General features: G+C 49.5%; 2 protein-coding genes and 1 long non-coding RNA gene across 3 annotated transcripts; 1 reads left to right on the forward strand and 2 right to left on the reverse strand.

The window, feature by feature from the left end:
- Positions 1-3,046: 3,046 nt before the first annotated feature.
- S1PR4 (sphingosine-1-phosphate receptor 4) lies at positions 3,047-4,940 on the reverse strand. The gene has a single exon (XM_053372702.1). It carries the CDS (start codon positions 4,587-4,589, stop codon positions 3,348-3,350), a length of 1,242 nt encoding a protein of 413 aa, XP_053228677.1. The 5' UTR covers positions 4,590-4,940; the 3' UTR covers positions 3,047-3,347.
- Positions 4,941-23,182: 18,242 nt separating this feature from the next.
- On the reverse strand, positions 23,183-25,407 carry LOC128405762 (uncharacterized). Its single transcript, XR_008328350.1, has 2 exons — positions 24,793-25,407; positions 23,183-23,726 (listed from the first exon to the last, which is right to left on the reverse strand). It is a non-coding gene; the product is annotated as an uncharacterized LOC128405762 (long non-coding RNA).
- A 4,936-nt stretch (positions 25,408-30,343) lies between these two features.
- On the forward strand, positions 30,344-52,359 carry LOC128405844 (transmembrane protease serine 9-like). The gene is made up of 9 exons (XM_053372842.1): positions 30,344-30,783; positions 31,374-31,515; positions 33,974-34,228; positions 36,323-36,458; positions 46,448-46,684; positions 47,472-47,628; positions 47,906-48,041; positions 49,313-49,564; positions 50,953-52,359. Exons 1-9 carry the CDS (start codon positions 30,440-30,442, stop codon positions 51,088-51,090), a joined length of 1,797 nt encoding a protein of 598 aa, XP_053228817.1. The 5' UTR covers positions 30,344-30,439; the 3' UTR covers positions 51,091-52,359.
- Positions 52,360-58,262: the final 5,903 nt, after the last annotated feature.

The following is a 58,262-nucleotide window of genomic DNA, read 5'->3' on the forward strand; positions in this document are numbered from 1 at the left end:
TCTTGGAGGAGAATGCTTTTAGTTTGGTTATTGTTATTAAATTCTTCAATAAAGTCTGTGAAGAAAGAGCAGACAGCTTGGAAGCAGCCATTGCTAACCCTAGTGGGGGAGTCCGTCATGCAAAATCTGTGGATAATTGCTGCAATGATATATGCCTGTTTGTGCTCATGTTTTGGAGAAAGCAATATCCTGTGACTGAACTTTAAAGGTTTGGGGACTTGAACTGTCAATGAAGCTCCCAACCTGCTTTGGTGACAGGTTGTGATGGAGGAGAGAGAGAGAAAGGACCACTTTGAAATTTTATTAGGTGGGGCCTGGATCAGTTAAATTCAGTCTGATTGGTCTGGGTAGATGGACAGCAGACTCTGATTGGCTGGAGGTTCCAGTCAGTCAGTTGGCAGTGAAGTGTCAGGGGGAATACTTTGGATTTCAGAATCATAGAACTGTAAAGTTGGAAGGGACCCCAAGGGTCATCTAGTCCAACCCCCTGTAGTGTCTACCTGGGATGCCTCACTGAACTATGATAATGCCTTTTGCTGGCCTGGATGGCAGGGGTTGTGTAAGTGTCATGTGGTTGGAAGGTAGCTTGTGTGCTGTTTCCTTGAACCTCACTGACAACTGAGCCCTGCATCTTTCCTGCTGACCTGTATCTGATTCCAGCCCTGACACTCCATTCAAAACAAAACAAGATGTGGAATCCCTGTGACTGGTGCAGCAATAAAACTACTCACACATTGGCAAAGCTAAGCAGGTCTGGTGTGGTTTCACATTGGACTGGGGACCACAGGTGCCTTGCAGGGGGTTGGACTAGATTGACCCTCCAGGACCCTTCCAAGTCTGTGGGGACGTGTGAAAATTGCCCCCCATCCACTCGCAGAATCCACACACCCCCGATCAATGCCGTTTCTTCGAAGGGAAGGATTCCTCCTTGCTTGCAGAAAAAGAATCCTGGATCAGAGCCCTCTTTGGACGTGCTGCTGGTATGTGTGTAAATGCTACACGTGAGTAGGGACCATCATGCTAAGCTCCTGTGCTGCAATGCCTGTTGCCTGCCTTGAGTTGGAGAGCAAAGCGTCACGTTGCACAGTTCGGGTGCTCCTGCCTCCGTTAGATGTGAGCAGCATCGTGTTTTATCCAGTTCATTTATTTTTTGGGTGGTGGGGAAATCCTTATCCTAAATTCTGGGGCTCAGTGCAAAGCACCCCGCCAAACCTTAGAAAGCTGCCTTCTAACAAACCAGCGTGCTCCTTCTGGCTTCCTCCTCTCCCAGCTTTCAGGTGAGGGTCTTCCCCAGCCCTGGCCTGAGTAGCTCAGCTGGTGCTGAGAATGCCAAGGTCTGAGCCCTGTATGGGGCAGCTGCCTGTTCCTACATTGCAGGAGGCTGGACTAGATGATGCTCAGGGTCCCTTCCAACTCTCCATGTCAGGGGTTGAACCTGGGATCTGTTTATTGGAAAAGAGGAACAATCGCAATTCAGAACCCAAGAGATGGTTTAAGCAACCAAGCATACAGACAAACCATGCTGTTAAGGCTGCCTTTGTTCCCCCTTCGTTCAGCCCCCCTGTCCTGAGGGTGAGGGGCCTCAGCATTGCTGACCACCATGGTTTGCCCATCCAGACAAGCCTGGCAAACCACAGTGGGCACAATCAGGGGCTAACAGCCTCTGTTCAGAACCTCTGCATTCCAATGCAGCTCAGCAGTGCCCCCTAGAGGGTCTTGGGTTTCTTTCCCTGCAGTTTAACTATCTTCTGTGTTGGCTGAGCTTTTCTATAAAATGGCTCAAGGCTGAGAAATTCAGCTGGACAGTCCACTAAAGAGTGTCAGGAGGTTCATCCTGCCTGCTGGCCGATTGCAATAATATTCAAGGGGGCCCTGTCAGTCCATCCCACAAACCCCATCACATCATAGGGTTTGTATGCCACCAAGGTATACTCAGAGTAGACCCATTTAAATTAAGTATAAGTAAGTAAAGTAGAAGTATACTAAGTCCTTTAATTTCAATGGGTAGGGGTAAAATGGAAATAGCCCACCATTTCTGATTGGCTGATTGCAAAGAAGAATTAGCAATTCACACATCAATCCAAAGGTGTTAAAAATTCCACCCTTGGTGGAAAAATCTGGATCAAATAGTTTTCTTGTTCAGACTTGCATATATGTAATTTAAAAAATATACAACAGTGAGACAAAATACACATCCAGGGAATACATTGCAGCAGTAGAAACGGTGCTGTCATTGTAGTGAAGTTGGGAAAACTTGGTGTGTTAAACGCTGCTTCGTGCCGGAGTGAGGCATTGTGGGAGAGTTAAAACTGTGCCCTTGTGGGGAATGGATGTCTGGTCTTTTTAAATATAGAACTCCCTGTCTCCAGAAGTGTGAGTTAAATTGCATCCTGACTCTGGGCAGGTTGAGGTGTTATCTGATTTGCAGATCCGGGCAGCTGGGGGCTTGAATGTGGATTGGGGGTGAAAAGGTGCAGGAGACTAGCCAGTAATTTACAACTCAAGAGCCTGGTCAGAGAAGGAAGGAAGGGAGAGCCTTTTGATCTCAAGATCCCTGAGCATAAACAAAGTTCAGTTGTGCTGGTCTCCCAACAATCAGGAGATACAGTCTCATCATACAGCCATTGGCAAATTGGTAATTAACCCAAAGAAATGATCCTCCTCCTGCGGTATTCAAGGATAAAGGGTTGGGGGAATTGAGATGCAAATTGCAGAACATCTTGCCCTGGTGTTTCGCCTGAGGGCCATTTGACCAGTAAAGGGACTTTGACTATTTTAACTGTTGACTATTTGAACTTTGAACTGTTATTGCATGAGTATGGTTTTTAGTTAGCTATATTTTATAACGTTTTTATTTTCTGTTTGTAAGCTTTCAAGAACTGTGCCAACTTTTTGAGTGGTTTTTTCAATAAACTTGGAAAAGGACTTTTGCCTTTTGTATTCTGTGCCTTTTGTCCGGAGAAGCTAAACTGGTGCCTGGCTGTTTAGGACATCTACCTGTTGAATTTCTGTCTGTGTCACGGTATAGTGACACAGGGCTGGGAACCTGGTAAATATCGGAGGGGAGGGTCTCCTCCTTGAGCCCCATTTGAGGGTGGCTCAGGAAAGGAGGTGGTGGCAGCTTTACCGTTTGGCTTGTGACTTGCAACACCTAGCGACCTCTCCCTCTTCCTGCCAGGTCCTGCTGCGCTTAGGAGGACTGGTCAGGGGGGTGGATAGTTCCTGCTATTACTACAGTCGTCTTTGAGGTTTCTGGTCTTCCTCTGAACCACCTGAAGACATGCACAACAGAATCTTTTAGACAAGTTCTGAGGGTTCTCCTCCTCATGTCTGGAAGAGTGGAGATTCTAGTCCAGGGTGTGGTGCAGCCCTGAAGTGTCATTGCTCAGCACACTTGAATTGCTGGAGAGAGGTTCTCTGGCTCTCCTGCTGAAGGCTACTGGGCTACGGAAGCTGCCACGGCCTCTCAAGGAGCCTGTGGAAGAGCTGGCATGGATATCGCTGGCAACGAGGCAGTTTCGGGGGCCGCGCACCCCAGCCCAGATGCAGCAGCAGCAGAGAAGCTCCACGACAGCCCTCCTCACCTCCTTGCTCCCCAAGGCGTAGACGATGGGATTGATGAATGAGTTGGTCACGGCCAAGGTCAAGATCCAGCCAAAGAGTTTAGGGGGAGCCCAGGCTGTGTTGCCCCAAAAGGTATCTATCAGGAGGAGGATGAAGAGAGGGGTCCAGCAGATGAGGAAGGTGCAGAGGATCACCAGCACCGTCTTCAGCAGCCGCAGAGACCTCTTCCGGCTGCCCCGAGAAAAGGTCTGCTGGGTGCTTTTCTGGACCCAGCAGTAGATGGAGGCGTAGAGGCCCACGACGCCCACTAGGATGATACTGAAGACGATCACAGTGAAGAGGATGTAGTTCTTGTCGTAGAGGGGCAGGAGCGTGGAGCAGCGGGAGACGTGGCAGATGCAGTTCCAGCCCAGCAAGGGGAGGAGGCCAATGAGGATGGCCAGGCTCCAGCAGAAGGCGAAGAGGGCCCTCAGGCGGGTGGTCTTGCTGGACGCCTTCTCGGCAATGGGCTTCACCATGGCGCTGTAGCGCTCCACGGCTGTCACCAGCAGGCTGAAGGTGGAGGCCGCCAGGGCAACAAAGAGGACCCCCTCGCGGAGGAACCACATGGTGGGCGACAGCTGGAAGGTCCGGCTCCCCGACAACCAGAGGTTGATCAAGTAGGCCGTGCCGGCTAAGAGGTCGCTGAGGGTGATGCTGGCCAGGCAAGAGTAGACCCACCGGCGGGTGCGCACCTTGCGGATGATGGCCAGCAGCACCACCAGGTTCTCCAGGATGATGAGGCAGCTGGCAGCAATAATGACCATCTTCAGGACGCTCATCTGGTCTTCCTGGGGGCGGCGATTCTGCATCCTCCCTGTGAAGTTGTAATGGTACAGGATGATGTTGACGTGGTTTGTGTCCGTCGTTGGGTAACAGAGTTCTGGGCGATGGGCCGAAGCAAGTCGGGGGTCTGGGACAGACGTGGGGAGGGCCGTCCAAGGAGAGGGCGAGGAGGTGGAGTTGAAGAGCTCCATGTCAGTCATCTTCTAGATTGCTTGATGGATCAGTACGGAGACAAAACTGGGCCTATTCTTGGGAAGACGTGTTTGAGGCAACACAAGAGCACTCTTGGCCTTTGATGGAGGCAAAGCGATGTCCACTGCTTAGGCTCTCACAATAATGGACCCAAGGGGTGATGCTGGGGAAAGTCAGAATTCTGTGTGTCTTCTTGAGCTGATGGTTGCCAAACAAGGTCTCAAACATGAGAAGAACCAGCAGCTCACTCAGTCTCTGCACCTGGTTGGGAAGCAGGCAGGGGTGACCTCACTATGGCTGCCCAAATTTCACCAGAGCCCCACCCGTGGTCCATGGCCGGTCCAGAGTTCCATCTTGGCCAAATTTCTGCAAAAGAAAGGAGAGTCAACAAGGAGAGGTTGTTGAAATGAGAAAGAGGTCACCTGAGGGCATGTTTCCTGTTTTTTAAGGATGTGCTCCCTCTTTTTAGCAGTTCCTGGTATTGCCTTTTTTTGGGGGGGGGGGTGTTCCGGTGGCATCATTTCAGAGCAGAGCACAACACGTTTTCTGTTCTTACTCATCCGTCAATCAGTGCATGATGCTGGATGAAGAGGAATAAGTATTGAGGAACCGCAAGTTCCTTTGCTGCTGCGGAAGGGGTGTGGGAGAAAGGATATTGCTTTGCTGAGAAGAATGCATACCAAAAAAACAGCTCTTGAGAAACAACAACTGCTCACCTGACCTTTCGCTCGCCATGCATTTTGATATTTTATTGATTTACAGAGCAAGATCTATCTATTAATCAAATAAATCTCAAAGTGGCTTACATAAAACGGTATACAATATTCATTTTTTTTACTATTTCCTTGATGTAGGCTTACATGGCTTTTGTTGCTTTAAGTAGATCCGTTCAGCTAAGTCTTGCTCGGAGTATATCTATTGAAATGAATAGAACTACCATGGTCATATTCATTAATGGGCAGACTAAGTGAAAGACGGTCAAGTGCCACCTGTGGTGTGTAAGCAGATGCCACACGCTGCAACATTTCTCTGCAGATGCCACTCGCGTTATTGTTCCTGCCTGACATTGTTCTCTTGGTGCTGCAGTTATTTGCTAAATGCAGTTGCTTAAATGGTAAATTCAGACTGAAAGGCAGCCTGGTCTATTTTTTTATGTCCAAATTGTTTAATTAAAACAAAGCCCCACCCACGGAAAGAGAGTGTGTTTGAGTGTGCATGAGAAACCAGGCGGAAGTGGGACCAGGCGGCTTCCTGCGTCCTTAATCTGCCCTCACAAACACCCAGAAGAGAGAACTGTGGAGGCACGTGCCTCTTTCCGCTCCTGGGTTACGGTCGCCACAGAGGACTGTCTAGGCACCGTATTCTTTACAGTGAACATTATTATTCATTTCATTTCTATACTGCTTTATATTTTAAAGGGGAAATATTATTAAAACATCAAATAAAACAATCCAGAATAAAACAAATTCAAGCTTCAAGGAAAATATTCCAGATTCTTCTTTAAGTGACATTTTGCTTCCCCCGTATTTATTTGCCTACTTAATTTATGGAGCTGCTCCAGAGCAGAAGGCCCTTAGGAAGCCAGTGGGGTGTAGTGGTTAGGGGGTCAGACTAGGACCTGGGAGATCAGGGTTCAAATCCCCGCTCAGCCATGGAGCTCCCTGGGTGACCTGGTGAGTCAGTCACAGCCCCTCGCCCCCCTCACAGGGTTGTTGCAGGGATTGACGGCGGAGGGGAGCGGACCATGTTCTCCTTGGAGAAAAGAAGATAAAGGCAACAAATAAGCCCTTCTGCTTCCTTGCTTAGGAAAGCTGGAGGGTCCAGCCAGGTGGAGATGTCAGTCCAGAAATCTCCGCATGGTCACAGTTGGCTGTACGCCAGTCCCAAAATGCGGCTGTTGCCTGGAGGATTTCTAACACCGACAGTGGGGGGAAGGTGGGGGATATGATATAAATGGGGGGGGAGGGTGGCTGTCATCCCCCCCTCCATAAACCAGCACCTTCCATCAAATGGTAGGGCCAGCACTAGCTGAGAGAGAGATCATTTGGGTTCCGCCATCAGAAGCTCTATTGCACATCCCAGAATCCTTTGCAACATGGTGAGATTCTGTAACACAGAATGGGGAGCCTGTGGCCCCGTCCAGGTGTGCTCAGATGCAACAGCCCCCACTTCTCGTCCTGTGATGGCCTGGGACTCGGGCTCGGACTTGGAACCAGAGGAGACTCAGTCTGCACCGGATCCTTTGCCTCAGGCATCATCTGAACCAAGTCTGGGGCCTGATCCTGAAGAGTCCCAGTCTGCACAGGTTCCCCTGCAACAAGCACCAGCTGGGCCGAGGAGTCAGGGGCCTGAGCCTGCCCTGGCTCCAGATGCGGGGATGACCTCGCTGCCTTCAGCTGGGCCATCACTTACAGCTGCTCCTCTACCAGTTGGGTCAGGAGATGCTGAGGCGGTCTCTGGGTCTAGTAACCCACCGACGTCTCCCGAGCTGCAGAGACTGAGGTCTGAGAGAAGGAGAGACCTGAGTACTTGCAGGAGGAGTGCTTGCCTTTGGGTGAAACAGGGAAATGAGTCGCCGGGGGATCAGGACCAGCCGTTACCCCGACAGAAATAAAAGGCTGTCGGACCCCGTCCCAGGTTGCGGGAGCAACATTGCTGCATGCTAGAACCTGTACCTGTCCTTGCCTGGTTTCCTGCCTCGTGTCCTGCCTTGGCCCTGTCAGACTGACTCCTAGCAGAACCTACGGATTCCGGACCGGTCCTGGACCGTGTTTCATGGGTTACCCGCAGGCCCAGCACACGTCCCATTGCCTGCTGGGAGTTCCATAAGTAGCTGGAGGCTCAGAGCTTGCTGGGTGACTGTGGGCCAGTAGCGCCCTTGGCCTGGCCTGCCCCACAGGGTTGTTGTGAAGATAAAAGCAAAGGGAAGGAATCACGGCACGCACGTGCTCTATACGCCGGCCTAAGCTCCTTAGAGAAATTGCAGGATTTTATTTGTTAAAAAAGAAGTCATGTCCTGTTTCTCAACATCTGCAGAGGCTTGCGTTGCAATGTTCTTTACGATTTGCGCGTTGCAACTTTTGCAAGTCTTAATTGAGGCTCTAGGTGCCGGGAAGGAAAAAAACACCACAGCAGCAACCCCTGTGCGTCACCCCAGTTCTCGGATCAAAGTGTGGAAATGAAGAAGAAAAGGCATTAAGCAAAGTAAGGCATTGCAGGTGGATGTGGAAAGCCTGGAAACCCGGCAGAGAGACAGAGGGCAAGTGAAGAGGGAAATAGACCTGAATAGACCACAGAAGGAGGGAGATGAATGCAGGCGAGGAATCCTGGAATGTAGGGAACTGCCTTGCAGTGGGTCAGACTGAGTGATGCTCCTTCTCCTGAAGGAGCGGCTCTCAAACTTCTCCAGGCCTCCTTGGTCCCATAAACTCACCCCCAGCGCCCACAACCCCTCCCTATAAAGCAGCAGTCAACACAACCCACAAAGGAGCATAATCTCATAGAATCGTAGAGTTGGAAGGGACCCTGAGGGTCATCTAGCCCAACCCCCTGCAATGCAGGAATATGCAGCTCTCCCAGACGGGGATCAAACCGGCAACCTTGCCTTTGCCCACACCACGCTGTAGCCAACTGAGCTAACACAATGACATTCGGAACAGTTACAATTAAGTGCACATTGATTCAAAACCCAATTAGAATTACTTGGTTTCATTAATTCGACAAAGCTGATTCAGAGACCAGCTTTTCAAAGTCGGATAGACATTTATTAAAACTTCCAACCCTCCATGCTGTTCCTGCCCCCCCCCCCGGACAGTACCACCCTCCTTGGGCACCTCTGCCCTAAAGTGAGACTCTAATCCTCGTGATTCTAGGAGGAGGACGGTTTCAGACTGGGATACAGGAAGCTGCCCTGTTCTGAGTCCACTACTGGACCTTTTCACTCAGTGTTGTCTAGAGAAGCTGCTGTGTCTCTGCAGAGCTTCAGGCAGGGGACATTCCCAGCCCTCCCTGGAGATGACCAGGATTGAACCTGGGACCTTCTGCATGCAAAGCAGATGCTCTGCCACGGAGCTCAGTGCAAGAGCAGGTGTCCTGCATGCAGAAGGTCCCAGGTTCTCCCTTTATCAAAGAATCACTTAGCAGGAGATGGCAAATTAGCAGTCAGTGGAGACAAGACAGAAGGATATTATCTGAGCCATTGTAAGGCAGATTTCTACATTTCCTATTTTAATAGGACCATGAGGACTAGGATCCTAATTTTTTCAGGGAAAGGAATCATAGAATTGTAGAGTTGGGAGGGACCCCAAGGATAATCTCGTCCAACACCCTGCAACACAGGAACATTCCCCCCAGTGTGGGGCTCAAACCCACATTCTACCTACTGAGCTGCAGACCTTACATAAATCCCCCCCCATCCCATCCCTGGCAACTCCAGGATCAAACAGCAAACAAACCTCCTCAACCAGAGGAGAGCCACTGCCAGTCAGAGTAAGCAATACTGGTCTAGATGCAGAATCTGTCGTGAAAGAAGGCATCCTCTGAAGTCACCAGGACTGCAGATGTAGAAGGCAAGAGAGGGACTGCAGAAACACCATGCATTCAAAGCACGCCCCCCCCCAGAAGAATCCTGGGAACTGTTGTTTGGTTAAGAGTGTTGGGAACGGTAACTGTGAAGGTGAGGCTGCAGTTCTTGGCTGGGCGGAATGTGCTTTAAATGCATGATGTGTGCAATTCTGAAAGCGGGAGCTTATGTGGACAGGTGGGTAATTATGAATGGAAAGATGGATAGGAGGAAAGTTAAGTAGCTGCCAGCTCCCCTCTCTTCCAGGCTCACCTGCTCTGATGGATTGGGCCCCCAAGCGCCGGTGGCTGCAGCATCCAATTCTCTCCCGGCAAAAGTGAGGTGACCAAATTGTTGTGGTTGCTTTTTGTATGTTTGCTGAAAAAAACATGGTGGCATGTGCCCTACCCAGCAAAACAAGAGGAAGGGGATGTTGCTACACACCCAGAACCGAGAAACCACATTTTGGCTGCTGCAGGATGGACCCACCCTAGCGAGAAACAGGGCGGTGGTTGCTGGAACTGTCACAAAAACCTTTAGGTCTGATCAACCTCCCTTTGCTCAAGAAGGTGGTGAACTTGGAGACTGTTGATTCACAGGGATGGCTAAGCAATGACTCCTAAAGAACAATTTAAAAGCCCCAGAAGATTGGGGCCTTATAAGAGCTGAGGCTCACATAATTTAATGGAGGTTCCTTGGGGCAGGGAGCTCTCACCTGGCCTACTCTGTACTTAGGAAGGTTGCCTGTCTGTTTGTCAGCTCTTCGTTTGGAGACCTCTTAAGATACCAGATTTTGCATGGTGGTTCCTAAGATCAAGGAGAGGCTTTCATCTACTTTTTGAATGTGATTGGATGCCATAACGCTCTTCTAAATAGCACTGATGTTTTTAGTTTAGCAGGCATACATTGTGCAATAATCACAGATGACCCCCCTCCCAAACTCACTCTCCCCAGGAGGTGATGTGGGTCCTTTCCCCCTCTTGAACAGTACACAGAGCTGAAGGAGAATGCTGAAGGAGTGGCGCTCCTTCCCATTTTGGCTGCACACATCAGAAGACCCTTCTGGATCAGGCCAGTGGCTCCTCCAGCCCAGCATCCTGTTCCCACAGTGGCCAAACAGACGACCCCAATGGGAAGCCAGCAGGGAGGGTTCAAGCACAAGGCTCCCAGTACATTTCCAAGCACAATTCAAAGCGTTGGTGTTGACCTTTAAAGCCCTAAACGGCCTCAGCCCAGTAAACCTGAAGGAGTGTCTCCACCCCCATCGTTCTGCCCGGACACCAAGGTCCAGCTCTGAGGGTCTTCTGGCAGTTCCCTCACTGTGAGAAGCAAAGCTTTAGGGAAACAGGCAGAGGGCCTTCTCGGTGGTGGCACCTGCCCTGTGGAACACCCTCCCATCAGATGTCAAGGAAATAAACAACTACCTGACATTTAGAAAACATCTGAAGACAGCCCTGTTTAGGGAAGCTTTTAATGTGTGACATTTTGGTGTATTTTTAATCTTTGTTGTGGCTGGGGAAACCCATCCAGATGGGTGGGGAACAAATAATAAATGATAATGATAAGAGCCCTCCCAGCATTGCTGCCTCTGGCCGTGGAGGTGCAGCACAGCGACTGTGGCTACTGGCCTCTGGTAGCCTTATCCCTTAGGGCAGGTTTGCAGCCTCTCTCCTTCAACTCTGATTTTCAAGGATTGGATTAATTCCATTGGACCAAATTTCTACCTGAACCCCCTTGGAAAATCTCTCACTTTCTTTGTGGATTTGTGCCAGTGGGGGGGCTCCAGGGGGTGGGATGGGGGAAGAGAAGTGACCAGCAGGGGTGGCACCCAGGGCATTTGCTTGGAAATCCAAAAGTGTCCGCAGTAAGCAAGATTCTAGCACTGCAAGAGCTTCAGGTTTCTATTTACACACACACACACACACACACACACACACACACACTGCCCAAGCAAGCAGGAGACATGGATGGAGATCAAGGACACCCACCAGCCAGGCAAAAGCTCTTGAGAAAGGCCACTGATAGGTGTGATCTGCAGAGAGTCCTGAGGACAAGATGAAGATGTCTGGAGAGGTGCATTTGGCTCCCAAGTGTCATGCACTGGTTGGATGCAGAGGAAGAGGGGGAGGAACTATCTGGGGAACCCCCCCAAGTGAAGAAGACTCAAAGCCTGGGGACTGACGGATGGTGGGACAATGATGAGTGATCAGAGAAAGAAGACTGAGAAGCGCTAGAAGCTGAAGAGGCAACAGTCAGCAGGGTGAGAGAGAGCAGTCCAGAATCAGAGGCAGCTGATGCAGGAGGCTGCCAGGAGGGAGAGGAGTCTGGCTGGGGAAGTAGCCTGGGGGGCCTCCCCTCCTGCTGTGACAAGCTCCCCTCTCATCTTGCAGAAGCAGGAAGAGCAAGTCTCAGAGCTCTTGTAGAAAGTCCTGGAGAGGAGGGGGCATGGATAAGGTTGTGGGGGGGTTGGGACTCTCTCTCGGAGACTTCATGGGGCCAGACTCACCATGCCAAGTCCACAGAGATTGTGCTTTTGCTAATAAATGGTTAACGCCAAGTTTGAACAGTGTGATTTGCTGCTGGCTGGCTGCTTTTTGGCATGCAGGCTCCCTGCCTCCCCTTCCCTATGTCCTCAGGCAGCCCCTCCTCCCCTGGAGGTGCGATGATGTCACAAAAGGCAGGTGAGGAAAGGGCCAGTTGGCTCCTGGTGTCAATCCTCCTGACTGACAGCTGAGATTGGTGGCTTCATCTCCCTCTCTCTTTCTGCCTTGGCTTGTTTTCGAATCCTGGCAAGTGGAGTTGTTGCTGCAGAGACCTCTGGCTCGGCTTGGTGAGTTGGCAGAGGAGGAACCAATCAGAAGCTCTCCTCCACCCCCTTCTCCCTCTCTTCCCGTCACTGGGAAGTTTCTGTCTCCTGCCCCCTTTCCACCAGGATGAGGCCTTTGGGGGTGTTATCCTTCCACTGGCAGAGGCAGCGGGGCGACTGGGATCCCAAGAGGGACAGCTGCTGTTCTGCTCAGGTCCTGCTTGCGAGGTTCCCAATGGTGGCATCGAGTTGACCTCTGGGAAAACAGGAGGTTGGGCAGTTTCAAACTGTTTTTAATATTGTGTTTTAATAGTTACAACCCACACTGGGACCTTTGAGTGAAGGGCGAGTAATGCATTTTAATAGCAGGAGTAGAATCATAGAATTGTAGAGTTGGAAGGGAACCGGGTGGTCATCTAGTCCAACCCCCTGCAATGCAGGAATCCTGTACATTTTGGCAAAGCAATTTCCCCTAGCACAGCACATTTTTGCACGTTGTGTTCAGTATGATATGCATCTGTAGGCACACTTTACCCTAGTCCATGCATTTTTGTTCACATTACTTAGGTGCAGAAAAAGACACCAAAGTTCAGAGAGGTGCAAATTTCAAAGGATAGCTTTGTTTCATTCTTTCCGAAAGTGCAAATTAGGTCAGGTTTACCATTCAATGCAAACCAAATCAGGTTGCTCCCCCACCCCCAGTCCCTAGTCCCTAGTGACTGATGCCAGACGAAATAAATACAACGTTTTGCGTGTGTGGCTCAGAACACAGACACTTCTCAGTCTTCCTTCTCCTTTTGCAGGATCCCCAAGGTGTCTCTCTCATTGTGCTCTTGGGGGGCTTGCAAAAGTCACATGCTTGGGCCAGGACACAGGTGCTGCTGCTGTTAACGCAACAGACTAATGCTGTTATTGTACAAGGGGAAGGAGCAGAGGGGTGTTGGCACATGATCTCTAGCAGATAAAGATGCTTCTTTCTCAGAAGACCTGCAATTGATGACGCAGGCTTTGTCCCACAGGCTGAGAGCCTTAGATCTTTCTTCAGAAAAAGGAAGTCAACATGTGCCAACAGTCAAACAGGTGTACATTGCAGATATTGTGAGCCATATCTTTCACCGAGCATCAGTCTGGTTCACTGGGCTTCAGTTTGATTTAGAAGGAACCAAGGACAGGGAGCGGGGGTGAGAAAGTGAATTCAGTGTGCATTTGAAGGCCAATCCATTAAACTGGCACTTTCCGTAACAATGCGGGAATCAAAACACAGTCCTCTGAAATTCACACTCATCTGAAATTTGCAATTCAGGTCTCCAGCCAAAGCATGTTTGCAAAAGTGCACCTATTATAATCAGAGAACTGTAGAGTTAGAAGGGACCTCCAAGGATCCTCTAGCCCAACCCCCTGCAGGAGTCACAGCTAAAAAATATCTGAAAGATATCCAATGTCGTGTTAAAAAGTTCCAAGGAAGGAGAGTCCGCCATCTTCCGAAGGAGTCTGTTCCACTCTTGAACGGCTCTTAACGCCAGGAAGTTCTCCCTGATGTCAAGTCAGAATCCCAAGGGAGAAGGCAAAAGGGAGGAACAACTTCTCTCAATACACTTTCTCCATGCCAAAGACCTCCATTGGCTCCCAGTACGTTTCCGAGCACAATTCAAAGTGTTTAAAGCCCTAAATGGCCTCGGCCCAGTAGACCTGAAGGAGCATCTCCACCCCCATTGTTTTGCCTGGACACGGAGGTCCAGCACCGATGGCCTTCTGGGGATTCCCTCACTTGGGGAGCAAAGCTACAGGGAACCAGGCAGAGGGCCTTCTCGGTAGTGGTGTGGAACGCCCTCCCGTCAGATGTCAAAGGCATAAACAACTGCCTGAAATTTAGAAGACATCTGAAGGGAAGTTTTTAATGTGTGACATTTTAATGTATTTTTAATCTTTGTTGGAAGCTGCCCAGAGTGGCTGGGGAAACCCAGCCAGGTGGGCGGGGTACAAATAATAAATTATTATTATTATTATTATTATTATTATTATTATTATTATTATTATTTTATGAACTTCTGCCATGTCACCTTGGTGCTGCTAACGCAGCAACAACAACACAGGAGGCAGCAGATACAAGTCACCCTCCTTGCCGCCAAGTGCTTTGTATGGACTGGACACAGAGGAATGGTGGGAGGAACCAGCTGGGGAACACGAAGGGGAGAGCCTCCAGAAGAAAAAGGGGAACAGACTTGGAAGAGGTGTCCGAAGGGCTTAGTGAGCAAGGGGAGTCTGTGGCAGAAGCTGAAGCAGGAGAGGAAGGACACTTCAGCCTGTGAAGAGGCCTGGCTGTCTCCCCCTCCTGCTGCGACCAGCTCCCCTCCCTGCTTGTCTCCCAGAACCAGGAGAGGCATGCAAAGGGCGGAGGAGAGGTTGGCTGCAAGCTGGCGTAGACTCTGCTTGCTTGGGGAAAGCCCTGGAGAGGAGGGGACTTAGATCTGCAGAAGGAGGTGGGCCTCTCAGTCTTGGCAACTGGTTTTCCTGGAGTGAGACCACCAGGAATGAGCTGCTCTGTTCCTTAGGCCTGACAGGGAACCAAGTGTATGAAGAGTGTGGTTTTGCTGATCACGAGTTAACTCAGACTTCAAACTGTGTGGTTACTGGCCGGTATCTTCCTGTGACATAGTTTGACTTCACCCCCATTGTCTCTGGAGACATACAGAGGCCGACTCAACCATGCCACCTCCCCTATCATGTATTTTTTTTTGGGGGGGGGGGTTATTTCATTTCCTCCCGGGTGCCACATTCTCTGTCTTTTTCTTTTCCAGCATAGATTTGTGACATCTCCTCTGCTGCTCCAGTTCCTACGTCACATTTCGAGTTTCCTTCCCTTTGGAAGAAAGGCCTCTTGTCTGCTGGCAGCCTTTCCGAAGTGGATGGGGGATATTCATGGACCATTCAAAACCTCCGCCATCCCAGGGAGGCCTTAATCCAAATGCCTCCCAGCCCCAGCAACCGGGGGCGCACCCATCTTCTCAGTCATATGCCGGCTACCCGCCAGGGCCATACCCGTCTGCTTATTCCACCTACCCGGCATACGCACCGCCATACGGGTACCAGGGCTACCAGGCCTACCCTGCCCCTCTGCCTTCGGGACTAGCCTATGGGCCTGGGCCTGGACACCCCGTGTACATCATAGAAGAGCGGAAGGAGCCCTCCACCTTGGCCACCTGCCTGGCCGCTTGCTGGGCCACCCTCTGCTGCTGCTGCGTCTGGGACATCTTGACGGCCCCCCGGCTACCATGAAGGGCCTCTCAGGACCTCGGCTGTGGATTCCCGTGCCTCCTCCTCCTCCTCTCCAGCTTTGAGCACTGTAATAAAATATTTGATTTGCACAGCAATACAAGTCTGTGGTAGACTTGGCCTTAAGAACTTAGGCAGAGGCCTGCTGGGTCAAGCCCACCAAACCCAGCGTCTTGTGGGGATGCTCCAAGGGGAAGCCCACAAGCCCACCCTGTGCGCCACAGCCCCCTCCCCTCCTGAGGTTTCCACATTCACCTTCCTGTGGTCCATCAGGACATTCCTTATGGCAGCGCTTCTCAGCCTGTGGGTCCCCAGATGTTGTTGGACTACAACTCCCATCATCCCTGAGCTCTGGCCTTGCTAGCTAGGGGTGATGGGAGTTGTAGTTCTGCAACACCTGGGGACCCACAGGTTGAGAAAGGCTGCCTTATGGGCTCTTCCATGCTGCTTCCATATGGACACTGGCCTGAAGGAGGACAGTCGTGTTGTGGGCACCCACCTTTTATGAGGCACATGCATGGCCATAGAATCACAGAACCATAGAGGGGCTGGAAGGGACCCTGAGGGCCATCTAGTCCAACCCCCTGTGATGCAGGGATATGCCGCTGTCCCATGTGGGGATCGAACCTGCAATCTTGGCGTTGTCAGCACCATTAGCTGAGCTGTATGTTCCAAATGTTCCTCTTCCCATGTTCCCCCTGCACACCTTCTGTTCTTTTTTCAGAACTCAGAAAACATGGCTTGTTTTTATTTTTTTAACACAGTGCAATGGCTGCACAATTTCTTCACATGCAGATGACCTACAGCACAGCTGCTCTAACCAGTTAACCGCCTGTGTAGATGGCGCTCCAGCCAGTTCCTTTCTTCCCTCTAAAAACCTGCTCTACTATAATAATAATAATAATAATAATAATAATAATAATTTATTATTTATACCCCGCCCATCTGGCTGGGCCTCCCCAGCCACTCTGGGCGGCTTCCATAAAAACCAAAAATACAGTAAAATATCACACATTAAAAACTTCCCTGAACAGGGCTGCCTTAAGATGTCTTCTGAATGTCAGGTAGTTGTTTATCTCTTTGACATCTGCTGGAAGGGCATTCCACAGGGCGGGCGCCACTACCGAGAAGGCCCTCTGCCTGGTTCCCTGTAGCTTTGCTTCTCGCAATGAGGGAACCGCCAGAAGGCCCTCGGCACTGGACCTCAGCGTCCGGGCAGAATGATGGGGGTGGAGACGCTCCTTCAGGTATACTGGACCGAGGCCGTTTAGGGCTTTAAAGGTCAGCACCAACACTTTGAATTGTGCTCGGAAACGTACTGGGAGCCAATGTAGCTCTACCACCTTAACCACCCCCTTTCCCAATAGTATTAAATTTATATTCTTTTCACACTCCATCGCTGCCCCCCTCCATTGCAGCTGCATATGAATGTGCTCAAGTGAGCCAGTGTGGTGTAGTGGTTAGGAGTGGTAGACTCGTAACCTGGTGAACCGGGTTCGCTTCCCCGCTCCTCCACCTGCAGCTGCTGGGTGACCTTGGCCAGTCACACTTCTCTGAAGTCTCAGCCCAACTCACCTCACAGAGTGTTTGTTGTGGGGAGGAAGGGAAAGGAGAATGTGAGCCGCTTTGAGACTCCTTAATGGGAATCAAATCCAAACTCCTCCTCCTCTTCTTCAAGTGTGCATGTGTGATGATCATGAGAGGGGAAGGCAGAATTTAACTCTTTCCACACAAACAGTGGTCCCACTCCACATCTGGGACTGGAGGAAGGGGAAGTCTACCCTCTTGCCTAGAGGATCCCCTTTACACCCCAGGCGCCTGGAAAGAGGGTTGTTATCCCCCTTCCGGCTTAAAGAAGAACAGAAGCAACAGCATCCTGACAAACCTTCCACACCTGGAAGCACCCTTAGTTTGCAGCCTTGTCCAATACAGTTGTTGAACAGATGTTATGAATGACAACCGTCACCAGCTCCAACCATGGCACTTGTGTCAGGGAAAGGGGATGGAAAGTAGAGGCTGGAACCTAATGGAAGTTAAAACAGGGAAATTCACAGCAGGGGGGGCGAAATGCTATTCCCGCTTTTCCACTGCAATGACCTTCAACCATCCCCAGTCCTGTCCGAAGGGCTAGGGGGCCCTTCCTGAACACACACACACACACCGGACATATGTTCAATTACAAATGCTCCAACATTTTCCAGGAAGAAACCAAGACTCCCCCCTCCATCATCCCACTGCTGCCACTTGCCGACTCGCACACCCTGACATCACATCCGCTATCACCGCTTGCCTGTGTGAAACACAAGAGCAGTCAAGTACAACATTCCTAGAGTGAACATGTTTACACATAGAATCATAGAATGATAGAGTTGGAAGAGACCACAAGGGCCATCGAGTCCAACCCCCTGCCAAGCAGGAAACACCATCAGAGCACTCCTGACATATGGTTGTCAAGCCTCTGCTTAAAGACCTCCAAAGAAGGAGACGCCACCACACTCCTTGGCAGCAAATTCCACTGTCAAACAGCTCTTACTGTCAGGAAGTTCTTCCTAATGTTTAGGTGGAATCTTCTTTCTTGTAGTTTGGATCCATTGCTCCGTGTCCGCTTCTCTGGAGCAGCAGAAAACAACCTTTCTCCCTCCTCTATGTGACATCCTTTTATATATTTGAACATGGCTATCATATCACCCCTTAACCTCCTCTTCTCCAGGCTAAACATGCCCAGCTCCCTTAGCCGTTCCTCATAAGGCATCGTTTCCAGGCCTTTGACCATTTTGGTTGCCCTCCTCTGGACACGTTCCAGTTTGTCAGTGTCCTTCTTGAACTGTGGCGCCCAGAACTGGACACAGTACTCCAGGTGAGGTCTGACCAGAGCAGAATACAGTGGCACTATTACTTCCCTTGATCTAGATGCTATACTCCTATTGATGCAGCCCAGAATTGCATTGGCTTTTTTAGCTGCCGCGTCACACTGTTGGCTTATGTCTAGTTTGTGGTCAACCAAGACTCTTAGATCCTTTTCACATGTAGTGCTCTCAAGCCAGGTGTCACCCATCTTGTATTTGTGCCTCTCATTTTTTTTGCCCAAGTGCAATACTTTACATTTCTCCCTGTTAAAGTTCATCTTGTTTGTTTTGGCCCAGTTCTCTAGTCTGTCAAGGTCGTGAGGGGAAATGTTTGTCCAGCCAGCAGGTAAACTTCCTGTTTCCTTCTGGGCTGGGACAGACTTCCTCTGCATGTGACTAGAGGTGGGCGTGGCCTCACCTGTGCAGGTAACAACAAAAGCACAGGGCAGGACAGCCATCTCTCTATGACTATTTTGTCAAAGAAGCAACATCTGCTTAGCCAAAGATGCTCTCTTCCAGCCAAGAGAGGATAAAGAGACTGTCTCCTTATGAGATAGTTTCCAGGTGTATGTTACTTTTCTAAGCTAAGTCTGCTTTCTGGGATCCGATTGTGAACAGAATGTGAGTGAGTAAACTCTTTTTATACTTTTATAGAAAACTCTGTCGTGTCATATCTTTTATGAGGGAATAAGGGGAAAATACCAGAACAGTTATTATAGAGGCTTTAGCAAGCGTGAGCAAACACATCTACTGTGAGTTTAAAAAGGGGGGGGGGGTTACTCTGCTAAATTGTGAACTTGTTTACACAAGTTGGAAAGGCTATAATCAAACAATATATCCTCTCCTGCATCCCTGAACATTCCCACAGCCTGCCTAACCCCACCACCACCACTGCCACTTGCTGTCCTGTAGCCTTACTGGCTTGCTTGTGTGCACGCCTGCCACTGTGCCCTAGTGGTGCCCTGCCGCTCTGCCACGTGCCACCGCCTGCCCCCAAGCGCACACAAGGAGGGCCACAGTGACATCCTTCCACAAGCAGCCCTGTGTTTCAGGGGGCTGTGGCCCTCCTGGCGTGTGGGGCAGGCGGCAATGGCCAGTCAGCAAGGTGCAGAACCGAAAGAGCACGGGCTAAAAGAGAACCTTTTGGTGCCACGCTGTTTTGGTTCCCCTTGGCTGAAATCCCGGGAAATCCCAGGGTGGAATCAGAAGCCGGGGCAGCTACTGTAATTCCGCAAAGTCCCTGTAAAAATGGGACAGTTAGAGGGTCTGCAATTAGGGCTTCAAAAACCCTAATTAAAATTGGCCCTGCCCACCAAATTGAATTTGGGCCAGATATGGGGGTGGGGGTGCATAGCCCCAGCATATACTATCAGGGCTGGATTTCAGTTTGATGAGGCCTTCGGCTACTGAAGGTAATGGGGCCCTTCCTATGTCCAGCTGTCCTTTGTCATCAACAAATTGTCACTTTTTTTTGTGTTGAATATATGATATATGGTAATTTATGGACCTAATAGGTATCTCAAACCATTTGCACATGTTGCTCTGCAACCAGTTCATGCAGAATGTCGGCACCCTATATATAGAAAGGAGCAAACCAGGGATATTTTAGGGAGCAGGCGAGCAGGCAGGGCCCAGGACTTGCATCATAGGAGCCAGCACAACACAAAACACGGTTGGTGCATGTAGGTGTTATTTTATTATTTTATCTTATATTTTGGAGATGTACACCCAGTCTTTTTCCTTTAAATTTTTTGGGGCCCCCAAGAGAGTGGGATCCTAAGCTAGAGCTTGTTTAGCTTATACAGTGGTACCTCGGGTTACAGACACTTCAGGTTACAGGCGCTTCAGGTTACAGACTCCGCTAACCCAGAAATAGTGCTTCAGGTTAAGAACTTTGCTTCAGGATGAGAACAAAATCGTGCTCTGGCGGCGCAGCGGCAGCAGGAGGCCCCATTAGCTAAAGTGGTGCTTCAGGTTAAGAACAGTTTCAGGTTAAGAACAGACCTCTGGAATGAATGAAGTACTTAACCCGAGGTACCACTGTACGTAAATCCGGCACTGTCTATGGCAAAGTGTAGCATAATGTTAGTGCCATACTATGACCTGGGAGACCAGGGTTCGAATCCCCCCTCGGCCATGTAGCTCACTGGGTGACGTTGGGCCAGTCACTCCCTCTTAGGGTTGCTGTGAAGATAAACTGGGGAGGGAGAAGCCATGTCCACCCCCTTGGGCTTCTTGACGAGGTAGGAAGGCGTCATGTGATAAAAACAGAAACAAATATTAGCGAGAAGGACATACAGAGGTGCGTCTTATAAGGGGAAATCTCTTTGCAAAAATGAGTATTTTGAGGAAATTGCAAGTAAATGTATGGTAGGAGAAAAGGGCATGAGAATGAAGAATGTCCATGAGGGGGTTTCGTTTTTGTTTTTTGTATTAAAACAAAACTAGAAATGCAGAGAATCAAACTTAAGATTGGAGAAAATGAGAAACTGAGATGAGCAGATTCCTAATTACTTGCTACGATTTCGGTGCTGTATGACCTTCTTGTGTTTATAGCTATACAGTGGTACCTCGGCTTAAGAACTTAATTCGTTCCGGAGGTCCCTTCTTAACCTGATACTGTTCTTAACCTGAAGCACCACTTTAGCTAATGGGGCCTCCCGCTGCCGCCGAAGCACAATTTCTGTTCTCATCCTGAAGCAAAGTTCTTAAGCCGAGGTACTATTTCTGGGTTAGCAGAGTCTGTAACCTGAAGCGTATGTAACCCGAGGTACCACTGTATGCTGTATTTTGAATGAGGGGGTGGGGTGTGTGTGCTTCTGGCACTTATTTTCAGAATGGCTATTTCCGTCCAAGGGAAAGTTGTTTTTTGCCAAGTCCTTGATGGCAACGGCACCTGCTAGAATTTGCACAGAAAGGAGAAGCTGCTGCCCCATGACTCACTAGGAAGCAGGTTTGTCAAGGGCATTGTTTACAGACGGTTGACCCGCAGGAGAATGTCAGCACTTTTGGCATAGCCTTGCATATAACTGAAATAACCTTACAACAATCTAAATTCATTTACAGCTTTGTGGGTTCCTATTGGCAAGGGAACCCAAATTTTTCTAAGTTCTCCAGTGGTTTGACTTCACTCCCGGAGGCACAGTCCGCTGTCTCTTGAGACAGATGAAGGCCAACAAAACAACTTGGAGCATACATGGTATTAATACAGTATGTGTTTAAATTACTGCTTAAATTACTTGTATGCTATTTACATTAATACTGTACAGATAACACATGTTAAGCACGTTTAACACAGGACGCAGGTGGCGCTATGGTCTAAACCACTGAGCCTCTTGGGCTTGCCAGTCAGAAGGTCAGAGGTTCTAATCCCCGTGATGGGGTGAGCTCCCGTTGCTCGGTCCCTGCTCCTGCCCACCTAGCAGTTTGAAAGCACGCCAGTGCAAGTAGATAAATAGGTACCACTCCGGTGGAAAGGTAAATGGCGTTTCCGTGCGCTCTGGTTTCCGTCACAGTGTCCCATTGCGCAAGAAGCAGTTTAGCCATACTGGCCACATGACCCAGAAAACTGTCTGTAGACAAACACCGGCTCCCTCGGCCTGAAAGTGAGATGAGCACCGCAACCCCATAGTCGCCTTTGACTGGACTTAACCATCCAGGGGTCCTTTACCTTTCTTTTACCTTTTTATGCAAATTTACGCAGTTGAAAGCCTACCAGCTGAAATCACACAAATTTAACGCAAGGAAGGTGGAAAGCTTAAAAGCTCTTTTTCTGCGGGGTTTTCCTCACACAGAAACAGTTCTGCCCACAACCTCCGGACAGAACAGAGCATTTCAGGGGAGGGGAGGCTGTGGGGTGAGCAGCCAAATAGCCATGCAAATCAAGTCTGCGCTTGATCAGGGTCCTAACAGTAGGATGAAGAATTGGGAGCAGACCGGCACATCCTGGAGGAGCGCTTGCTTGCAATTCTGACATTCTCTCAAAGCGAGCGAGCCTCAGGAATGAGAGTGTCACACCTCATCTTTCAAAGTTTGGCGGGCAGGGTGCAGAAACTGTTGGGACATCTCCGCTACTTCCCTCCAGTCTCAAATGTCTTGCCTGATTCCTGAACTGTGGCTCCTGAACTCTGTGTTTGCTGCCAAACTTGTACTGTTACTCGCGGGAATATATATGTATGTAATTTTGCGTAAGAGCCTCTGGCCAAGGCAGAGGAGCACGGGGCAGAAGAGCACCCAGAGAAGTGTGGGTTTTAAAGGAGAGCTGCGTTTCAGTCCTTGCATTGGTGCAGGAAGTGTGGATTTGGGAGGCCTGCCTTGAACTGCAAACTGAATTGCATTTCTCCCATCTCTACTGGCTGGGGGTAGTGGGAACAGATGAGGGGCTTTGCAGTCAGAGACACCTGGAGGCTGTTCTACAAAGAGGTGGGTCAGGAAAGAAATGAAGGCTGCTGTCAGGAGCTGGCTGGACACAGACAAGTGGTGGGAACCCCCCAAGGAGGAAGGCTCAGAGCCAGGCAATTGGTGGTGAGACACCCAGGAGAAGTCAGAGGGAGTGGATTGGGAGAAGATGCTGGATGCTGAAGGAGCAACAGGGTTTAGTGAGCAGGAAGAGCCTGCGACAGGGAGCAGTTCAGACTCTGAGGCTGACGCAGAGGAGGGAGGGGTCAAGAGGCTGCTGAAGAAGCAAGGGAGTCTCCCCTTCTTGGTGCGACAAGCTCCCCTGTGCCCTGGTCTCCAAGAACGCTCAGAATAATGAGGAAGGCAGAACAGAGGCCAGAGGTGCGCAGGCGCAGTTTGAGACTGCTTTGGAAACATCTGGGAGAGGAGAAGCCTTAGAGAGGGTGGGGAGCAGGGACCTTCACTCCTGGCAACGGCTCCATGGGGCAAGGACTGCTGGGGAGTGTTGCTGAGTTGTATGCTGTTTCCTTGAATAAAGAGTTAACTTCACCGACAACAAAGCCTGATGCTTTCCGTGCTGGCCTGTATTTGACTCCAGCCCTGACAGCTGCTTCCAGACCCAGAAGATTTAGCAGGACACGATCCACACCATTCTTTCTAAAACTCTGGGAGCTTTGGTAGCAAATGCTTTAAACAAAACAAAGAAAGAAACCATGGTGCCATCTCTGCGGCAGACTTGCGTCCCTGTTGCCTGCGCAGAGCACAGCATTTATTACCGTGCTTGGAAGCTGTGGAGGAGGCGGAGAGGAGGAAGAAGAGGCTACGCAGCAATCCATGCCAGGGGTACTGAGAGGGTCTTGGGGTGCTCAGCCGTAGTTGCAGTTGCAGTCGTAAGTTACCATGTCTATGACGCAGCAGCAGCAAAAGATGGCAGCACAAGCTTTCAGGCAGCAGGTGAAGCAGTCTTCACCCCTGTGCTGTGGGTACGCAGGCCCAGGCGGGTAGCCTCTGTAGCCATACGCATTGCACCTGGGGCAGGACGGGCAAGATTTCAAATACGGTCCTGGAGGGTAGCTGGGATACGGTGCTCGCGGGTGGTATGGGACATTCGGAGGCTGGCAGTAGCATTGCGGAGGGTGCCTGTGAGCCATAGGTAACTCCCAAAATACTACTCCTGGGCACAGGACCAGGTGAACTCAAAGGTAGGGTAGAGGCTGGAGCAGGTGGTGGAAGAGCCAGCAGGGGAGGTCACATGTCTGGGCTGAAAAAGAAACAAAGGGAGAACGTGGTGACTGGGTCAACGTACCCCAAGACCTGCACCACATGGGGTTGGACTAGATGACCCTCAGTGGTCTCTTCCAACTGCAGCTTTATGATTCCAAGTCCTTCTTCACTTGGCATGGGGTTAACCTATGGAACTTGCTCTGGCAGGAGGCAGGAGGCAGGGGTGGCCACCAGCTTGGGTAGCTTTGAAGGAGAACTGGGCAAACTTGTTGAAGGGAGGGCTACTGGTGGCTATTAGCCAAGGGCCTTCTGGCGGTTCCCTCCCTGTGAGAAGCAAAGCTACAGGGAACCAGGCAGAGGGCCTTCTTGGTGGTGGCGCCCGCCCTGTGGAATGCCCTCCCATCAGATGTCAAGGAAAGAAACAACTATCTGACTTTTAGAAGACATCTGAAGGCAGCCCTGTTTAGGGAAGTTTTTAATGTTTGATGTTTTATTCTGTTTTTATTATTATTTATTAAAGTTTTTGTTGATTTACAAAAGTGCATGCAATGTCTCTCTCTCGTATTTCCTCCCCCCCCCCAGTAACATTTTTACAAATCAGTTTCATTTGTTGAGACATTAGGAAGAACAGGGGGAAAGATGGGTGGGGGTGGGGTCGGGTGGTAATGTTTCTATTTTACTTACTATATGTAGGGTTTGGTGTCAGCGTTGCTTGTGCAGGTTCTTTGCTGTTCACTTCTGTTCTTTTATTCTGTTTTTAATCTGTTGGGAGCCACCCAAAGTGGCTGGGGAAACGCAGCCAGATGGGTGGAGTATGTATGTATGTATGAACAATTATTATTATTATTATTATTATCATCATCATCATCATCATCCATCATGGCTATACCTTTGCCTCCGTAGTTGGAGGCAGCAAAGCTTCTGAGTGCCAGTTGCTGGAAAGGGCACAAGGGGAGAGTCGCTGCTGCCCTTGGGTGCTGCTTGCAGGAGCCGCCTGTTTGGGTCATTTGGGCCACAGTGAGAACAGGATGCCGGCCTCAATGGGCCACTGGCCTGACACAGAAAGCTCTTCCCTGGTCGTTGGATTTGGAAACACCACTCACCCTGGGAAGTGCGAGATCCATCCAGCAAATTCGTCACCCAGCAGAGAGAGAGAGAAATGGTGGCGCCTCTTCCCCTCTCGGCTCCTCAGCTGTCAGTCAGGAGGATGGAGAAGGGAGGGGCTGGAGCCAATGGGCCCTTTCCTCACCTGCCTTTTTATGACATCATCACACCTCCAGGGGAGGGGGCTGTCTGGAGGCACAGGAGAGCAGTGGGGGAGAGCCAAGGGTCTCTCCCTCCCCCAATGCGGCCCCCAAGCCCTCTCTGCCTGGCCCCTGGGACTCACCTCAGAACATATTCAACAAATGGAGACCAAGTGGCTGAAAAGGATGCTTTCGATTTGAACCCCTTTCAGCTGCCATGACCCACAGCTTTCCCCACAAGTGCCACCTGCCATCCCTCCACCAAGGGAGCTTATCTCAGGCCCTGCCCCTCAGGAGCTCTTTACTCACAAGGAGTTGCTTTATGAAAACCCAGCACTCTAGTCCTCATGGTTTGAATAAGGGGCCTGCTTTCTGCCAAGTCACTGGTCCCTCTGCCTCTGTCCTGTTTCACTGGCTAGTCATAGCTCTCCAAACATGATGGATTCTACCTGGAGAGGCCAGGGATTGACTTGGGATTTTCTCCATGAAAAGATGGTCTGTCCCTGGGCTGCAGACCTTTGCCTAAAACAGGAACAACGAAATAGGGTGGAGTTTAGGTGCCAAAACAATCTGCGCATTTCCTTCGCTCAGGTGTTAGAGCCTTGCGTTCAGAAGGCTTCAGGTTCAACCCACCACCATCTGCAGGCAGGGCTGGAAGAGTCTCTGAACTGCCACCTCCTGCCTTGTTTTTGCTGCATGAGCAGCACCCAAGGGCCACAAGCCCGGGCAGGGTGCCTGGGGTGTCCTGGGCTGCCTAGGCAACAAGACACACACCCCTGGCCTCGCCAGGAAGCAGAGCAGGACATTTGGCACCAGCTTGGCTGCAGCAGGAGTTGCCAGAAGGAGGGGATATAGAAGTTTTGATATGAGATATTAGATTTCCCCAAGGTTTATTTCCAATTAACAAGTGCCTTGTCATTTGTTCTCTTTTCCACATTAGCTCAATCATTTGAAGTACAAAGCTCATAGCTGTCAACTTACAGATTTGAAAATAAGGGACCAGCAGCCTTGAAAATAAGGGACCAGCAGCCAAAATAAGGGGCCTGCAGCCTCGCCTGTTCCAGGCACTCCAGTCTTCCTGTCCTCCTGCAGTCTGGTCAAACTCATGCTGGTAGCTTCGAGAACACTGTCCAACCAAGTTTGTAACCAGAGGTTCAACTGAACAGAATCTGAATCACATGCACCACAAGGCCTGTGCAGCCTCAACTTAAGATGGCTCCCCGGCCTGGCTTTGCACAGCAAAGTTTGTAGCAGCACGTGCAACAACATGGCGTCCAGCATTCAAACCCCCCTCCCCAGCTTGCATTAACTAGCCACACACAAGGCATGCAAGCTCCACCCCCCAGTCGTTCTTAGACTTCTTATTGGGTGAGCAACACAGCCAAGCAACACAGTTGGAGCCTCCCTCCTCCCTGGCCAGCAGGGAGGGAGGGAGGGAGGGAGGGAGAGGAGCTGCTTCCTTTGAAATTTAAGGGACATCCTTTAAGGGACATCCATCAATAAGGGACAGCGGCGGGGCATGGCCCTGGAATAAGGGACTGTCCCTTCAAATAAGGGACACTTGACAGCTATGACAAAGCTCCACCCAACCTCTTTAGGGACTGCACTCTGGATTTGTGTCGGGTTTAACCCTTAGCCTTTACTTCTCCTGGAGATGTCCCTCCTGGAAGGCAGCGAGCGTGGGTTGTTCCTTGGGGTTTAATAATATATATATTAACAACCAGATTATCAATCAATATATCCAATTACATCCCCCCCCTTTTTCTCCCCTCTCCTCCCTCCCTCTCCCTCTCCCCCAGGACTTCCCTCAGCTCCTCTCTCTGGTTTCTTTGCACATATTGTTCTCGGCATATTGTAAAATTGTACATATCATTGCCTTATCTATTATATATGCAGCTAATAAATTTGTGGATGTTTATTCAAAACCTGCCAAGGAGTCCAGATCATTTTGTTGTCTTTTTAAGTGATTTGTAAAAAGTTCCCATTCTTCCTTGAAATCACGATGGTCCTTGTCACACAGTTTATATGTCAACTCGGCCAATTCTGCATAACTCATCAGTTTTTCTTGCCACTGTTCTTTCGTTGGGATTTCCTCATTCTTCCATCCTTGTGCTAACAAGACTCTTGCCGCTGTTGTAGCAAACATAAATAAGTTCTTTATTTTTCTTGGCAGGTCTTGCCCTACAATCCCTAACAAAAAATGTCCACAGACAGTTTTCCGGGTCATGTGGCCAGCAGGACTAAACCGCTTCTGTTGCAACGGGACACCGTGATGGACACCAGAGTGCACAGAAACATCGTTTACCTTCCTGCCAGAGCGCTACCTATTTATCTACTTTTATCAAATTGGCAGCTGCCAATTTGGGGGGTTGTCTTATAAGCCCAGTCTTATACGCTGGGCAGCGGCAGTGGGCTCTGCGCAGGGAGGAAGCCGCCTGGCGAAGCTGCCCAGCAATGCTAAGCCAGCTTCGCTGGGCAGCTTCCTCCCAGCGCGGAGCAGAGCCCGCCACCCACCGCTCCTTATTCACCGCCCACTCCGCTCCGTGCCGGGAGGAAGCTGCCCAGTGAACCCATACCCGGCGTATAAGACGACCCCTGACTTTTTAACCTCTTTTCCGGGGTTAAAAAGTCATCTTATACACGGGAATGCTCAACATGGGGCTCGAACCCATGGCCCTGAGAGGAAGAGTCTCATGCTCTTAGTGGCTGAGCTACCCCAGTGCTTGGGGCTGGTTTGCAGCAGGTCATAGCAGCAAAAGGCTGCTCTACTAAGTACTGAAGGCACTTGCCATGAAGGGCCTGAATAATAGACTGGAGAAGCCAGAATAAGTTGCAGTTTCAGCTGAAGTGGGGGGAACCACTTGTGTTGAGCTATTTCACTGCTTTTTTATTATTTGCTCATTGCAAACCGCTAAAAGCCTGCAGGTGTTGATAATAAACCCAGTAATTTATATTGCAAGTGTATCTAAGCAAGGGCACGATGTTCACTGTTATCGGATGGGAAATGGCAGTTTTCTGACAGTCCCGCCATGATTCCATCAAGCCGATAAAGGGAACCTTTGGGCCTCCAGATGCGGTGAGACTCTTGCGCCCCGGCTAACGTGGCCAACGTTCAAGAGTGACAGGAGTCAGAGTTGGAACCTATCTGGAGGGTTGCAGGTTTCCTGGGCATGTCACATTATTCAACATGGAAAAATGAGAAACCAAGGGAACAGAAAAGGACAGATCCTTCCACCCCTAGCCAAAGCGCAATGGTGAAGCACTGTCACACACTGGCAGGATGCCAACAAGTGTGCCCCAGGGGGAAGTGGGGCTGGAGTCTGGCTCAGGAGAGGCAGGCAGTGGTTTGTGGGGCACTGTGGTTTGCCAGGAAGGCAGGCAGAAGAAGCTTCAAAGCTGGAGGGTGGAGCACAGGGTGGGATGGAGGAAGAGAAGGAAGAGGCAGGTCAGGTGAGTGAAGGGCCAGGGGCTTCTCAATCCTCTCCCTGAACCAGGAGGGGACTGAAGAGGGGAGAGCAGAGGCGGTTTCCGTGCAGGCGCAGTCTCCGTCTCTGGGGGAGGGAGAGCGGTCCGCTGTGGCTGCAGCTGCTTCTGGAGCGCAGACCCGGGAATAGGTGCCTAGACACTAGACAGGTGCGCACAGGTGCCCAGAGCTCTAGAAGCAACTGCATGCAGAACATCCCAGGTTCAACATCCAGTGGCATCTCCAGTTGGGACTGGGAAGGTCCCCTGTCAGTCAGGGGCAGCAACACACGGCTCGGTGGGCCAGGGCTGTGACTCAGAACAAGGCCCCTTCCTAGGCGATCCCTCGGAACCGAGTAAGATTGTCTTCCATAAACATGGTTTTAACAATGAGTCCGTAAGTGACTATGGAGGCCAAATCTGGATCCACACGTCCTTCCACAGTGAGGACATTGGTTTCCGGGTGGGAGTTGATCCCAGTGAGGGTTTGCCAAGTGTGTCTTCCTCTAAGCATGTTTCTCCCTTGCGTCCTGAGTTCGAGTGCCTTCAAAGCCCATGACGCCTTTGGAAAAGGCTGTTCTCCAATGAGAGCACTTGAAGGCAAGTGTTTCCCAATTGTTGGTGTTGATACTACATTTTTTAGCTTTGCCTTGAGAGAGTCTTTTAACCTCTTTTGTTGACCACCAGCATTCAAATAGAGTATTTGCTTTGGAAGACGATCATCAGGCATCCGCACAACATGACCAGTCCAATGAAGTTGATGTTAAAGAATCATTGTTTCAACACGGGTGATCTTTGCTTCTTCCAGTACACTGATATTAGTTCGCCTGTCTTCCCAAGTGATGTGTACAATTTTTCGGAAACACTGTTTATTGAATCTTTCAAAGAGTTAGAGATGGTGTTTATAAGTGGTCCATGTTTCACAAGCGTACAGTAAGGTTGGTAGTACAATAGCTTTGTAAACAAGCATTTCGGTTTCCCTACGAATGTCCTGGCAGCCTTCCGAGGGCCACATCCCAGTGGTGGGCGGGTCCTGAGGCAAAAGTGGGCGGAGCAACAAATGCAAATTCTACTTTTGCTCAGTAGGGTAGTTCCTAGACCAGAGGACAACTTTGGGGGGAAATCCCAATAAAAGCCCAAACACTTCAATCCTAAAAAAAGCTCTTTGGTCGGCCCTCACGCAGGTTCACTTCATCAAATCTGGCCCTCTTTGAAAAAAGTTTCACCCACTTCATCCTCCACCCGGGCAAGCAAGGGCCCATGTTTAGCCAAAGGACTGATGGAGGGTGTTAGGCATGGTCAGGGGAGAGTCAGAAGGGCCACATGCGACCCCAGCCCAGCTCCATTATCTTGCTCAGCGCTTCCCTTCCAAGAAGTAAGCCTCTTGTACCAACGATTGTCGGATCCAGATCACAGATAAAGGAAGAGGAAGATTAGGTGGTCGTGCAAAACCGTTTCCAGCTGCCGGTAGCCAGTCTATAAAACATGATGTCACATGAAGAGAGCCAGTCTTCCTTCAACTTCAGAGGCAGAACGATGGAGCAGCCGGGGAGATTCTGCTTCCTTCTCTTTGCGCTTTTGTCTGCCCACTTGGACACTGGCGGTGAGTAGCGACTTCATCCAATCTGATGGCCAGAGCCCTTTGACCATGGAACAGTCTCCCTCGGAAGGCGGTGGGCTCTCTTCCACGGGAGGTTTTTAAGCAGAGGATGATCTGTCAGGGATGCCTCTGTAGAGATTCCTGCATTGCCCTGGGGGTCACTGCCAGCTCTAGGATTCTGCAATTCTATGATCATTGGGTTGAAGCAACTGCCCTATGAGGAAAGGTTGCAGCATTTTGGACTTCTTAGTTTACAGAAAAGGCAAGTGACTTGATGGAGGTGTTTAAAATGGCACATGCAAGCAGAACGACAATAGAGAAAGGTTCCCCCCCACCCCGGTGCCTTGTAACTCTAGAGATTGTGGACATCTAATAAAGGCAAATGCTGAGGAATTCAGGGTAGATAAAAGAAAGTGCTTCTTCACTCAGCACATAGTTAAAACTATGGAACTCCCTCCCACTGGAGATGGTGAGGGTCACCAACTGGGATGGCTAAGATTCTTAAAAGATATGCTGGATAGACAAGCGAACAAGCCCACCTCACAAGATTCCTTCTCCCCCAAGTCCTACCTTGACGGTTCCGAGATTGACGCCATTTTACGGTGTGGTGGAATCAGCGACTCTGGTCTCTCTCTTCCAGGCAGCCTCCGCAGCAAGATCGTCGGGGGTGGTGAATCGAAGCCACATACAAGGACGTATGTGGCAGCTCTGAAAGGAGGCAGAGGTTTCATGTGCGGGGGATTCCTCGTGGCCCCTCAGTGGGTCCTGACTGCAGCCCACTGCAATGGGTGAGTCGTGGCAGCGCAGAGTGGGTTTGAATTTTTAGACTTTCAGCTTCCAAAAATGAGGGGGGGGCTAAAAAGTTGACTTTGGAATTGAAAAGGTTTTTAGACTGGGTAAGTAGAACGTGTGTAAAATTGCATAGAAATAATTAAAAATGTACTGTATGTACTGTATAAAGGTAAAGGTAAAGGGACCCCTGACCGTCAGGTCCAGTCGTGGCCGACTCTGGGGTTGTGCGCTCATCTCGCTCTATAGGCTGAGGGAGCCGGCATTTGTCCGCAGACAGCTTCCAGGTCATGTGACTAAGCCGCTTCTGGCGAACCAGAGCATCGCACTGAAACACCGTTGTATGTACGGTATACAGTACATGAAAGAACATTGTCAAGATTTGAAAATGTTTGCAGCTTTGATTTAAAATATTTTGTAATGTTGATTTTTGATACCGGTTTACAAATACTAAAGTTAATTTCTCTAAGCATAAAAAGAAAGTAAATAGGGTGATGGAGAAATGCTAAGGTGAATGTGATTACATATGGAAGCCGGGGGGGGGGGGTAATCGGCTGTGGCTTTCTGTTGATTCTCTTCTTGTTCAAAGAGCTATCTCCGTCATTCTGGGTGCTCACGACCTGAAGGCCGTCGAAAGCACCCAGCAGGTGTTTGGAGTCAAAAGTTACCATCAGCATCCGGATTATATGGTGGTTGCTGGAACCCCCTTCAACGACATCCTTCTGTTAAAGGTATGGAGAAAGATTGTCAACTAGTGCTTTCGCCCGAAATGCATATGTCATTATTTATGGAACTGTCAAATTTCAGGTTGCAAATAGCGTTCTGTATCCACATACAGAAATGTAAGACGACAAGTCAAGTCAAATAGGTAGTAGGTTGATATTCTATGCAGCCCACTACTTGCAAGGGGCGGGGAATAAATTCAATAAATTTTGTATTTACAGTGGTACCTCCGGTTGCGAACAGGATCCATTCCAGAGGTCCGTATCCCAAAGTTTTCACAACCGGCGAGACCACTTTTGCGCATGCGCGCGGGGAGTAGCACTTCCAGGTTTGCCGCTTTTGCAACCTGAGGGTAACGTCAGCCGAAGGTCCACTGTACAGGCCCACATACCTATTGGCAATTTTGGAATAATACACAAACCCAAACACAGCCACCTTTTCAAAATCAGCATATCTCTGAAACCGGCAATGTATTTCTCCAGTCAAGTTACAGAAAGGCATATACTCAGGTAAAGTGTCTATCGGAGGACATTTCCATCAAAATTCCACCCCACCCCCCATTTTATCTGATCAGTGAAAACAAACAAAAACCTCCGAAATCACAACAAAGGCATGTTGCCGGCAGGGAGGCAATCTGTCCCTCTTAGTTCCTCCCCATATCTTATTTTCCTTTCCTCCACATTTCTGTATCAACTTGCATCTTTTTAAAACACTCTCTTGAAAACTCACCAGCAGTTGTGTGCAAATGCAGTTTTGCTTAATATGAACATTTCCCTAACCCAATTTCCCCCCAATAGAATGCATTCTTGTTTTGCTGTTTTCATAGGATCATAGACTTGTAGAGCTGGGAGGCCTCACCCCAAAAGTCACCCAGTCCAGCCCCCTGCAAAGCAAGAGTCATAGCTAAAGAGTCTCTGCTATCCAAACTATGTTTAACCTCCCCCGCCCCACCCCTGCCCCGTCCAACACTTTCTCAGGTTCCCTTGTTGAACAGAGCCACTTCCGCCCTAAAAAGAGGTGGAGTTGTGGGCTTCACGGCCCCACCATGTGCGTGGCGGCTGGAGCAATTGGGGGGATTCCCAGCCGCGTCATCCCCTGGCCAGCCAATTGGCTGGCTCTGGGGGCGTGGCCTGCCCTACTTAAGGCAGGACACGGCCGGGGATCTCCCTCTTTCCCTGCCTGCCAGCTGTTCCTGTTTCCCACCCTCCCACCCTATAAGGTTTTCGTTCCTTGACCTTGCTATGGACCTCGGTTGGTCGCCATTGAGGGGCCTGGTAGGAATTTTTGCACTTGGCAAATTGGCACCAGCCCCTTGGTTTTTGCCTAGCAAATCGTAGCAAACCGCCACAACTTTCTTGGTATTGGCTATTAGGCATTGGTATTGTTCTGTAGAAGGAAGATGGGAGGAAGCGCCATGACCTGCCCCACATATTGAAGGGTAGTCCGGTAAAGGATTCCAGGGGGCGTGGCCTGTCCAAAGCCTAGGGAGGTGAGGGCCTAAGGCACGCCCCCTATTGGTGACCCCGGGGGAGTTCCTAGTTGATGTGCATCAGCAGGACTCCCCCTACTGGTGGTTAACCCTTCCCGGACTTCAAGTAGACGGGCTGAAGACGGATATAGTCGGTTAGGACCAATGCCTAAGCCAATATCGCTCATCACCTATAACCAATAATTGTGCCACGTGTCATTATTTCACGGGGGGGGGGGGCCTGGGACCTCGCCACGCAACTCTTACCTAGTCACACTTCTCTGAAGTCTCTCAGCCTCGCTCACCTCACAGAGTATTTGTTGTGGGGCAGGAAGGGAAAGGAGAATGTTAGCCGCTTTGAGACTCCTTCGGGTAGTGATAAAGCGGGATATCAAATCCAAACTCTTCTTCTTTCTTGTCGTTTGACTCTATCGGTTCGGGTTCTGCCCTCTGGAGCAGCAGAAAAAGCTGGCTCCGTTTTGTGTGTGATGGTCCTTCAGCTCTTTAAAGTTGGCTCTCATATCTCCTCTCAGTCTTCTTTTCTCCAAGCTAAACATACCCAACTCCCTCACCCATTCCTCATAAGGCTTGTTTTTCATGATTATATGCACTTATATGCATACTTTAACCTGGTACATACATATTTCCACTCTACGTGCACATTACTTGGCTGTGGAAATTTGAACTACAAAATTCAGAGAAGCATGAATTTCAAAGGAAGGCCATGTTTTGATGAATGACTTGGGTTGTATCCAACTTTAGACTTGGATTGGGCAATTAAAATTAAAGGACATGACTTACTTAAATCTATCAATCTAGAACTTAGCTAGATACTACCCATTATTTCCAAAAGCACGGATTAAATTAACGTTAAACATTGAGTGGATAAAGTTTCTCCCCCCCCCCTGAGCTCTCAGTGCCCTCTCTGTGATGTCTCATGAACCTCTCGAAGCAGGCCGGTTTCAGACCATCCTCTTCTCCTCCTTCCTCCCCTGAAGCTCAACCGTGAAGCCAAGATCAACAAGTACGTCCAAGTCATCCCATTACCGGAAAACGAAAACGACCTCCTCAAAGACACAGAATGTTTTGTGGCTGGATGGGGCCGCATTGATGCGAGATACCAACCCAGCTCCAAACTTTTTGAGACCAATGTCACCGCCCTTGGCCGCCGGAAGTGCCTCCAGTTCATTCCGGAACTCACCGACAGGATGGTGTGCGCCGGCAGCCGGGCCAAGCTCTGCGACGTCAGCAACGTAAGCCCACATGTCATTGTCAAAAACAAGGAGAATGCAGAACAAAAGCCCATGCATTTTACAAAATTGGACATGCTAATTCATATGCAGAGATGCAATGTTTAGAAATATTTACTAAAAGTTTTGGGGCTGCCAACATCTTTTTTTTAGGCCCATGGGCTGCTTTGGATCTTTGAGCGAGGGCTGTTGGTGCCGCCACCTCTGGTCCCTTCCGGTGGAATTCATCTGAGCCTTGCAAAGTCCATGGAGTTGAAAGAGGAAGTGGGGAAGGAGCCCCCCCCACCCCTTGCCCCCTTTCAGCTCTGTATACTTTTCAAGGGAGGAAAAGGCACCACCAGCACTAAGGGGGGGGGGGGACCCAGAGACCCTGGGAAGACCGGAAGAGTACTTTTGCACCCATGGGTGCCACTTGGGCGATCCCTGTGGTGATTTAAGCGGAAACAGAGTGCAATTGCCTGTTGTGGGCAAGGCGAAGAGCAAGGATGAATCCACGTTAGTGGTTTTTCTGCTTCTTGCAATTCACACAAAAAATGCCTCAACTCTAAAAATGTCTCCACTTTGCATCCTTCTGTGATCTTTCAGAAGACTTTTATGCCAACGTTTTAAAATGGATTGTGTTGTTCTTGCATGACCGATTATCAGTCACATGCACACAACTTCCCCCACAGAAACCTGGGAACTGTAGTTTCTGGAGGGGGTTGGAAATCAGAGGTCTGAGAAGGGTGCACAACAGGTCCCAGGGTTCACTGGAAGAAGCCTGTGCTTTAATTGTGCATTCACTGAGCTCTAAATGTGAGTGGTTTCAGTCCTGCAGAAGCAGACCTATCTTTCTGCAGCTTCCTCCCCCCCCCATTACTGCTCAATCCACAACTGTTTGAATCCACCCCCGTCAAACTTCCTTTTCTGCAGTGGGAGGCAGGATTGTGCTTGTGGTGCGGCCTACTGGCATTGATGGAGGTTAATTGGGAGAGGGGGAGAGGGACTGGAGGAGACCATGCCCTCCCAAGTGTCTAAGCCAGTGGTGGCCAAACTTGGTCCTCCAGCTGTTTTGGGACTACATTTCCCATCATCCGTGACCACTGGTCCTGTGAGCTAGGGATGATGGGAGTTGTAGTCAAAAAATAGCTGGGGGGCCACGTTTGGCCACCATTGGTCTATGCAATAATCTGCAGGTGCTTCTGCCGTGATGAAGCTTGCAAGCCATCTATCTATATCTATCTATCTATATCTATATCTATCTATCTATCTATCTATCTATCTATCTATCATCTATCTATCATCTATCTATCTATCATCTATCTATCTATCATCTACCAGTGCTCTTGTCCACCCAGATGTTCAAGCCCTCACCTGAGTGGGATAGGCAGGCACACCTGGAGACTTTAGTTCAGACTGAGAGCCAAGAGACCAGGGCTCAAATCCCCACTTGCTGTCTGGGAGTGGGCAGAGAAGGAATGGTGGAGACCCCCTGCCCAGCTTGACTCTTCCAGGGAGGAGGAAGAGGAAGACTGTTTAGATTCACACCAGGGGTCACAGCTCAGAGGCGGATGAGGGGGAAAGTTGAGAAATAATGGGAGAGGAGGAGGAGGAGGAAGCACCGGGGGGGGTGACAGCTGATGGACACCGTGTCTTTAGAAAGCATTCCAGACCCCCCTCTCCCAGAACCCGGCAAGCCTTGAGAGTAGGAGAGCTAAGAGCTCAAAGACAGAGGGCCCTTAGCAGCACCCATGGGGGAGACGAAGGAGATCGTGGGAGAGGCGGGGCTGGAGATTCACTCAGGACAACGCCATTATCCAAGAGGCTGGGTTCTGTAGCCCTCTCTGTAAATACTGGATAAAAAGCGGTTGGTAAGAAACACTCACTTGTCTTTGTACTTTCCTGAGCAACCAGCCAGGAGTTGCTGGCAGCAGCCCATGAAACTCACTGGGTGACTTTGGGACAGTCACTCCATCTCTCAGCCCAGCCTACCTCGCAGGGTGGTTGTGAGGGGAGTGTTGCGTCAGCTGCCTGGAACTCCTAGGAGGAAAGGCGGGATAGAAATGCAATGGTGAATAATAATGTGAAATAAGTTTCTCTCTCTCTCAAATCCCACAGGGGGATTCTGGGAGTGCCCTGGTCTGCAATGGAGCGGCCCATGGAATCGTCTCCTATGGCTTCCAAATCCCGCCATCAATTTACACGCGTGTTGCCGCCTACCTCCCTTGGATCAAAGAGACAATGAAGGAAGAGTGAGGCCAGCAAGGAGAAAAGCAGCCAGCAGCTTATTATTCCCTGCTGGATTCTTCCTGCCCCTGCTAGAGAGAGTCAGATACGAGAGATGCGCTTGGTCATTGTGAAGTCAGATGCACAGGCCACTGCTCCTCCTGTGGATCGATCATGGCTTTCCCCAGAGAAACCTCTGCCTTCTTCTGTACCGCTAGTGCTTACTGTTGCTGTATTGGTTCCTGAAATAAACAAACTTCATTGCAAACTTCTGTCATCCTTCTGACACCCCGCCTCCCCTTCGCTCATCCCACCGACCCAGCATTCCCAAAACCTTGGACACCTCGCAGCACAATCCTAGCCATGTCTACTCGAGAGCAGGCATAGGTGAACCTGGCAATGTCAGTTTCTCGTTTCTTCCTATTTTTCAAGTCAGTTCTCCATATTTTGGGGTGCGGGGGTGGGGACAAATGTTTTCTTGTTTCCCCTTATTTACCCAAGAAACAACCATCAATATTCACAGAAACATCAAATGTCTATTTAATTACATTTACCTAAGTTGTTTTACTTTTAAAACAGAGATATCACTCCACAATTTTGCCTAATGTAATGGGTTTTGGTGCATTTTTGTCACTGGTACAGGCATTCAGGTTTACAATTAACCCTAGCAGATGCTCTGCCACTGAGGTCTAGCCTTCTTCTTAAAAATAAGGATCCTCATGGTTCTGGATGAAAGGGGCCTGATTTAAACACAAACCTATTTAGTAAGAGCTTGTGTGAATGGGAGTAAATGATGAGATAAAGGCAACTTCCTGTGTTCCTGGAACTTAGCTGGACTCAACGCTCACTGTTTTAAAATTTGGTTAGCTGCTCTGAACAGGCCTCCAGCTGGAGAAGGAGGCAGGAAAGAATAAATCAGTGTGATAAAGAAACGAAAGTGTCTGCTTTGAGTAAGAGCAAAGGGCGGTTTTCCAGGGTGGGGAGTCGTTAGGCAGGGGCTAAACGGTCAGTTTCAATTTCTCTCACTTTCTCATTCCCTGATGTCTGCAATGCTAAATTCAGTTCTCCACATTTCCATGTCAGCTTGATTTTTTTAAACAAATGGTCCTCATTTTAGTGCAACTTTTTCCTAAAACACACATTTTTGTATGAAGTTTTGCCTGATGTCCCCCCCCCCGAGCAATTTCCTCATCTATAAGGCACTTTTGTATGTCACTTTCATAAGTGCATGCATTTTATACCCTGGTGTGTACATCTGGGGACACATTACACGGCTAGAGAACTGCATTGCAAAATCCCCTCTGGCTTCCCCCTCTTCCTCCTCCTCTATAACCGTCCTATAACTCAGCTGGGCAAAGGAAGATCCGTCTTTCTCTGCCTCTCTCGTGGGCTCTGGTTCCCCCTGCTGCTCTGCTCTCTAACTTCTCCAGCAGGCTCTTCTTACGTTGCATCAAGCCTAGATGTGCCACTGGCCTGATGCAACACAAGAGCCTGCTGGACTGACAGGAGCAAGCCAGCAATAAATCACACCAAGCAAGTTGGAATTAACCCTTTATTAGCAAAAACAGGGTCAACACAGGAATGTCAGGCTTGATGAGCACAGCAACTCATCCCAGCGTGCCTTGCCCCATGAAGCAGTTGCAGAGATTGAAGTTCTCCGTCTTCCCACAGCTGTCTATGTTCCCTCCTCTCCAGGGCTTTTCCCAAGCAATCTGAGACTGTGACAGCATGAACTTCTCTTCCGCTCTTTTCATGCCTCTCCTGGTTCGGGGGGGGGGAGAGGGGAGTTTGTTGCAGCAGGAGGGGGAGACCCCCCCAGCCAGACTCCTCTCTGCCTCTTGGCCTCCCTCCTCTCCAGATTCCTCTTCTGCCTCTGATTCTGAACTTCTCTCTGCCACAGACTCTCCCTGCTCACTAAACCCTGTTGCCTCTTCAGCTTCCTGCAGGGTTTTTAAAGCTCTTCAAGCCCCCCCAAAGCACAGAAGTGGGTAGCAGCATTCAGCATCTGCACCTGGGGATTGGTCAGGCCAAGTATAAGTGACTGGAATATGCTCACATCTATTTTGCTGGATGAGGGAATGATCCTTCAGAAGGGTGGGATTCAATAACTGGGGGAGGTCAGCCTTCAGGATCACTGACCTTGGGGTATTGATAGAGGGACAGATTGCTTGGAGTGAGCTACCTTGAAAAGACCGTTAACATTTGAGTGGGTACGGGTATCATATTCTGTGTGTGGATAGTTAGCCTAAATGCCAAACACTTCCTAAAGGGGTTTCTTTAATGATGATGTTATGTGCCTCCAAGGTGACTGTAGAATTTCTGGAAACTGAGCATCAGTTAGTGTCAGAGTTCCCAGGAATCAATCCCCTCCCAGGCCTGTGCAAAAGATGAGCCCCCCCCCCGCCCCGCTTGGTGCTCATAGCAACTAGCTTTGCCCTTGATGATCTTCACCCCTCCTAAAAACCAGGAAGGGATTTGTGATACTTACACATTTCAGTATGTGGCCGTCATGACCCACTGGTGCGCCATGAGGAATCCGCCGCAGTGGCAAACGGCCTTCAAGGCAGCCATGTAGGGTCTGGAGTGAGGGTTGGCTTTCTTTTACAATCACATTACATAACATCATACCCTCGTTTTATCTTTTTGACTTCCCTTCCTGACGCGCAGCGTAAATTAACAGTGCAGAGTTTTAAGGAATAAGAGCTTTACTGCGTTAAAATCAACTTCTTCCTAAACAACACGCTTCCAGGCAGTCTGACTGAGATTCCATGCTGCTCAGAACTGAGGGGACTGACTCTGACCGACATCTTACAGAGAAGACAGAGAGAGAAAATGGCTGCCACTTATAAGGAGAATGAGTCACATGCCAGAGTGAGAAAATGGCTGCCGAGTCACATGACTCAGAGTGACTCCCCAGTTGGCAGTCAGGCCTGGAGAGCTTGACTCGGCCCCAATGCCTGGGCAGGCCCAGCCCTTCCCAGCCTGCCTTGCGGCTTCGGCTCTCAGGTGACTTGGTCACATGACACTCCCGTCTGATGGTTTAAAAAATTAAACTTTACATCTTTACATTTCACTTTGTTTCCAGTCCTTGTTATATCATTACCTAAAATATTATATTACTCAACCTGAACAGGTAGCAATTTCATCACATCAAGCCCTTGTCTTAGCCCTATACTGATTCAGTCAGATTCCCCTCTTAGCATATCACTGCTGAGGTCTGAAATCTGCGCAGAAAAATGCAGATAATATTACAAGCTGTAAACTCGCATCACCACAAGGGGCCATAGCCCGCCACCATGTTACCTGCAGGGCTACGGTCTTCCTCTATTGTTCACCACCCCCACCCCCAAATCTGGCTTTCATCAGATATTCTGGCTCTGAAGGTGGAGGCTCCATTTCTCCTTCCTAAAGGAACCATTGATAGATCCCCATGAATTAATCTACTCCGTTCTGTTGGAAATCCAGTGGCTTGGAATAAATCAAGGAAGACCGAAAGGGAAATGAATGGGAATCCTGGTTAGCCAGTGAATTGAGTGGATTCACTGGAGACAAAGGGAATGACTCTGGATTGCCTATGTTACCTGTCAATGGCAGCTCACCTCGGTTCCCCCGGCTGCTTCCTGCCTCTGGTTCATGGGTGGCGCCATTTTGGCAGCATTAGCAAAGGTACATCCACCCACACCCTGAACATAGGAAACAGAAGGAATTATCCAGTGTTGTCGTCATCATCAGTAGTAGCAGCACTTCATGATTATTGACAGACCAACTCTGTGCTACAAAGATGTCTGCTGGCAACATCATCCCCACTGTGTGGGAATCTCTTGCAGATGCCTAGAGACAAGACAGGTCGTGCATCCACAGCAGTGAGCAGAGGAGGAATGGCGGCTGGGAGGAGAGCAGCGAGAAGAAATGCTCTGGTGCATCTGCAGCGGCACAATTGGACGCCTTCCTCTGCCCCTGCTGCAACAAAACGTGTCTCTCCTGCGTCGGTCTCTACAGCCATAGCAAGCGCTGCAACCTTCCAATAGCTTGACCTCAGCCCCAAAGGCGCACCCCTCCATTGTTTCCTGAGGCAGGTGGATGCCAACCAGCCCACCCTTCACCCAGCGCAAGTTACAACATTAAAACACAAGGTCTGCTTAACAATTTAACTTGGAAGGGACTGGTTCAATAAAGCTCAAAAGGAAGGTTTGGACAATTAATGATTGGGAGTTGCTGCGCCATTAAAACTTCAGATCAGACTTGGACAACATCCCGGATTGGAATGGAGTCAGAGGAAGCTGCGCTGATAAAAAGACAGTTGGAAAAATATATACTAACAAAGCTGTATTCAATGGATGAAAGTATATGATGTTTGACATGATTGAGAATCATGGACTCAGGGATGGGAATAATAATAATAATAATAATAATAATAATAATAATAATTTTTATTTATACCCCGCCCTCCCCAGCCAAGGCCGGGCTCAGAGCGGCTTACAAGCAATAATAAAAACAAGTTGAATGATTACAACTTAAAAACAAGATTAAAATACAACCTTGAAACACTGAAACATTAAAATGCAGTCTCATCACAGGAAGAGAATGGAAAAAAGAAAGGGGGGAGGGGGATCAAATTGATTCCAAGCCAAAGGCCAGGCGGAACAACTCTGTCTTACAGACCCTGCGGAAAGAAATCAGATCCCGCAAGGCCCTGGTCTCATGAGACAGAGCGTTCCACCAGGCCGGAGCCAGTGTTGAAAAGGCCCTGGCTCCTTAGGGCCCAGGACCTCTAGGGTGTTGCTGTTTATGGACCTTGAGGCTCTCCGTGGGGCATACCGGGAGAGGCGGTCCCGTAGGTACGAGGGTCCTAGGCCGTGAAGGGCTTGAAAGGTCAAAAGCAGCACCTTAAATCTGACCCTGTACTCCACCGCGAGCCAGTGCAGCTGGAAAAGCACTGGGTGAATATGCTCCCATGGCAGAGACCCCGTGAGGAGCCTCGCTGCAGCATTCTGCACCCGCTGGAGTTTCTGGGACAGCTTCAAGGGCAGCCCCGCGTAGGGCAAATTACAGTAGTCAAGCCTGGAGATGACCGTCGCATGGATCACTGTGGCCAGGGAGGGGCGGGAAAGGTAAGGGACCAACTGCTTGATGCGGCGAAGGTGGAAAAATGTCGCCTTGGCTGTTGCTGTAACTGTAAAGCGTCAAAATCGAGATGTGGAAAATATGGAAACAACAAGGAGAGGCAGGACTGAGATGTGGAGATATGCTTCAGAGATCCAGACCGTGGGGAGCCCTGAAAAACTAATAATTATAATTTGGACTATAATTTGGTCTTTTTTATTTTAGTTTTTTATTTTAATTGGAGTATTATGATTGGCTATATTAATTGGATGTTTTTTATTGGAAAATCAATAAAAATTATTTAAAAACAAAACACAGATTTATAAATAGCTTAAAACAATCTACAATCAAAGATATAAGGTGGGTCCTAGAACTATGCACCTCAAGTGTCACAAACCACCAGAGTAAAGGTACGTCTTCAGCCTTCTCCACAAGTTGTATAATGAAGGTGCCGGACGCACCACTTTGGAGAGGGAGTTCACCTGCTTGGGCCAAGGAGAAGGACAGGAGAAGACAGGGGCAGCAGAAGAGGCTGGCGGAGTCTCCACATCCTGATACTTGCCAAGGAGGGCGGTGCCTGACATTTAGCTCTCTTGACCCCGTAGCTTTCTTTTGCCACCACCCGCTGGACTCTGCTTCCCGCAGGAAGCCACAGTCTAGACTTGAGATCTTGACAGGTGAATCTCAGCAGGCCACGTGACAGATCCCCCCACTAGATGGTCCTGGCAGGGGCAGATAAGGAGACCGGGAAAACGAGGAAGCGAGAGAACCTAAATTGGCAGGGCTGCCCATCCCTTGCCGGGGCTGAAAGGAGCTGGAGTAGAAGAATGTCTGGAGGGCCAAAGGTTAAACTGTGGACAAATGGGATGACAGAGACCATACAGCTGAGCATTTGTTCCCTAACTATGCTTGTAGCTCTTGCCTTGCCCCTTCGAGAAGTCAGCCAGGTGGAGTAAGGAGGCAAAAATAGAATGAGTTGCCTCTCTGCCTAATATTGAATATGCTGCCTCCTACTGTTTGCGCTCCCTGATCTGAGCCCCACCAGCACCAATAAGCTGTATAGGGTGTTAGGGGAGGGGCAGTACCTCTGGTGGGACACTCGTCCTCCTCCTCCTGGGGTAGTCTGTCCACCTTTGGTCCCCACCCTGCACTCTGCTCTCACCTGAGGCTCCTAAGGGCCGTCAGCATGGGAACTGGGCAGCTAAACCAAGTGAGGGCAACTAATGGGTCTCAAACTCTTGGTGAGTTAGGGGCTTCCCCTGCGTGCGAAGACAGGCTCCAGCAGACAGAGTGGACAAGACGAAGAGTTGGTGGGTCCAATGATTAAGAGTCCACGACCCAGACTTGGATCTTGGCATCCTGGAATTCTTCATACATATCTGTCTGTCTGTCTAATATCCTTGCACCAACACTTAGCCCTCAGGCAGGTTTGTAGAGGAAGATATGATCTCTCAGGTCATGTGGCCCATGCAGGGCTTTATAGATCACAACCAGCCCTTTGAATGGTGCCTGGAAACAGACAGGCAGCCAGGGAAGTTTTAACAAGGGAGCAACAAGTTCCCTGTCACTGGATTCTGGACTGGCAGAAGCTCTAATTTTTGTGTTTTTATGAGAGAAGGAGAAAATATTTTCTCTGCCCACTGCCTTCACGCCATGCACGATTTCATGAACCTTTGTGTTGTCTTCCCACCCAGCTGGCAGCAAAAGTAACACAAAACAGATTTAAAGGTGTTGCTGGTGAGCCTCTTGAATTCAGCACAGATCCCCCCAACTCCCAGAACCAGGCATCTTTTAATCCGTTCCCAAATGGACTGGAAAGTCATTTTCAACCAAGTATCTCCAGAAACTGTTAGGAATTCAATGTCCAATTGGAAAACAAGAAGAAGAAGTTTGGATCCCGCTTTATCACTACCCTAAGGAGTCTCAAGGGAGGTGAAAGCAGCTAAAAAGTAAAGACCAAATGATATTTGCAAAAGTTTAACTCTGATTTTTTAAAAAAACACCCAAAAAAAAAAAAAACAACCCCAGCCATTATCTTTATTGCTCAGATTTCATTTGTATCAAAATCTTAAAAGTCTCTGCTGCCTCTCCAGTATATATACATATTGACCTGAACGGTTAAGGCAACCTCCTGTCTGGGTTTCACCAACTTATCAGAGAACCAGAGGATTTTGGATCTGAATGAGATCATGCCATCCAGCAGATCACAACTTCTCTTGAGCTCCTTTCATTTCACTGGAAACAAACTGCAAGTTCCAAAGTCACATGTACAAAATAGTAAATAACATCTGGCAGCTGGGGTGATGTGGTGTTGCAGACGCAGTTCCCAATAAGAGATTATGCTTCGCAGATATTGTGTCAGACCCTCTGGGTTTGGCTTCGGCGTGGAGAACGCAAAGGCTGAAAACTGATTTGGCAGCTGCGTGATCAGTTAGATTTTCTTGTATTATTATTATTATTATTATTGACCCTCCACGTCAGCCTGGTTTAATTCTTAAAAATGAGAAGTCACCTTCCTCCACTGGCAGAGCCGAGCCGTTGGCTGCCTCTCTCTGTGTCTGCTCCAGTCACAAGGGCGGTAAGAAACGCTCTTAGATAGTTTTGTCCATCCGGGAAGGGAGCCCACCGAGGGGCACAGCCCTAGGACAGCCTTGCAGACTCACAGCTGTCCGTGGAGGCGCAGGTCAATTCTGTAACCAGGGCAGCTGTCTACCAACTCCACCTGGTACGCAGGCTGAGACCCTACCTGCCCGCCGACTGTCTCGCCAGAGTGGTGCATGCTCTAGTTATCTCCTGCTTGGACTACTGCAATGCGCTCTATGTGGGGCTACCTTTGAAGGTGACCCGGAAACTACAACTAATCCAGAAAGCGGCAGCTAGACTGGTGACTGGGGGCGGCCGCCGAGACCACATAGGTCTTGAAAGACCTACATTGGCTCCCAGGACGTTTCCAAGCACAATTCAAAGTGCTGGTGTTGACCTTTAAAGCCCTAAACGGCCTCGGCCCAGTATACCTGCAGGAGCGTCTCCACCCCCATCATTCTGCCCGGACGCTGAGGTCCAGCGCCAAGGGCCTTCTGGTGGTTCCCTCATTGCGAGAAGCAAAGCTACAGAGAACCAGGCAGAGGGCCTTCTCAGTTGTGGCGCACGCCCTGTGGAACGCCCTCCCACCAGATGTCAAAGCGATAAAGATTATCTGACGTTCAGAAAACATCTTAAGGCAGCCCTGTTCAGGGAAGTTTTTAATGTGTGATATTTTAGTGTATTTTTGGTTTCTGTGGAAGCCACCCAGAGTGGCTGGGGAAACCCAGCCAGATGGGCGGGGTACAAATAAAAAAATATTATTATTATTATTATTATTATTATTATTATTATTATTATTATACAAACTCCACACACTCACACACGACATACGCTACGCTTCTGTTATAAATTCATAGAAAATCAACCATACATCGCATCTGCACCATTACACTTTTATTTTACTCCATGAAGGAAGGACTACAAAATGGGGAAGGTTTGATACAGGGCATCCATAATCCCTTGAGCATACCAGCACATCCACAGGAGCCCTGTCCACTTGCTATGCCAACCCTGATGGTCCTAGACAGAAGACCATCAAGATCACAAAGAACTTACATATGGGAGTGGATTCAACTTGAATGGAACAAAGGACAATAATCAGCTCTTCCCTCTGGGGGCAGGAAACTGCAAACTCCCCTTTGTCACCTGGAAAGTACTCATGGGGAGGGGGAAAGGGGGAACCAGCCAGGTGACAGGACACTCAGGTTACCACCACAACTCCTCCCTCAACCCCTCCTTTCTGTGATGTAGTTGTGATGTAGTCTTAGGGGTGTATTTTGGGGGATTAGGAACTAATAAAAGTTGGGGGTCTTCTTTTGTTCTGGGCTTCCATTTTGTTTCACCTGGTGGCAGGTGGGAGTCCAGTCACGACAGTCTTCAGTAAAGACCAAGCCTTCTGGCTGCTCTTTTGCTCTGGTCTTCCTGGCTGGGGTCCTTGTTTTTTTGTCCAAGGGAGCCCTCTGATTTCTCCGTTAACAGGGAGAAGAAAAGGCTCAGGAGTAAACTCTACAGAAACCCAGATTGGAGGTTGGACGGCGCCTTGTCTGCCTCCTTCTGGCAACTCCTGCAGCCAAGCTGGCGCCAAACATCTTGCTCTGCTTTCCTTTGGACCCCCCACCCCAGTGTGGCCGAGAGGGGGGTCTTGTCATCTGGCCAGCCCAGGACCTCCATAGAAACTGGCCAGGCAGCTTGCAGCCTGGAGAGGTCCCTTGAATGCTACTAACACGGCAGAAACATTGCAGGAGGCCGCAGTGGGGAGATTCCAGTCTCTGCAGCCCCAGCGACCGCTGTGCTGTTCCCTCTTCCAGCCACATAGGAAACGACCACACGTTTAGTACGTTAAAAACAATTTAATGACAAGGTCATGGGTCATAGGTTGGGCCTTCCCCACATCGTTGAACACCAACTCCCATCAGCAAAGCTCTGCCATTTTTCTTTTCTTTATTAGATTTATATGCCATCATTCATGCAAAGATCTCAGGGTGGTTCACAAGATAAAAATACAAAATAAAACCACAAATAAGTAATTAAAACAAAAACAATAGTAACCCTGTCCCTCCAAAGAACACATTTCAAAGGCTTTACAATATTAACCTCCCTGGGGAGAGCAGTCCACAAGTGGGGAGCCACTGCAGAAAGGGCCCTGTTCTCATGTTGCCACCCTCCGGACCTCTCATGGAGGAGGCGTGCGAAGAGGGGCCTCAGAAGATGAACACAGAGTCCAGGATGGTTTATATGGGGGGAGGTAGTTCTTGAGATATTGTGGTCCTGAGCAGTTTCTGGGTTCTCTCGGTTTCATATTTTTCCAGTCTCCTTCTCTGAACCCACCAGCACTATCAGATTGCTGTTTTGCCACATGGCCGCCATCTCAGCTGAGATCCATCTATCAGATCTCAGGTCTAGACTGTGGCTTCCTGCAGGTGGTGGAGTCCAGTGGATGGGGGGTGATAAAAGCCGGGGGACGGAGGGACTGGGCAGCTGAGTGCCAGGCAACCTCAAGCATTGAGATGATGTGGAGACTCCACCAGCCTCTTATCCTGCTCCTGTCCTTCTCGTTTGCCCAAACAGGTGAGTGCAACCCCCACCCCACCCCCACTTATGAGCTCATTTCGAGCACCTTTGGGGCCAAGCCGACCTCATTCCGTCTGATGCTTAGGTCATCAAGGCAGCAGCACCAGAGGCAGGTGACAGCAGGGAGGGCAGAAACTGAGCTCACCTCTCTTGGCTCCTGGAGAAGTCTGACCCAGAGTCCTGCTCTTGGCCTCTGATGAATCCACCCTCTCACTTATCCAGGCTTTATCCCAAGCCCACTGGCTTTACAGCGCTCCCCTCCCACACACAAAAAGAGTAGACAAATGACCTTTGGTTCACCAGCTAACCAGGATTCCCACCCACCTCCCTGTCGGTCTTCCAGACTTTGCTCCAAGCTCCTGGCTTCACAGGGCATCCAAGACAAAAGGGACGGACAGATGAATAGAGATATGTCAATGGCTCGTTATGAAGGAGAAATGGAGCCTCCCTCTTCAGGACCAGAATACCTGATGAAACCCAGGCCTGGGGGTGAACAATAGGGGAAGACGGCGGGCAGTGCTCATGACTTTGAGATTATGAGTCTGAGCCAGGAGGGTGAGGGAACAGAGAGGTGCAGTCAGTGCAGACAATACAGGCAGCTTCCCATGTTCCTATTTATTCCCCCTTCATCAGCTTCCTCGCTGGCCACACAGATTGTACTCGACTGTAAGCCCGATGGGACGGTGGCCTTTTGCTGCCCCCCTGACTCTGCATATGTGGGTGACACCCTAGAACTTCCAGGAAGGAGCTGCAGGAGCTGATTTCTGCAATACGATTCTTGCAGATCCGTTGCGGAGTCAGATTGTTGGGGGGCACGAAGCCAAGCCCCACTCCAGACCCTACATGGCTGCCTTGAAGAGCATCACAGGCAATTTCACCTGTGGTGGGTTCCTCGTGACGCCCCAGTGGGTCATGACGGCTGCACACTGCAAAGAATATGGGTAAGTATCGCAAGTCCCTCCCTGGTTTCTAGGAGGGGTGATGATCATTATAGAATTGCAGAGCTGTAGCCCAAGCCCCTGCAGGAATCTTCTGCAAAACATGAGATCGAGAGTCTCATGCTCCACCGAGTGAGCCAGCCCAGCCCAGCTGAGTCCAGGGTAAAGCTGGAAGGGCCAAGGTGTGGCGTCTGCTCTTTTGCCCAGGGGCTGGGAGGGGACTGATGCCTGGGAGCTGTGACCCTGACGGATGCAACCCTAACTGACGCTTGGTTCCCAGTATTTCTAGAGTCGTCTTGGGTGCACATGATATCTACGCTTCAGAGGGCTCTCAGCAAGAGATCAGAGTTGCAGCTTCCCATCCACATCCAGAATATAATGTCGTCTCGTACTCAAACGACATCCTTCTGCTTAAGGTAGCTTGGTCCAAGAAATCTCTCACTCTGTCAGCTCCCAGAGGTCAGGGATCCTTAAGGCAGAAGCAACCAAGTGGTTCCTTCCATCCCATACACACACCATAATGAGCTAGAAAATGGACAGTTTACTCAGGACAAAATCCTGTCCCCAGATACCCTGAAATTTATTTGCTTTTTAGAAGATTGTTTTTAATTGTTTATAGGATTTTTAATTGTATTGTTTTAGTACTGACAAATTTGCTGCTCCGGGCTCCTTGGGAGAAAGGTGTAGGTTACAAATTGAATTAATTACCATTACATAATGGGGAACCTAACACCCACCAGGAGCGATACCTCAATGCCTTCCTCATGCGCTGCACCGGAAAGATTTTGAGTGTCACATGGCAGGACAAAGAAAGATGTGCTCTCCCAGGCACACATTCCCAGCATGTTTGCACTCCTGCTTCAGCGACATCTATGCTGGCTTGCTCATGTCCATGTGACATGAAGGCTGGCACCATCAACCCCGCCATGTGGAAATCCCTTGCAGACGGCCGCAGTGCCTGGAGACAGACCATCAGGGGGTGCATCCCTAGCAGTGACCAGAGGAGGAATGACCGCTGGGAGGAGCGCAGAGAGAAGAAACGCCCTGGCGCATCTGCAGTAGCAGAACTGGACGTCTTCATCTGCCCTGGCTGCAATGAAGCATGTCTTTCCTGCATCAGTCTCCACAGCCGCAGCAGGCGCTGCAACCTCCCAACGAGGCTCACTCCATTGTCTTTCGAGACAGGCAGAGGCCAACAACTTGCTTACTTAATTAACACATCAGCAGGCGCTCTGAGGCTAAGCAGCTTCAAAATTTAGAGAGGACGGTTTCAGAGACTGATTTCATGGAGGGCAGCAGTGAAATCTTCCAGACCTTGTAACCATTAGCAGAAACAGTGAAGGCTTTTTTGCTCTTGCTACTTATTAATGTTATTCAACATAGCATTCAGAGATTGCTCCATCAACACAAGGTGTTCTGCTGGCCTGATGGAACAATCTCCCCTCTTTTCTACCCATGCATTATTCTCAGGGTTTTTATGGCACCCCCAGAGCTAAATTACAGGTGCGGGGGGGGGAGGGGGGGCCTCCATTGCATTAACAGGACTCGTTGCACTGACTCCTGCTAGGGCAACCATTTAGTTTTCTCCAAGCCGTTAATCACTAATATTATTATTAGAGTCATATTCTAGAGGCACAGGGCTTCCTGTCGCAATGCTAAGGTTCTCATCTCCCTCTCCTTTCCCCAGCTGGATTCCGAGGCTGCTCTGAATAAAGACGTCGCTCTCCTGCCCTTGCCGGAATCCAGCAGCGACATCCCCGGTGGGACGCCCTGCAGCGTGGCAGGCTGGGGCAAGATTGAAGACGGCCAATACCCAGGGAAACTCTATGAGGCCATTGTCATCCTCTATGACCGTAAGAAGTGCCAGGAGTTCATGCCAGATATGGATGATGGAATGATCTGCGCAGGTGACAACAGGCAACCTCAGGATGCCTCCCAGGTGAGGATTGGCAGAAACAGCAGGTGATGGGATCAGAAGTGGGGAGCCTGGGCACCTGAGTCAGGCCATTGGGTCCATCCTGCTCAGGCTTTCCCAGATCTATCAGAAACTGGGATGGAAAGGACCCCGAGGGTCATCTAGTCCAACCCCCCGCAGTGCAAGGAACTCAACCGGATCCTACATGACAGGGGGCCATCCAGCCTCTGCTTGCATCAAAGTAGGTGCTCTATCCCTGAGCTGTGGTCCCTCCTCTAAAACTAGGGTTCTAGCCCTCATGGCTCTGGATAAGGGGCTGACTTAAATAGAAACTGAAATCGCTCAGTATTGACTGGCAGGGTTTTTGACTGGAGTGTTAGTCATGAATTTAGTCATAGCTGGAGATTCTGGGGATGGGGCACGAGACGGGTGGAGAAGCCTGTGCTGGAGCAGAGCAAGGAAAGGTGGACATGGGCAGACACTTAGACTTGGCCTGACCAGCCCAGTGGTTCTGGATCACATCATCCCTGACCACTGGCCCTGTTAGCTAGGGATGAAGGGAGTTGTAGTCCCAGAACATCTGGAAGGCCATGTTTGGCCATGTCTGCTGTACGCCAATCCACATATGAGGTTGTCAAAGGCTGCTGTTCACTTCTGTGCCGCAAGGGGGCTCAGAATGTGGAGGTGTTGCAGCTATTTGGGGTTGTATCTAAGTCCTGCTCAAAGTAGACCAATTGAAATTAATGTTCATCATGTCTATTGACTTCTATTGGAGTAGCAACTCTAGGTCTGGTTCACATTTTAAATGTAAACTGAGCTTTATTTGCCCTTCCCAAACTCAAAACAAAACCGAATTGAGCTACCCTTTGAAACTTGATAGTGGCCCAAAGTACACTTACAAAGAATGGTGCACATTCAGCAGAAACCACCCGTGGGAATGCATATACTTGTAAAATTAATGTACAAAAATGCATTACATTATAGGGAAATTGTCTACAAAAAAATTATCTTAAGAGAAACATGCACAAGAATCCCCACTCAGCTCCCTGGGAAACCTTGGTGGCTTGTCACTGACTCAGCCTGGCCTGCCTCACAAGGGTGAGGGGTTTGTTTGTTTTTTGGATAACAGGGAGAGGAAAGGAGGAAGCCACCTGGAGCTCCTTGGAGAAGGCGGCCAATAAATGCAATCAATATTTATTTTAGGTAGACTCAAAGAGACTGCAAAGTGATCCAGGAAAAGTGGCAAATCAAATTTTATACTGGAATAATTAGAAAGCAAGGTTGACAGATCCCGATCTTCCCTCAGCCAGGAAGCCTGCTAGGTCTCTGTCCTGGTTCAAGACCCAGATTCCCCACAGGGTGGATCCCGATCTTCCCTCAGCTGTGATCTCTGCTCTCTCTCCCTTCCGCAGGGGGATTCCGGAGGCCCCTTGGTGTGTGACGGCGTGGCACAAGGAATTGTCTCCTTTGGCGAATCTTTCTCTCCTCCAGGAATTTACAGTCGTGTCATCCACTACCTTTCCTGGATCAAGGAAGTCATGGAATTGTGAAGAGAAGAAGCAACAGCAGTGGCATCATTGCGTCTTCTTTTTCAAACGCTTCTGCTTCCTGTCTTACCTGCTAGGCTTGCATTCTGCAAAGAGACCCCTCAAGGGCTGCAAATGAATATGATACATCTACCAGATGTTTAGTACAGGATTGTGTTTTCACAAGTGCCTGCAGTGGCTCCCACCCTCTTCAAGAAAATCCCTCAGCCTCCTCCCGTATTCTTCCCACCCTTATTTCTCATCATACCTCTTCTGGTGACCTTTGCTGTTCCACTTCTCCCATCCTCAGGTGCCCAGAGGTCTTTACTCTCCCTTGAAACTATTCTGCCCCTTCTCCCTCCCTAATCTGGAAAAATGGGTCTTGTGATTCTGCTCCCTTCTCCCTCCAGCAGCTTCCTGTAAGTGGCAATCTTCATATCAAGAGCCATCTTTGCATTCGGCAGGTCTTGGTACTTGGGCAGATGGGGAGCCATTTCTCCCTCTCAGAGCTCCATAGATCTCCAGCTCCCTCAAGTGCCTTGTCCCATTCTCCCTTGCTTCCCCTCGCGCATGGATGGGGACCTGTGGCCCACATAAGGCTGTTGAACTGGAACTCGCATCATCCCTGGCTTTTGGTCATGTTGGCTAGGGCTGAGGTGGAGTCTAGCAACATCTGGGTGGTCAAAAGGTTGCCTACGCCTCACCTTAGATGATTCCACTCCCTCCCTCCCTCCTTTCTCTTGCTGAAGCCTGGAGATCTGACCCAGAGCCCCATAAATCTGCCATTTGAGCCTTGCCCTCTTGGACAGGTTCGTGTTAAGCCACTCAAGGTTGTGAACTGTGGGACTTTGTTGTCTCACTCAGTTGCAGCCGGTGGGGTGTGTCATTTTATTTCAGCCCTAGAAGATTTCCTTGATGCATTTGCTCAGCCCCCAAAAGACCTTCCTCACCTGTAGGCACTTTTACAAAAGACCTTGGCACCCACAACATCTTAAAATGGGGGTTCACAGTTACCATTTCACACACCAAGCCACTTAAGGGTACATGTGATGCATTGTAGAAATTTAGTTCGGCTAAGCTGTAAATGTAAACTTCTCTGAATTTTGCTGGATCGGTCTCCAGCCAAGTAATTGTGAACAAGTAACGTGTGTCTGTTAATGCATGTAATAGTGAAAACAAACATACCAAACTGCACTATTTTAGGGGAAATTGCTTTGCCAATATGTGCATATTTTGCAAAATTGCATGTGGAATATATCATGAGCAACTTGAATTAAAATGCTGAAGGTTTGCTATGTCACATATTACCGCTTCATACTGTATGTGTTGCCTAGATGGGGCCTCGATCTGGATCCAACCCTATGCTTATTAACCTTCTTAGAGGTGATGGGACCCACTTAAACTCTCTGTAGGGAATGGGGGGAATTCAGTTTGCTAACCCCACCTACTTCAAGCTTCCCAGAACAAACAAGAATTAACAAAATTGCCCATCTCTACTGAGACTCTGCTGGCACCCAAACATGAGATAGAAGGCATCCCCCAGAGTCATCTAGTAGTCCAACCCTCTGCAATGCAGGAATCTCAACTAAATCATCCATGACAGATGGCCGTCCAAGCTCTGCTTAGAAACCTCCAAGGAAGGAGAGTCCACCACCTCTTTTGGGAGTCTGTAAAACACACAAATATCTATCTGTCAATCAATCTGAAGGCAACAGAGATATTTTCATGAGTTACTTGTCAAAACAGAGCAAGAAAGATAATGAGAATTTGCAGATAAATGTTTGCAAGTATCAAGTGCCCCAATCAGTACATTTCCACTGGTAAATCTGAGCAGATTTCAAGCCCATTAACTGCTGTGTGAAAGCCACTTTGGGTCTTTCTCTTCTGTGTGGCAAGAGATTAACAGTTGGGGGGTGTTTTAGGGGTAAGGGACCTGTGCCAAATTGATGCAGCCTTACAGTTAGGGCTTGACAGGACTCTGGAGGACTCGCTAACAAGATTCAACCGGCCCCATCAACTGCTTTGAGGGGTCAATTTTGTTTCTAGTTGCTTGGAAATGCAACAGTCAATTCTATGTACAGTATAATATCAGAAGCTACCTGCCCTGCCCTCCAGAAACTGACCTGGGACTCCTAGAGGTTTCCTCATTCACCTTTACTGAAAGAAAGCTTTGGTACATTAGCCCCTCGAGGTAGTTCATCTGATACACATAGATAAGCCCGTTCTTTGCTACACAATGCAAGCTTTGGTCATCCCCTCTTTTAATGCCCCAGCAAAAATATAGTGTCCTGATCAAGGGAAGTCATAGTCTCGCTCTATTCTGCCTTGGCCAGACCACACCTGCAGTCCTGTGTCCAGTTCTGGGCAGACCTGTTTAAGAAGGATGTTGACAAGCTGGAAGGTGTGCAGATGAGGGTGACCAAGATGATCAAGGGCCTGGAAACCAAGCCCTATGAGGAACAGTTGAAGGAGCTGGGTATGTTCAGCCGGGAAAAGGGGAGACTGAGATATGATACACAGCTTCAAATGTCTAAAAGGCTGTCACATGGAAGATTTCATTTCACTTTTAATTTGTATACCGCAATTCTATATTACTTTTTATACACAAGGTGGCTTACATGCTGGAGAAACAACAAAATAGCAAGGATCACACATGTAATAGAAATCTAATCCAATACAAAAAAGTCACAATAACTTTAAAAAAGAAACAACATATCAAATAAAGAAATATTAAATAATCCACTAGTATATAATGGTAAACAGTTAAATTAAATATCAGCTGGACGATGGTAATAAAAGCTATGGGGCCAAGGGCTGGACACTTAAACACCAGGCATCTCCTTCCTTGCCAAGTGGGACTTCAAGACGTGGAGATTCCAGCTGACTCCTCCCCCCCCCCCGAAGCCCCAACAGCCAGGCTTGCGATCAGATAGCAGGATGTCAAGAAGCTTAACTGGCCAGTCACATCATCATAGATCACCCACTATAACGGCAATCTGATAGTGAGATGATGGAAGTGGATTGATTGTGGCAGGACCCCAACAGCCAAACTGTGAGAACAGCCCAAAATTTGATCTTCCATAGTGGAGATTATAGAACTGACCCCTCACCCCCAGGTAGCCACAACAGCTGGGCTTGCAATGAAAATGAAAAGTGAGGTGTCAGAAAGCTTAACTGGCTGTCTCACCATAGATCACCCGCAAGAACAGCCGTCTGATAGAGACATGGTGAGTGATGGATGCCGATTGGAAGAATGTGCCAAACTGGGGGAATGGCCAAATGTTACGGGGGAGCTTCTTTGAACTTGGGGATGGGCCATTCTGTCCATTTCCATAACCCAAGACATGGTCTGGAAGTTATGTTATGGGGGTGGGGCTTCTTTGAACCTAGGGATGGGCCATTCTGTCCATTTCCATAACCCAAGACATGGTCTTGAAGTTCTTGAAGTTATGGTGCCTTCTTACAGTTCATATGTTCATTTCAGAGAGGCTAATAGAAGCACAAGACTGATGCTCAACCATTTGCTTTATTTTGCAACGCAAGAGGGTCAGAATGTGACAGGTCAAGGCACTCAATCCGCTCCCCGCCCCATTTCCAAATTCTGCTTCTCTTGTGTTCAGGGTACACGTCTCGATCCAAGGATCATGCCCTGAACAAACGCTCTCAGATCGAAACCACACAGGGCCATTGACTGGGATCTCAGACATTATAGGGGACTTAAACAGCCATGCCCAGCAATAATTTGGAGAACTGTAGTTTGTTAAGGGGGCTGAGAGTTGTTAAGAGATCCACATTTCACCCCACAGAATTACGCTTCCCAGAATTCCCTGGGGAGATGGCACGAAAATGCAGTTGTGAACTCAAGTCCCTTTGGATCCAGTTGTTTCATCAGGAGTGGGAGGGGGGAGTGTTTGCAGCATTGGGGGGGCAGGTGGAATTGCAGAATGAAAGCCATACAGGTTAGAGAGCAAGCAGAAGGTTTCTTATTGAGCCAGGCTGCAGTTGGTGGTTGCTTCTTCTCTTCAGGATTCCATGGTTTTCTTGATCCAGGGAAGGAAGTGGGCGATGCGAGAGTAAACTCCAGGAGGAAAGTGGTTGCCGTAGGAGACGATTCCATGCACCACGCCGTTGCAGACCATGGGGCCTCCGGAATCGCCCTGCGGAGAGAAGAGCCACCAGCATCCGTCAACAACTGCGACCGAGTGAGGAAGGAAGCTGCCTTCTAATGAGAATCAGATCGTTGGCCCATCTGGCTCAGAGCTGTCGACACTGATTGGCAGTGGCTCTCCCAGATTTCAGGAAGACCCAGCCTCCAATTGTCAGCCATACAGGGCCTTTACTAGGGCACTGCAAGCCCAGTGAGACACAGCCTCAACCGGCACGTAGTTGAGGGGTGGCACCCCAAATACGAACGCAAGCAAAGGGGCCGTCATGGGAGGGCGCTGCCTTTAAGCCTGGGGCACAGCGCCTTCCATCTCTTCTTCTTCCTTTGTCCTCAGCTGCTAGAGCAGTAGCTCTTGCAGACATGTAGTTTTGTCCTTCTCTCCTGGTTCTCTGGTAAACACAACCTTCACATTCCAAACCATCGCCTGCTCAGCCTCTCTCACACACATTTCAACTTTAAATTTTATTATTTCTTTAATTTCTATGACACCAGGAAATGGCATGAAAGAAAAATAAAGAGAGCTTTTTGTCCGTATATGTGAGGAAGTGTGTGGGTGTGGGTGCGAGAGAGAGAGAGAGAGAAAGGGGAGGAGAGTGTTTTGCTTCACTAGTGCCCTCAGACATGGATTTGACAGCTTGTGACTTGGCTTGCTTTAGGAACTTTCACCACTTTGGAACTAAACTAAGTGTTACTGTCCATGCAGCCTTTCTTATGTATGGACATGCACACGAATCTGACCTTTGGAGAGTTTGTAAGTAAAACATTTTTAATTTACTACATGTGTGGTCCTTTTCTTATGCCAAAAGGGAGGTTTTGGAACTCATCAGGGCAAATTTTAAAGCTCTAACATCCTATATTTCTATGCTATACTTTGCTGTGTATCTTGCAATTTTAAATCTCTGGGGCTTTCTCACCAGAGTACTTGCCTCAAACATGGATCTTGGCATCCTGGAGTTCTCTCTTCTATATTTTGTACATATTTTCTCTTGAACCAACAGACAACAAAACTTACGCACGTGCACAGCACACCTCAACCTGTTGTTCTTCCCCACCCCCACCCCCGGATAATGGGGTATCCAACCAGACGAGGAGGGAAAGGGCCCACCCTGGACTTGTAAATCGCAGTGCTTAACTGGCCAGCCAAAGCCATGACTATAACGAATGAGTTTCCTCTTACTGGTTTTACCTCAAGTATACAGGAAAATGAAGAATTGTCAGAGTTGGAAGGGTCCTATAGCCCAACCCGCTTCTCCCTGCAGGATCCATGAAGCAGGGCTTTGCCATTGTAGCATTATGAGCCCTGCCTCTGCTTACACACCTCTTGCAAAGGGCAGCCTGAGCATCAGGAATGGAAGGAATGAGATTGGCTTGGCCCAGAAGAATAGGAGAAATCAGTTCAGCAGAGGTGGGGTGTGTCTTTGAGCTCACCTGGTTCGACCAGAGAGGAGGACAGGAGGAGGAGGAGGTGGGGAGGCTGTTGGAATCTCCACATCTTGGAAGGAAGGAGATGCCTGGTGTTTCAGTGTCCAGCCCTTGGCCCCATAGCTTTTATTACCACCGTCGTACCCCCCCCCCAGAAGCCCCAACGGCCAGGCTTGCGATCTGATAGCAGGATGTCAGAAAGCTTAACTGGCCGGTCACATCATCATAGATCACCCACTATAATGGCAATCTGATAGTGAGATGATGGAAGTGGATTGATTGTGGCAGGACCCCAACAGCCAAACTGTGAGAACAGCCCAAAATTTGATCTTCTATAGTGGAGATTATAGGACCCCTCGTCCCCAGGTAGCCCCCTGCGGAGAGAATTGCCCACAGCATCCATCAACAACTGTGATCTAGTGAGGCAGAAGGATGTCAGAAAGCTTAACTGGCCAGTCACACCATAGATCACCCGCTAAAACAGCAATCAGATAGAGAGATGGTGAGTGTACCAAATTGTGAATCATCCCAGGAGAAGATGCCTTAAACTTAGGAGGTCTGCTGATTAAATGTTCTTGTTTTTTCCATGCTTAAGGTACTGGAGTGGCTTGCCGGTTCCTCCTCCAGGTGGATCACGTTTGGTCAAAACTGTGGGAGGCAGTGGAAGACAGAAGTGCCTGGCGTGCTCTGGTCCATGGGGTCACGAAGAGTCGGACACGACTAAACAACAACATATTAATTACCAGTACATAAATCATGTCACAACTGGATGACAGCCAGTGAGGGCAACCCAGAAAACTAGAGCTGGTGTCTTTCTCTTTTTTCTGTACCACATTTGAGGTGCAAATCCTGCAAGTCATGAGGAAGAGAGCAAGAAGACTTTTCAAAGCCACCATCCTGCAGCTCCAGTTTCTACTCTCATGATCCCTTGGCCAGGAGCGGGAGGGCACAGCAGCCCGGGCCCTTCCGCCCTTCCCAAGCCACCCTCCTGGCCTCGGGCAACCGGGCGCTGCTCCCCCAGATCCAGGCAGCACAGGCTGCAGCCCCAACCTCATTAACCAGCTCCCTGGATCCAATAATATTCAAACATTGCTTTAATGGGGTGCTTTCAGTGGGGCCTTCGTAGTGCATTGATCCGTCCGCAGCCTCAAAATACTTGCTTTTCTTGTAAACCCCCCCCGCCTTTTTGGAACTTATAGAGCCCCAATGCAGACTCTTAGCCAATCACATTCCAGGCACCGCCTTTTCCCCGCCCCCTTCTCGCGGCAAGGGGCGTGGCCTCCCGCCGAGGAAACCCGGCGCCCCGTCCGCGGGAGGGCTCGCGCATGCGCACTGCCCACACGCCACTTTTCTCTCAGGCCCGAGCTCTGTCGCGCTTTCGCGACGCGGACCATCATCCCCCTCCGCGGCCCCGCCGCCTTCCCCGGGGTGGGGGCCGGAGGGGAAGAGAGAGGGGGAAGGGCGGGGCTTGAACGGGCTCCGGACTCTCTGATTGGTTGCTAAGGAACGTTGCTCGTGTGCCCAGACTCGCTCGCTCTCTCCGCCCCCTCCATCCCTTACGCGCGTCTCTCTCCCCCCCGCTCTATTATTAGGATTATCCTGATTGCCC

Source organism: Podarcis raffonei, chromosome 18, assembly GCF_027172205.1.
Source record: "Podarcis raffonei isolate rPodRaf1 chromosome 18, rPodRaf1.pri, whole genome shotgun sequence".
NCBI classification, from domain to species: Eukaryota; Metazoa; Chordata; class Lepidosauria; order Squamata; family Lacertidae; genus Podarcis; species Podarcis raffonei.

What these genes read in the sequence shown, in the direction of transcription:
- S1PR4 (XM_053372702.1), bottom strand. Translation starts at nt 4,589, where the DNA reads ATGACTGACATGGAGCTCTTCAACTCCACCTCCTCGCCCTCTCCTTGG.
- LOC128405844 (XM_053372842.1), top strand. Translation starts at nt 30,440, where the DNA reads ATGGAACTCCCTCCCACTGGAGATGGTGAGGGTCACCAACTGGGATGG. An exon ending in ACTGCAGCCCACTGCAATGG is followed by an intron (nt 30,784 to 31,373) that starts GTGAGTCGTGGC and finishes TCTTGTTCAAAG; the next exon opens with AGCTATCTCCGTCATTCTGG. An exon ending in ACGACATCCTTCTGCTTAAG is followed by an intron (nt 48,042 to 49,312) that starts GTAGCTTGGTCC and finishes TCCTTTCCCCAG; the next exon opens with CTGGATTCCGAGGCTGCTCT.